Genomic DNA, 67,321 nt, shown 5'->3' on the forward strand with positions numbered 1-67,321 from the left:
AAGCTGTGGGTGTCCTGCGAACACCGGTGGGGGTCAGCCTCCTCCTCCTCCGAAGCTCCAGTCGAGGCCTGAGCTCCCGGGCCTTGGTGCCCGAGGCAGGGGCCATAGTCTTCCCACGCGGCGTCCGTTCCCTGCATGACTTTTCCACACGTGATGGCGTTGCCACACATCGCGGCCGACGACAGCGCACGTTACGACCTCCCGGCCCCTCCGGACCCCTTCTCTGGGGCCTGTGCTCAGCGCCCCGCAGGCTGCAGTGGGGGTGTGAGTGGGGCTGGGGTCTCATCACCTGTCCCACCAGCTCCGTTCGGCCCTCGCAGGCCGGGTGACCCAGGGCTGCTTGTCCTGCTGGGCCCCCCTCTGTGCCCTGGCACAGGGGCTTCTCTGAAGGACCTGCCACGGCCGAGGAGCTTGCTTCATCAGCCAGCGAGGATGCTGCGACAGACATCCGTCACATAATCACAGAAGGACGCATGTCACCTTTGTGCAAGCAAAGACGGGCTGTGCCCGCTCCCGAGGGGACGGGATCACACGGCGTGGGCTCCAGGGGGCAGGGGCAGGAGGGCCACGTTAGAGTCTGTCCACCGCGGCCACAGAAGGAGCCACGTGGAGGCATCCTGGGGGGGTGGGGGGGCTCTTGAGCCTCATCAAGCTAGGTCTCCCGCTGTGGAGCAGGCCTCCCGGGCTGCCGCTGAGGTGTGATGGCCCCTGGGCTGCTGGGTGGCCTCCACACCTGTCGTCGCAGCGTGGCCGGGAGCCCGGAGCCCTGCGAGCTCGGGGCTGACCCGCCCGGGACAAGGCGGCGGTGAGGCCAGGACCAGAGCGCCAACCCCCCAGGCAGCCCTGGAGAGCAGGGTGGGTCTGCGCGTATCTGCTCCTACGGGGCTCCCGCGCGGGACATGGGCAGCAGCCACGGCGGCCCCCGGGCCTTGGCTTGGGCCAGTGCCGCTCACGCACAGACGGGACCGGGAGGCTGTGGACGCCTTGCAGGGCTGCGTGCATCGCTGGCACCGTCCCGGGACCCTCGCAGGTCTGGGCAGGGCAGCAGGCTGAGCTCGGGGACCTTCTTCACCAGCGAGGATGCTGACGTGTAAGGGGCCGGCCGCAGCCTGTCGGCTCACCCGGGAGCAGAGAGAACGGGGGGACAGGGAGGGGCACCCCAGGGTGTGGGACAGCAGGACCCAGGTGTCCCACTCTGCTGTCCCTTGGGCCGCTGGCCAGCCCTGAGCGCCAGCGTAGGGGGCTCCCGCAGGGCAGGTGGGCTCCGAAGCTTTGGTCAGAAGCCAGGGGTCGAGAGAGGCCAGGGCCGCAGAGACAGGCTTCTGATCCAGCAGACGGGCCAGAACCCGGGGTCCACGCGGATTCCGATCCTGCCTCTGCAGGGCAGGTGCCTGGGTGGCTCCAAGTCCCCGTCCCAGCCCGCTGCCAGCACCCAACCCGCTGCCAGCACCCTGCCCCGGCCCCGGCTCACGGCAGGCTCTCTCGGCTATGCCCACAGTGCGCCCACTACCCGCCCGGCCCACCACGAGGTCCCAGGGGCCGTGCAGCAGCCCTGCTCTTCTAGGGCAGCCCGTAGAGATGAGTTCGGGGGGAGCACAAGCAGGGGTGTTCCGACCCGGAACAAAAGACCTCGCAGTCGGTGTGGTGGGATGCATCTTGTCCTTTATTGCCCGTCCAGGGGACAGCCGAGGAGGCTCCGCCCGCAGCCTGGCTGCATTGTGTACACTGCGGGGGGGTGGGGGCTCGGGGACCACGCGCGGGGCTGCACGGGCACTGGGATGCGCCAGACTTTAGCAACCCGACGTCTGCACCCGCGGACATTAGCAAGCCTCCGTCGAGGGGCTCTGCAGGGATGGGTCTCTGGAAGCATGGGTAATGGAGACAGCACCCCAGCAGCCGGCACGGCCCCCGCCCCCCCGGCCCCACGTGGGAGGGGTCCGGCGGCTGGCGTGGGGCCTACTCTGGGAGCGGGGTGGACGCGGGGTCGGGACTGCGAGCGGCGGGGCCTCCCCGGAGGACTCCGCCAGCCGGTGCTCACTTGCTGGCGGGCCTGGGCGCGGACGGCTGGCGGGCGGCCCCGTCGGGCTCCAGCAGGATGAGCTCGGTTCTCGCCGCCGAGGCCACCATGCTCCCCGGGGCCCGCTCCCCGGCGCCCCGCTCTTCGGGGGAGAAGCTTTCTTGGGCGTCATAGAAGGTACCTGCCTCGTCTTGGGGAGTTTGCTCGGTCGGACTCGCCTCTTCTTCTGCACTTTTGCTTTTCTTGGCAGGGGAGGAAGAGAACCCCAACTTGGGGAATCGGAACCAGCCCCCCTTCTCCTGGGAGGGAGGCGGCCGCGCCGCGGGCTGGGTCTGCACCGGGGCCGCGCTCGGGGCTTCCACGAAGGCATCGGGGCTCGCCTCGGCCACGGAGGAAGAGAAGCCGACGCTCGGGAGCCAGAATCGGAACAAACCCGAGGCCCGTTTACCTTCCGGCCTTGCCCTGGGAGCCCTGCCCTCCCCTCCCAGGCCGGCGGCTGCCTCCTGGCCCTCCTCAGACGGGAATTCCAGAATTTCCGCGGGCTCCTCGTCGGAACAGCTGTCAGCAGGGACGAGGCCAGAGTGAAGGTCGGATGAGCACTCTGGGGGTCCTGACAGGTCTACACTGGTGGAGATGATTTCAAATGGCTCTCCGGTGTCGGGCTGGAGGTCTCCAGAGACGGGGTCAGCTCCCGGGACCACTGGTTCAGGGGCCTCCGGAAGGCGCCCCCTCGGCCCGGAGTCGGCGGTCACCACGTGCACCCGCGCCCGAGCCGGGGCCTCTGGGACCCTCCCCTTCAGCAAGGAGAACCCATAAGAGGGTGTTTGGGTCTCAGATGCGGGGACCTCTGACTCCCGCACGATCTGGGTGGGAAAAGCCTCGGGCCCTGAGAGCTCAGTGTACACGGCCGTCACTGTGCTGTGCACGGTGACCTGGCGGCTCTCGGCCTCCGCGCCCTGGATGTGCACCCGGACCTTGCAGATGGGGGCGGCCTCCGAGGGGCCTCGGGCCTCGGCGGCTGTCGGGCTGCCGGGGGCCCGCACACCAGGGTCTTGCTCGTGCAGGGCCGTGTCAGGCCCGCTCTGCGTGCAGGGCAGCTCTCTGAGGCTGGGCACGAAAACATCAGCCTCCGAGCCGGGGGCCGGGAAGCTGAACCGCGGCACGGTTAAGGTGGGGAACTGCACGCTTAGCACAGAGTCTTCCCAGACTTGACCCACGTTGACCACGGAGACCTGAGACAGCACATCGGTGCTGGAAGCCCTCAGTCTGAGGGGGCCCTCCGGCTGGGAAGGCGGCTCCTCGGCACCCCCCGCCCCCCTGACCGGGCCCTGGCCTGCTGGCCCAGGAACAGGGGGCCGGCCTGCATCTCCCCGAGGGGCGCAGGGCTCTGCGGGTGCCCCGTGCACCTGGAGGGGCAGGGAGCCTGCGCCGGGCCGGACCCTGGCCTCGGAGGCCAATACCCCTGCCGCAGGGGCGTGAAGGTCCAGGTGCCTCTGTAGAACATCCGAGTAGGAGGGAGCCGGGCTGCCAGCAGCCGCCCCGTCTGCACCGGCCTCCAGGGGCTGCGGGGACTTAGGGGCGTCCACCTCTGACCCGGGTACACGGTCGTCCTGACCCTGCACTGCAGCCGGTGCCTCTCCTTCCCCTGGAGCGCTGGCAGCAGATGTGGGGCTCTGGGCCCCCAGTCCCGCAGACCCGGCTCTCTCCTTGGAGGGGCGTCTGAAGCCAGGCAGGCGGAGCGAGGGCATCCTAAACCAGCTCTCCCTGGACCCCGCCGGCGCCCCTCCTGCGGCTGCGGCCCGCTCCGGGCTCCCCACTGTCGGGGATAGCAGAAGGGGGTCTTCTGCTGAGGGGGCTGTCCCCTCCCCACAAAGCTGGCTTGTTGAGCTGTCCCCGAGCCCGGATTCCTTGGCGCTGCCTCCGAAAGACAGGCCGTGTTTGGAAACAGGAAGGTCACCCGTAGACAGGCTCCCCTCCACTGTGGCACCGCCGGGTCTGAGGTCAGAACTGGGAACACGGGCCGGTGGCAGGTGGAGGTTCACGTCCGCCCCTTCTGGGGGACCCGCGGCGGCGCCAGCACCCCCAATTCCACCCTCCCCGCTGGCCGTGTGGGCCCGGTCGGGGTCTCCCGGTAGCAGGCCGGCCCCTCCCGTGGAAGCCTTCACTCCAGGAGGGGCGACCGTCTGCAGGACCAGGGCCTGCGTTCTCACCCCTCCAGCCTCTCCCTCCTTCCCAAGAGCCACATCCCCATGCGCTTCTGTGGGTGGAACACGAACCCCAGGCGGGGCACCCAGAGCACCTGCATCTATAACCACGCTGACGCCAGGGTCGGCTTTGGACTCCGCCCCCTTCTTTGGGGACCAGCTGAAAGAGGGGAGCTTCAGCCTTGGTGCTTTTACGGGACTGCCTCTCCCCTTGCGCTCTGTACTGTCACCTGGGGCTTCCACGAGGGGCTCTGCTGAGGTGCCCGCGGTGGCGGCAGAGACAACTGCAGGTGGCAATTGGCTGCCTGGCATTGGGAACGCCGTGGCTTCCGTGGAGGAGGAGTCCGGCCCCTGCACAGGGAGGGGAGGAGACGTGGGGGATGCAAACTCTGCACCTCCAGGCTCCACTCCTCCAGGGTCCGATTTGGGGAGTGACACCCGGAACTTCGGTCGATGAAACTTCGGGAAAGTTACCCTGCCTAAAGATTCAGTAAGTGCAGTGTCCACTGGGGCCGTGGGACCTTCAGACTGGGACAGGAGAAGGCTCTCTCTGCAGGTGAGGTCAACATCACCGGCCGCGCTGGGCGGCTCAGATGCCGCTTGAGACACAGACGGGGTTTCACAAGGCAGCTCGGGGGAGATGGGGACTCTGGGGACAGTGACCTGGAACTTCGTAAGAGTGACACCATCACAAGGAGCAGGGCTCGAGATCTCGACCTCAGATTCCCGGACAGAGGTTATGGAGCTTTTAGCTGTTTTACCAGTTGGAGAGAAGACTTTGGGCATTTTAAAAAGAGATTTTTTACTTTTACTTTTTTCGTCACTTTTTCCACCTGACAAAGAAATATCACTTTCCACGTGGAAACTGTGATGATCATGATGACTGACGGAGATTCCCTTGTCTCCCAGGGACAGGTCGGCCTCCAGCTTGGCGCCGGGCACCTGGGTGTCCACCTCCACGCTGGGCAGGGTCACGTCCACGTCGGGGCCGCTCACCTCGGCTTTGGGGCCCTTCACGTCCAGTTTGGGCGCCTTGATGTCCACCTGCGGCGCCTTGATGTCCACTTTGGGCATCTTGAGGCTGGGCATCTGTACCTTGGGCAGGTGGCCCTTGAGTCCGGCTGCGGCCGAGGGCTCCTGGGGCTCCCCCTCGGGCACTTGGCCCTCAGAGAGCTTCAGGCCCGCCGCGGGGGTTGTGAGCTCTAGGTCGGCAGGTGGGAGCTCAACGGTCACATCAGTGGTCTTGACGTCGGCCTCTACGGAGGGCACGGACACTTCGGCCTGGATCTTGGGCACGGACACGTCCACGGACGCCTCCAAGGACTTGCTCGGCGTCGACGCGCCAAAGGACGGCATCTTGAACTTTGGCAGTTTGAACTTGCTGTCTCTGGCGGCCACCCCCTTGTCTCCCAGGGACAGGTCGGCCTCCAGCTTGGCGCCGGGCACCTGGGTGTCCACCTCCACGCTGGGCAGGGACACGTCCACGTCGGGGGCGCTCACCTCGGCTTTGGGGCCCTTCACGTCCAGTTTGGGCGCCTTGATGTCCACCTGCGGCGCCTTGATGTCCACCTGGGGCGCCTTGATGTCCACCTGCGGGGCCGTGATGTCCACTTTGGGCATCTTGAGGCTGGGCATGTGGACCTTGGGCAGCTGTCCCTTGATCTTGACTCCTTCTGCTTTGCCCTTGAGCCCGGACACAGACACCTCTCCCTCGGGCAGGGACACCTCCAGCTCTCCCCCAGGGAGGTCCACATCGGCAGTGGGCAGTTGGACGGCAGCCTCGGGAGCTCGCATCTCCCCTCCCACGGAGGGCAGGGTGGCCTCCACTCCGACCTTGGGCACGGACACGTCCACGGAAGTTCCCAAATCCTTGCTCGGCGTCGACGCGCCAAAGGACGGCATCTTGAACTTTGGCATTTTGAACTTGCTGTCTCTGGCGGCCACCCCCTTGTCTCCCAGGGACAGGTCGGCCTCCAGCTTGGCGCCGGGCACCTGGGTGTCCACCTCCACGCTGGGCAGGGTCACGTCCACGTCGGGGCCGCTCACCTCGGCTTTGGGGCCCTTCAGGTCCAGTTTGGGCGCCTTGATGTCCACCTGCGGCGCCTTGATGTCCACTTTGGGCATCTTGAGGCTGGGCATCTGTACCTTGGGCAGGTGGCCCTTGAGTCCGGCTGCGGCCGAGGGCTCCTGGGGCTCCCCCTCGGGCACTTGGCCCTCAGGGAGCTTCAGGCCCGCCGCGGGGGTTGTGAGCTCTAGGTCGGCAGGTGGGAGCTCAACGGTCACATCAGTGGTCTTGACGTCGGCCTCTACGGAGGGCACGGACACTTCGGCCTGGATCTTGGGCACGGACACGTCCACGGACGCCTCCAAGGACTTGCTCGGCGTCGACGCGCCAAAGGACGGCATCTTGAACTTTGGCATTTTGAACTTGCTGTCTCTGGCGGCCACCCCCTTGTCTCCCAGGGACAGGTCGGCCTCCAGCTTGGCGCCGGGCACCTGGGTGTCCACCTCCACGCTGGGCAGGGTCACGTCCACGTCGGGGGCGCTCACCTCGGCTTTGGGGCCCTTCACGTCCAGTTTGGGCGCCTTGATGTCCACCTGCGGCGCCTTGATGTCCACCTGGGGCGCCTTGATGTCCACCTGCGGGGCCGTGATGTCCACTTTGGGCATCTTGAGGCTGGGCATGTGGACCTTGGGCAGCTGTCCCTTGATCTTGACTCCTTCTGCTTTGCCCTTGAGCCCGGACACAGACACCTCTCCCTCGGGCAGGGACACCTCCAGCTCTCCCCCAGGGAGGTCCACATCGGCAGTGGGCAGTTGGACGGCAGCCTCGGGAGCTCGCATCTCCCCTCCCACGGAGGGCAGGGTGGCCTCCACTCCGACCTTGGGCACGGACACGTCCACGGAAGTTCCCAAATCCTTGCTCGGCGTCGACGCGCCAAAGGACGGCATCTTGAACTTTGGCATTTTGAACTTGCTGTCTCTGGCGGCCACCCCCTTGTCTCCCAGGGACAGGTCGGCCTCCAGCTTGGCGCCGGGCACCTGGGTGTCCACCTCCACGCTGGGCAGGGTCACGTCCACGTCGGGGCCGCTCACCTCGGCTTTGGGGCCCTTCAGGTCCAGTTTGGGCGCCTTGATGTCCACCTGCGGCGCCTTGATGTCCACTTTGGGCATCTTGAGGCTGGGCATCTGTACCTTGGGCAGGTGGCCCTTGAGTCCGGCTGCGGCCGAGGGCTCCTGGGGCTCCCCCTCGGGCACTTGGCCCTCAGGGAGCTTCAGGCCCGCCGCGGGGGTTGTGAGCTCTAGGTCGGCAGGTGGGAGCTCAACGGTCACATCAGTGGTCTTGACGTCGGCCTCTACGGAGGGCACGGACACTTCGGCCTGGATCTTGGGCACGGACACGTCCACGGACGCCTCCAAGGACTTGCTCGGCGTCGACGCGCCAAAGGACGGCATCTTGAACTTTGGCAGTTTGAACTTGCTGTCTCTGGCGGCCACCCCCTTGTCTCCCAGGGACAGGTCGGCCTCCAGCTTGGCGCCGGGCACCTGGGTGTCCACCTCCACGCTGGGCAGGGACACGTCCACGTCGGGGGCGCTCACCTCGGCTTTGGGGCCCTTCACGTCCAGTTTGGGCGCCTTGATGTCCACCTGCGGCGCCTTGATGTCCACCTGGGGCGCCTTGATGTCCACCTGCGGGGCCGTGATGTCCACTTTGGGCATCTTGAGGCTGGGCATGTGGACCTTGGGCAGCTGTCCCTTGATCTTGACTCCTTCTGCTTTGCCCTTGAGCCCGGACACAGACACCTCTCCCTCGGGCAGGGACACCTCCAGCTCTCCCCCAGGGAGGTCCACATCGGCAGTGGGCAGTTGGACGGCAGCCTCGGGAGCTCGCATCTCCCCTCCCACGGAGGGCAGGGTGGCCTCCACTCCGACCTTGGGCACGGACACGTCCACGGAAGTTCCCAAATCCTTGCTCGGCGTCGACGCGCCAAAGGACGGCATCTTGAACTTTGGCATTTTGAACTTGCTGTCTCTGGCGGCCACCCCCTTGTCTCCCAGGGACAGGTCGGCCTCCAGCTTGGCGCCGGGCACCTGGGTGTCCACCTCCACGCTGGGCAGGGTCACGTCCACGTCGGGGCCGCTCACCTCGGCTTTGGGGCCCTTCAGGTCCAGTTTGGGCGCCTTGATGTCCACCTGCGGCGCCTTGATGTCCACTTTGGGCATCTTGAGGCTGGGCATCTGTACCTTGGGCAGGTGGCCCTTGAGTCCGGCTGCGGCCGAGGGCTCCTGGGGCTCCCCCTCGGGCACTTGGCCCTCAGGGAGCTTCAGGCCCGCCGCGGGGGTTGTGAGCTCCAGGTCGGCAGGTGGGAGCTCAACGGTCACATCAGTGGTCTTGACGTCGGCCTCTACGGAGGGCACGGACACTTCGGCCTGGATCTTGGGCACGGACACGTCCACGGACGCCTCCAAGGACTTGCTCGGCGTCGACGCGCCAAAGGACGGCATCTTGAACTTTGGCATTTTGAACTTGCTGTCTCTGGCGGCCACCCCCTTGTCTCCCAGGGACAGGTCGGCCTCCAGCTTGGCGCCGGGCACCTGGGTGTCCACCTCCACGCTGGGCAGGGTCACGTCCACGTCGGGGGCGCTCACCTCGGCTTTGGGGCCCTTCACGTCCAGTTTGGGCGCCTTGATGTCCACCTGCGGCGCCTTGATGTCCACCTGGGGCGCCTTGATGTCCACCTGCGGGGCCGTGATGTCCACTTTGGGCATCTTGAGGCTGGGCATGTGGACCTTGGGCAGCTGTCCCTTGATCTTGACTCCTTCTGCTTTGCCCTTGAGCCCGGACACAGACACCTCTCCCTCGGGCAGGGACACCTCCAGCTCTCCCCCAGGGAGGTCCACATCGGCAGTGGGCAGTTGGACGGCAGCCTCGGGAGCTCGCATCTCCCCTCCCACGGAGGGCAGGGTGGCCTCCACTCCGACCTTGGGCACGGACACGTCCACGGAAGTTCCCAAATCCTTGCTCGGCGTCGACGCGCCAAAGGACGGCATCTTGAACTTTGGCATTTTGAACTTGCTGTCTCTGGCGGCCACCCCCTTGTCTCCCAGGGACAGGTCGGCCTCCAGCTTGGCGCCGGGCACCTGGGTGTCCACCTCCACGCTGGGCAGGGTCACGTCCACGTCGGGGCCGCTCACCTCGGCTTTGGGGCCCTTCAGGTCCAGTTTGGGCGCCTTGATGTCCACCTGCGGCGCCTTGATGTCCACTTTGGGCATCTTGAGGCTGGGCATCTGTACCTTGGGCAGGTGGCCCTTGAGTCCGGCTGCGGCCGAGGGCTCCTGGGGCTCCCCCTCGGGCACTTGGCCCTCAGGGAGCTTCAGGCCCGCCGCGGGGGTTGTGAGCTCTAGGTCGGCAGGTGGGAGCTCAACGGTCACATCAGTGGTCTTGACGTCGGCCTCTACGGAGGGCACGGACACTTCGGCCTGGATCTTGGGCACGGACACGTCCACGGACGCCTCCAAGGACTTGCTCGGCGTCGACGCGCCAAAGGATGGCATCTTGAACTTTGGCATTTTGAACTTGCTGTCTCTGGCGGCCACCCCCTTGTCTCCCAGGGACAGGTCGGCCTCCAGCTTGGCGCCGGGCACCTGGGTGTCCACCTCCACGCTGGGCAGGGTCACGTCCACGTCGGGGGCGCTCACCTCGGCTTTGGGGCCCTTCACGTCCAGTTTGGGCGCCTTGATGTCCACCTGCGGCTCCTTGATGTCCACCTGGGGCGCCTTGATGTCCACCTGCGGGGCCGTGATGTCCACTTTGGGCATCTTGAGGCTGGGCATGTGGACCTTGGGCAGCTGTCCCTTGATCTTGACTCCTTCTGCTTTGCCCTTGAGCCCGGACACAGACACCTCTCCCTCGGGCAGGGACACCTCCAGCTCTCCCCCAGGGAGGTCCACATCGGCAGTGGGCAGTTGGACGGCAGCCTCGGGAGCTCGCATCTCCCCTCCCACGGAGGGCAGGGTGGCCTCCACTCCGACCTTGGGCACGGACACGTCCACGGAAGTTCCCAAATCCTTGCTCGGCGTCGACGCGCCAAAGGACGGCATCTTGAACTTTGGCATTTTGAACTTGCTGTCTCTGGCGGCCACCCCCTTGTCTCCCAGGGACAGGTCGGCCTCCAGCTTGGCGCCGGGCACCTGGGTGTCCACCTCCACGCTGGGCAGGGTCACGTCCACGTCGGGGCCGCTCACCTCGGCTTTGGGGCCCTTCAGGTCCAGTTTGGGCGCCTTGATGTCCACCTGCGGCGCCTTGATGTCCACTTTGGGCATCTTGAGGCTGGGCATCTGTACCTTGGGCAGGTGGCCCTTGAGTCCGGCTGCGGCCGAGGGCTCCTGGGGCTCCCCCTCGGGCACTTGGCCCTCAGGGAGCTTCAGGCCCGCCGCGGGGGTTGTGAGCTCCAGGTCGGCAGGTGGGAGCTCAACGGTCACATCAGTGGTCTTGACGTCGGCCTCTACGGAGGGCACGGACACTTCGGCCTGGATCTTGGGCACGGACACGTCCACGGACGCCTCCAAGGACTTGCTCGGCGTCGACGCGCCAAAGGACGGCATCTTGAACTTTGGCAGTTTGAACTTGCTGTCTCTGGCGGCCACCCCCTTGTCTCCCAGGGACAGGTCGGCCTCCAGCTTGGCGCCGGGCACCTGGGTGTCCACCTCCACGCTGGGCAGGGACACGTCCACGTCGGGGGCGCTCACCTCGGCTTTGGGGCCCTTCACGTCCAGTTTGGGCGCCTTGATGTCCACCTGCGGCGCCTTGATGTCCACCTGGGGCGCCTTGATGTCCACCTGCGGGGCCGTGATGTCCACTTTGGGCATCTTGAGGCTGGGCATGTGGACCTTGGGCAGCTGTCCCTTGATCTTGACTCCTTCTGCTTTGCCCTTGAGCCCGGACACAGACACCTCTCCCTCGGGCAGGGACACCTCCAGCTCTCCCCCAGGGAGGTCCACATCGGCAGTGGGCAGTTGGACGGCAGCCTCGGGAGCTCGCATCTCCCCTCCCACGGAGGGCAGGGTGGCCTCCACTCCGACCTTGGGCACGGACACGTCCACGGAAGTTCCCAAATCCTTGCTCGGCGTCGACGCGCCAAAGGACGGCATCTTGAACTTTGGCATTTTGAACTTGCTGTCTCTGGCGGCCACCCCCTTGTCTCCCAGGGACAGGTCGGCCTCCAGCTTGGCGCCGGGCACCTGGGTGTCCACCTCCACGCTGGGCAGGGTCACGTCCACGTCGGGGCCGCTCACCTCGGCTTTGGGGCCCTTCAGGTCCAGTTTGGGCGCCTTGATGTCCACCTGCGGCGCCTTGATGTCCACTTTGGGCATCTTGAGGCTGGGCATCTGTACCTTGGGCAGGTGGCCCTTGAGTCCGGCTGCGGCCGAGGGCTCCTGGGGCTCCCCCTCGGGCACTTGGCCCTCAGGGAGCTTCAGGCCCGCCGCGGGGGTTGTGAGCTCTAGGTCGGCAGGTGGGAGCTCAACGGTCACATCAGTGGTCTTGACGTCGGCCTCTACGGAGGGCACGGACACTTCGGCCTGGATCTTGGGCACGGACACGTCCACGGACGCCTCCAAGGACTTGCTCGGCGTCGACGCGCCAAAGGATGGCATCTTGAACTTTGGCATTTTGAACTTGCTGTCTCTGGCGGCCACCCCCTTGTCTCCCAGGGACAGGTCGGCCTCCAGCTTGGCGCCGGGCACCTGGGTGTCCACCTCCACGCTGGGCAGGGTCACGTCCACGTCGGGGGCGCTCACCTCGGCTTTGGGGCCCTTCACGTCCAGTTTGGGCGCCTTGATGTCCACCTGCGGCGCCTTGATGTCCACCTGGGGCGCCTTGATGTCCACCTGCGGGGCCGTGATGTCCACTTTGGGCATCTTGAGGCTGGGCATGTGGACCTTGGGCAGCTGTCCCTTGATCTTGACTCCTTCTGCTTTGCCCTTGAGCCCGGACACAGACACCTCTCCCTCGGGCAGGGACACCTCCAGCTCTCCCCCAGGGAGGTCCACATCGGCAGTGGGCAGTTGGACGGCAGCCTCGGGAGCTCGCATCTCCCCTCCCACGGAGGGCAGGGTGGCCTCCACTCCGACCTTGGGCACGGACACGTCCACGGAAGTTCCCAAATCCTTGCTCGGCGTCGACGCGCCAAAGGACGGCATCTTGAACTTTGGCATTTTGAACTTGCTGTCTCTGGCGGCCACCCCCTTGTCTCCCAGGGACAGGTCGGCCTCCAGCTTGGCGCCGGGCACCTGGGTGTCCACCTCCACGCTGGGCAGGGTCACGTCCACGTCGGGGCCGCTCACCTCGGCTTTGGGGCCCTTCAGGTCCAGTTTGGGCGCCTTGATGTCCACCTGCGGCGCCTTGATGTCCACTTTGGGCATCTTGAGGCTGGGCATCTGTACCTTGGGCAGGTGGCCCTTGAGTCCGGCTGCGGCCGAGGGCTCCTGGGGCTCCCCCTCGGGCACTTGGCCCTCAGGGAGCTTCAGGCCCGCCGCGGGGGTTGTGAGCTCTAGGTCGGCAGGTGGGAGCTCAACGGTCACATCAGTGGTCTTGACGTCGGCCTCTACGGAGGGCACGGACACTTCGGCCTGGATCTTGGGCACGGACACGTCCACGGACGCCTCCAAGGACTTGCTCGGCGTCGACGCGCCAAAGGACGGCATCTTGAACTTTGGCAGTTTGAACTTGCTGTCTCTGGCGGCCACCCCCTTGTCTCCCAGGGACAGGTCGGCCTCCAGCTTGGCGCCGGGCACCTGGGTGTCCACCTCCACGCTGGGCAGGGACACGTCCACGTCGGGGGCGCTCACCTCGGCTTTGGGGCCCTTCACGTCCAGTTTGGGCGCCTTGATGTCCACCTGCGGCGCCTTGATGTCCACCTGGGGCGCCTTGATGTCCACCTGCGGGGCCGTGATGTCCACTTTGGGCATCTTGAGGCTGGGCATGTGGACCTTGGGCAGCTGTCCCTTGATCTTGACTCCTTCTGCTTTGCCCTTGAGCCCGGACACAGACACCTCTCCCTCGGGCAGGGACACCTCCAGCTCTCCCCCAGGGAGGTCCACATCGGCAGTGGGCAGTTGGACGGCAGCCTCGGGAGCTCGCATCTCCCCTCCCACGGAGGGCAGGGTGGCCTCCACTCCGACCTTGGGCACGGACACGTCCACGGAAGTTCCCAAATCCTTGCTCGGCGTCGACGCGCCAAAGGACGGCATCTTGAACTTTGGCATTTTGAACTTGCTGTCTCTGGCGGCCACCCCCTTGTCTCCCAGGGACAGGTCGGCCTCCAGCTTGGCGCCGGGCACCTGGGTGTCCACCTCCACGCTGGGCAGGGTCACGTCCACGTCGGGGCCGCTCACCTCGGCTTTGGGGCCCTTCAGGTCCAGTTTGGGCGCCTTGATGTCCACCTGCGGCGCCTTGATGTCCACTTTGGGCATCTTGAGGCTGGGCATCTGTACCTTGGGCAGGTGGCCCTTGAGTCCGGCTGCGGCCGAGGGCTCCTGGGGCTCCCCCTCGGGCACTTGGCCCTCAGGGAGCTTCAGGCCCGCCGCGGGGGTTGTGAGCTCTAGGTCGGCAGGTGGGAGCTCAACGGTCACATCAGTGGTCTTGACGTCGGCCTCTACGGAGGGCACGGACACTTCGGCCTGGATCTTGGGCACGGACACGTCCACGGACGCCTCCAAGGACTTGCTCGGCGTCGACGCGCCAAAGGACGGCATCTTGAACTTTGGCATTTTGAACTTGCTGTCTCTGGCGGCCACCCCCTTGTCTCCCAGGGACAGGTCGGCCTCCAGCTTGGCGCCGGGCACCTGGGTGTCCACCTCCACGCTGGGCAGGGTCACGTCCACGTCGGGGGCGCTCACCTCGGCTTTGGGGCCCTTCACGTCCAGTTTGGGCGCCTTGATGTCCACCTGCGGCGCCTTGATGTCCACCTGGGGCGCCTTGATGTCCACCTGCGGGGCCGTGATGTCCACTTTGGGCATCTTGAGGCTGGGCATGTGGACCTTGGGCAGCTGTCCCTTGATCTTGACTCCTTCTGCTTTGCCCTTGAGCCCGGACACAGACACCTCTCCCTCGGGCAGGGACACCTCCAGCTCTCCCCCAGGGAGGTCCACATCGGCAGTGGGCAGTTGGACGGCAGCCTCGGGAGCTCGCATCTCCCCTCCCACGGAGGGCAGGGTGGCCTCCACTCCGACCTTGGGCACGGACACGTCCACGGAAGTTCCCAAATCCTTGCTCGGCGTCGACGCGCCAAAGGACGGCATCTTGAACTTTGGCATTTTGAACTTGCTGTCTCTGGCGGCCACCCCCTTGTCTCCCAGGGACAGGTCGGCCTCCAGCTTGGCGCCGGGCACCTGGGTGTCCACCTCCACGCTGGGCAGGGTCACGTCCACGTCGGGGCCGCTCACCTCGGCTTTGGGGCCCTTCAGGTCCAGTTTGGGCGCCTTGATGTCCACCTGCGGCGCCTTGATGTCCACTTTGGGCATCTTGAGGCTGGGCATCTGTACCTTGGGCAGGTGGCCCTTGAGTCCGGCTGCGGCCGAGGGCTCCTGGGGCTCCCCCTCGGGCACTTGGCCCTCAGGGAGCTTCAGGCCCGCCGCGGGGGTTGTGAGCTCTAGGTCGGCAGGTGGGAGCTCAACGGTCACATCAGTGGTCTTGACGTCGGCCTCTACGGAGGGCACGGACACTTCGGCCTGGATCTTGGGCACGGACACGTCCACGGACGCCTCCAAGGACTTGCTCGGCGTCGACGCGCCAAAGGACGGCATCTTGAACTTTGGCAGTTTGAACTTGCTGTCTCTGGCGGCCACCCCCTTGTCTCCCAGGGACAGGTCGGCCTCCAGCTTGGCGCCGGGCACCTGGGTGTCCACCTCCACGCTGGGCAGGGACACGTCCACGTCGGGGGCGCTCACCTCGGCTTTGGGGCCCTTCACGTCCAGTTTGGGCGCCTTGATGTCCACCTGCGGCGCCTTGATGTCCACCTGGGGCGCCTTGATGTCCACCTGCGGGGCCGTGATGTCCACTTTGGGCATCTTGAGGCTGGGCATGTGGACCTTGGGCAGCTGTCCCTTGATCTTGACTCCTTCTGCTTTGCCCTTGAGCCCGGACACAGACACCTCTCCCTCGGGCAGGGACACCTCCAGCTCTCCCCCAGGGAGGTCCACATCGGCAGTGGGCAGTTGGACGGCAGCCTCGGGAGCTCGCATCTCCCCTCCCACGGAGGGCAGGGTGGCCTCCACTCCGACCTTGGGCACGGACACGTCCACGGAAGTTCCCAAATCCTTGCTCGGCGTCGACGCGCCAAAGGACGGCATCTTGAACTTTGGCATTTTGAACTTGCTGTCTCTGGCGGCCACCCCCTTGTCTCCCAGGGACAGGTCGGCCTCCAGCTTGGCGCCGGGCACCTGGGTGTCCACCTCCACGCTGGGCAGGGTCACGTCCACGTCGGGGCCGCTCACCTCGGCTTTGGGGCCCTTCAGGTCCAGTTTGGGCGCCTTGATGTCCACCTGCGGCGCCTTGATGTCCACTTTGGGCATCTTGAGGCTGGGCATCTGTACCTTGGGCAGGTGGCCCTTGAGTCCGGCTGCGGCCGAGGGCTCCTGGGGCTCCTCCTCGGGCACTTGGCCCTCAGGGAGCTTCAGGCCCGCCGCGGGGGTTGTGAGCTCTAGGTCGGCAGGTGGGAGCTCAACGGTCACATCAGTGGTCTTGACGTCGGCCTCTACGGAGGGCACGGACACTTCGGCCTGGATCTTGGGCACGGACACGTCCACGGACGCCTCCAAGGACTTGCTCGGCGTCGACGCGCCAAAGGACGGCATCTTGAACTTTGGCAGTTTGAACTTGCTGTCTCTGGCGGCCACCCCCTTGTCTCCCAGGGACAGGTCGGCCTGCTTCCTTTGTCCGTCGGATCTTAGGTCCTCACCCACTGTTGGGTGTATCCCTGGGGTGTCAGGTTTTCTTTCCTCATCCTCTATCCGTGTTGTTCTTTCCTCAGTGTGCAGCGTGGACACTGTAATGGTGCTTCTTCCTTTTCCGTCCAGTTCCAGCTCTGGTTTTTCTCCTGCTGGTTTCCCATCCTTCCTGGGTGACCACCCAAAAGAGGGAATTTTGAACCTGAGCGTTGTAGTCCGGTCCTCCTTCCCATCTCTGTCCTTTTCTCCTTCTTTCTGGTGTCCATCCCCGTGAGCTGCTGCGGCTCCCTCAGCTCCTCCCTCTTGTTCTAGCAGGTGTACTGAGGGTCTCCTGGGTGCAGGTGCCTCGGGTTCCTGCCGCCCCTCCTCTGTGAAGAGGGCCTTCTCTGCCAGGGTCCCTGCCTGCCCGTGCACCTGTCCCTGCACTGCTGTGGCATCCTCTGTATCTTGTATTCTTTCCTTGGCAAATTTAAACCGCGGTGTTTTTAAGGTGGTGGGGATTTGGATTTGGAATTCTGGTTGGCGGCCCTGTGTGTCTCCTTTGCTCTGCAGAGCCGATCTGGCAATCCCAATTTCTATGCCGTGGTGTACCCCACCTTGTCGTGGGGCTGAGCCCGGCCCCGGCCTTCCTTCGGACACAGCGTCCTCCTGGTCCTTCGCCTCCTTTGTCTTCCTCCGGTGCCTGGATGCCTCGCTCGCGCCTTCCCCCAGGGCTCCCTGGCTGGGCAGAGCCAGTGGCCCCTCTGGCACCTCTGCCGTCCTGTCCTCTCTCCTGCTGTCCATGGTGGCCTCACTGGCCTTTTGGCTGTCCTCGTGGGATCCAGCCTCCTCCACAGCGCCGGCCGCGAGTGGTCCGACTTGGCCTGCCGTGCCCGGTCGCCCCTCCAGCGTGGGAGCCTTCCCTGAGCGCACCCTGAATCTCAGGTTCAGGAAGCTCCTCCTCCGCTGGTCGTCGGGGTCTGCCTTGTGCTCCTGCTCCTCTGCTGGCAGCTGTGCCTCCGTGTCTGTGCTTGTGGGGGACACTTCGGGGGCACCTCCCCGCCCATAGGCCTCGGAGGAGCTGTGTGACCTCCGCGGGCCTGGCCTGCGCTTGCTCGTTATTGATTGGAATTTGGGCCAGGAGAGCCTCTCCTTCTGGGGACGCCTGCCTCTGCCCTCCCTGGGCTTGGCGAGCAGTCTCTCCCGGTCTCCGCTCCCCTCCAGGGTCTGCGGGGGGGTCTCTCTGCACCCATCGGCAACATCTTTGTCCTGAAACACAAGGACAGTGAAGTTGGCGCTGCTGGAACAAGACATCTGAGCCCTGGGCTCAGAGCACAGAGGACGGTTTGGTGGCACCCCCCAGCCCCAGTCCCGGGGGCGGGGAGGCCCGACGGGGCCCAGCCTCTGCGCCCGTGCTGCCTCACCTGCCCCTCGCTGCCCTCCGGGCCAAGCTGAGCCCCGCTCGAGGCCCCTTCCTCGTCCTCTGCGGCAGGATGTTTCCGTTTGATTTGGAACTGAACCTTGTAGGGCTCTGAGTACTGGAGAATTTTGAGAGCGTCTTCATATTTAATGTTGTCAAAGAATATGGTCGCGCTGAGCAGCTGATCGCCTAGAGAAAGACAGGGTGGGTCCTGGGCGTCAGCTCCCGGTCCCGCCATGACCTGGACAGATGCGACTCCAGGGGCACGTGAGACAGGCCCCCCTGACAGGGAGCCCACCCCGGCCTCCAGGGGCCCTGCTGGGAAGGAGGCCACCCCGCGGCCCCGGCGAGGAAGCCCTGCACGGCCGGTGGCCGCCGCCTGGACTTGTCTGGGCAGCGTCAACAGGGGCACCCCGAGGTATAGGTATGGCCCATTTCCCCCCAGGTCCCTCCCGTCCCGTCGGGGACCCCGAGGTGGGGGTGGTCAGCACACCTTCTCTTAGGCTGAAGAGCTTGGCAGCTGAGGAGTCCTTCAGCACTTGCTTAACAAAAATGCCCTGGTCCCCGCCACCTGTGACGCTGTAGCCGCTGGCCCCAGCTTCCACCTCGGTCTGCAGCGTCACCTCTGTTGCCTCCTGCGTGGACCGGAGCAGAAGCAGGTCAGGGCTATCGTGAGCTTCTTCCTATGCCATCGTGGGCATCGGTGTGGGGCCCTACCTCCCATGAGCACGGGGACCCCAGAGTCCCGCCCATCATCCGGGGGACACAGGGCACGAGTGGGAGCCCCCAGCCAGGGCCCAGGCCGCTGCGTCCACGCGCTGGAGGAGAGCCAGCTGCCGGCCACGTCCCGTGGGAGCGGCACCCCTCCTGCCAGCACTAGGGAGCCGAGTCCGGGCCCAGGAGGCTCGGTGAGCAAACAGGGGGGCCTTCAGCGGCCAAAGGCTTGTTCATTCTTCACACGCACTCCGAGCGTCAAAGGCACGCAAGGAGGCTGGTGTTCAAACACAGGAGGGTCACGAGGGCAAGTCTGACGCAGCAGACAGTGCGACCAGCGCTTTGGGTCCAGCAGAGCTTTAGAACTGAGGGAGCCACCGATGACAGCACATGCTGCCTCGGGGCAGGGCACCCTCCTCACTGGGAGGCCCCAGAATCTAGCACCTTCCACGCTTTGTGTAGGAAGCGGGCAGCACTTTGCCCATTGTAGAGCCGAGAACACTGAGGTCTGTGTGCCTGGGTCTGCCCGGCCGGGGGTCTGGCCTCCAGGGGCCCCTGCAGAGACCCCAGCTCCCTGACCCTCAGGCACTGCCTCACCCACCTGCCTACGACTCATCCTGGAGAACGTCCGTGAGTCCCCTGAGTCTCGCTTCCACCAGGATCTCCGTCCTCCAGAGCCCGAGGAAGCCCGCCTGCTTGGTGTGTCCTGCGGCCACAGATGCCAGAGGTCACCCCCTACCCGGCCCAGGGAAGGACTCGGGAGGCCAGGAGGCCCCAGAGCAGTGCTGCGTGCACAGGGCGCTGGTCTCATGGGAAGGGGGCTCGGTGACTCTCGGTCCTGCTGCTTCCTGCAGGGCCCGGCCTCGGGCACCGCACCCACGCCCAGGGAAACCCCACAGGAACTGGGGTTTTGTGTGCAGGGTAAGAAGGAAACACAGCAAGAACAAGTCCTTTAGTAAATTCACCTGCTCCCATGCCCGCCCCCCGCCCCCGGGCCTCGTCTCCAGAGACACGCGAGTGTGCACACATCCAGAGCACTGAGCCTCTCTCCCACACGCGTGCACTACCTCAGCTGCGTCTTGGCCCACTGATCGGAGGGGTCCTGGGGGACGGAGGGGTCAGAGAGGATGGCGGGAGGGGTATAACTGTGGCCCAGTGGGCAGCAGGCAGGGCAGCGTGGTTGCACAAATGGGGGGGTGATGAAGGAGGCGCGGCTGCCCATGGCCCCAGCTGCCTGTCCCTCAGCCTGGGGGTCCCTGTCCAGCAGCCTTACCGGGAGTCCAAAGCTGGCACCCTCAGCGGCGTATTCATACACAGGTGAGGACCCCTGTGGGCGTGGCCGAATGATCTCGTCCACGGGTCCTTCCGTCACCTGGTGGGAGACAAAAACCAGGTAACCCTCAGCCACCTGGGCTCTGCCCGGGGCCCAGGAGAGGCTGGGGGCTGAGTGGCGAGGGCGTGCATGCTCCCGGGGCCTCGCTTACAGACTGGTCCTCTTCCGTTTCTGCATCTGGCTCCTCGGGCTGCAGCTGCCGGCCAGACACTGCAAAGAGAGAGGCTGAGTCAGTGGAGCCTTGTAGGTGGGGAGACCAGATGGTGGACCCCGGCGGGACGGGGGACGGGGCCCGGGCGAGGCCGTGCACTGTGTTTGTGCCCGCATTGCCCCATCCTGGACCCTGGGTCTGAGAGCACATGCAGGGGTGGGGAGGTTGTGACATGAGGCCAGATGGCAGTGAGCCCGCACAAAGTGGACTTCACAGATGGAGGCCAAGGAAGTCGCTAACAAACCCAGGGTAACAACGATGACAGCCCTGGGGCGGCCAGAGTCCGCGGCGGCTGCGGAATCTCACCCGGTGTCCAGCACTCAGCCAAAAGTTACACGACACGCCAAGAGCCTGTGATGCATACCAGGGAACAGAACTCCCGGGAGCTCTCTGAATGCCCACGGAGGGGGCTGCGCACACTTCACGGCAACTGCTGTAGGTGGAAAATACCACCGCTCAGTGAAGGGAGGTTGTCGTCGAGGAAGAGCAACTGTAACAGGCTCCATGGATATTCTGGAGTCGACGGGACGCCTGGGCGGCTCAGCGGTTGAGCATCTGCCTTCAGCCCAGGGCGTGATCCCAGGTCCCGGGATCGAGTCCCCCGTCGAGGGAGCCTGCTTCTCCCTCTGCCTGTGTCTCTGCCTCTCTGTGTGTCTCATGAATAAATAATTAAAATCTTTAAAAAAAAAAAAAAACAGGCACGAGGTTGTAGGAAGCAGGGGTTGGGCAACTTTTCTCTAGAAGCCCAGACAGTGACTAGTCTAGGCTTTGCAGGCCACGTGAGCCGGGGCAGAGGAGCCACGTGAGCACGGCAACAGCCTCAACTCCCCAGACCGGCAGGCGGGGTTAGTGCACAGGCCAGTCTGTCCACTCCCCAGATGGGAGGCGCTCATCCCGGGGCCGTCTCGTTGGAATCGCAGCATATACAGATGCGGCCCATATGTGACCACCACGGGAGGGGGCGGGGGCCAGCGCACACGCTGGATTGAAGTTTCTGTACTTTGCCAGAAGGAAGTCAACATTACTAGGGCTATGCGTGGACACAGGCGTGGACCGTAAACAGGCTCACGAGTCTGGGGCGACGGAAACGTCCCAGAACGGATCGTGGTGATGGTCGCACAACTCCATAAAGTCACTAAAAACGATTGAATTGTACATTCACAACTGGGGGGAGGGTTTATGGCGTGTAAGTTATCCCTCCACTGCGCCGTGAAAGAAAAACATAATCTGGGCAGCACGGGTGGCGCAGCGGTTTAGCGCCGCCTTCAGCTCGGGGCGTGATCCTGGAGGCCCGGGATAGAGTCCCACGTCCCACGTCGGGCTCCCTGCATGGGGCCTGCTCCTCCCTCTGCCTGTGTCTCTGCCTCTCTCTCTCTCTCTCTCTCCCTCTCTGTGTCTGTCATGAATAAATAAAATTTAAAAATCTTTAAAAAAAAAAAAGAAAAACATAATCGCACAAAATGAAAACGACAAAATGTGAAATTTACCACATGTAGACGTGAAGCAAATGACAACTGTAGCTTGAAGGATGGGGATGGGGAACGGAAGTTCCTGGTGAGTTCTAAGGTTCTCACGTTATACACGAGGCCAGTGCACTGCGACGGGTACAGAATACACCATATGAGCCACAAAGGAGGCATTACCGAAGACGCGGCGCTAATAAGCCAGGAGTGGAAATGACATGGAATCCTAAAACTACGTTATCTATAAATACCTACAATGCGTGTGTGGGTATATATATAACATATATTACTGCGCAGTTATATATGCGTAAATGTATTTAGTCAATCCCAAAATATAGTAAGGAAGAAGGGGGAACAGAGCAAGGATAAAATAGGAAGCCATTAGCAAGACGGTGGGATTTCAACCAACCACACGGACAATCACATTAACTATAAAGGGACTTAATAATTCTAACCAAAAGGTAGAGATTGTCAGAGGAGATTTAAAATAGCAAGACCTGGGACGCCTGGGTGGCTCAGCGGTTTAGCACCTGCCTTCGGCCCGGGGCGGGATCCCGGGGTCCCCAGATCGAGACCCACGTCGGGCTCCCTGCGTGGAGCCTGCTTCTCCCTCTGCTTGTGTCTCTGCCTCTCTCTCTCTCTGTGTCTTATGAATAAATAAATAAAATCTTATTTATTTAAAAAAAAAAGAAAGACCTATCCATATGCTATTTACAAGCACTGGGTTATAAACATGAAGCTTTAGATCGGCTAAAAAGTGAAAGGAAAGAAAAACATACACGATGCACTTACTATCCTCACATGTCATAGCAATGAAAAGTATAGGGGCCCCGGGTGGCTCAGTCGGTCAAGCGTCTGACTCTTGGTTTCGGCTTCGGTCACAATCTCAGGTTCCGCGTTGAGCACAGTCTGCTTCGGTTTCTCTCTCCCTCTCCCTCCGCCCCTTGCCACTACTCACTCTCTCGGTCTCAAATAAACAAATCTTTTTAAAAAGGGAATAATTCGGGGATCCCTCGGTGGCTCAGCGGTTTAGCGCCTGCCTTCGGCCCAGGGTGTGATCTTGGAGTCACGGGATCAAGTCCCACGTCAGGTTCCTTGCATGGAGCTTGCTTCTCCCTCTGCCTGTGTCTCCACCTCTCTGTGTGTGTGTCTATCATGAATAAATAAATAAATCTTAAAAAAAAAAGGGAATAATTCTTAAAAAAAAAAAAAAAAACCAATGAACTTAATGTCTGTATCCACCTAATAACAGAGGGTATAAACACAGAAGAGAAAACTGGCAACCCTGACAGAACACTTAAATCCACAATTTGGACAGGAGATCCTAGTCCTCCTCTGGGTACAAAACAGGACACGTGGGATCCCTGGGTGGCGCAGCGGTTTGGCGCCTGCCTTTGGCCCAGGGTGCGATCCTGGAGACCCAGGATCGAATCCCACATCGGGCTCCCGGTGCATGGAGCCTGCTTCTCCCTCTGCCTGTGTCTCTGCCTCTCTCTCTCTCTCTCTCTCTCTCTCTCTCTCTGTGACTATCATAAATAAATAAAATTTAAAAAAAACAAAAAACAGGACACATAACAACAGGTGAACCACCTGTGAACCGGTGAGACCACACTGGCACTAAGAGACCACTCCACCTTCGGACAACAAAATACACCTCCCTCCTATGTGCACGTGGGACATTCACCAAGATAGACTATGTGCCGAAATGACTATGTGTCATTGAAAATGTCTCAGTAAGTTTAGGGGCAAAGGGGGGCCGGGGAGCACAGTGGTTTGAGCATCCGACTTTTCGTTTCAGCTCAGGTCGCGATCCCCCCTCCGTGCTCAACAGGGAGTCTGCTTGAGAGTCTCTCCTTCCCTCTGGCTCTCTCCCAGGCGAGGCCGTGCACTCCATTTCTTTCCCTCAAAAATAAATCTTTTAAAAAAAACTGAAATAAATAAAATGTTTCACTAAGTTTAAGAGAATTTGAATCACGCCCAGTGGAATCAACACAGTCTGATATAAATATAAAAGATCAATGAAACAGAATAGAAAGTCCAGAATTGGTCGATTGATTTTTGACAAAGTGGCCAGGTTATTTCAATAGGGAAATCACAGTCTTTGCAACAATGGTGCTGGGACAACTGGATGTGTGTTTGGAAAACAAAACAAAACAAAACAAAAAACCTGGACTCTTACATAAGACATAAAAATGAATTCAAAATGAATCATAGAGCTAAATGTAAAACCTAAAACTATAAACCTTGCAGAGGAAAACACAGGACATTCTGTGCCACCCTGGGGAGGCGATGTTTTCTTAGAACAGCAAAGGTGTGACTCACAAAAGAAAATGCGATAAATTATATTTCATCATAATTAAGTACGTCCGGTCTTGAAAGGCATTCTTAAGGAAATGCAAAGGCAACGTGTAGATCTGACAAAGGACTCGCATCCAGATAAACTCTGACAAATCAATACAAAAACACCAAACAAAAACAACCCCACCTCAGTTAAATATGGGTGAAAGCTCTGAACAGACCCTTGACAAAAGAAGCTGCACCGATGCCCACGAGAAAAGACGATCAACTTCCTTAGCCAGGCAGGAAAACGCCAATTAAAACCAACAGAACAGAACAAAGACCCCAGAACCAAACTCACAGATGCAAAGCTGCGGGAAATGGACGGTCTTTTCCGTCGCCCGTGTGGGGCCGTTGGCTATCCCCGGGAAAAACGTTAATCTCAACATTATGGCAGCCCCAGAAAGTAGTGATTCCGCGTGGGCTGTAGAACCCGAGCAGAAGGTCTCACGGCAAAGCTTCCAGCAGATAAATAGGAATGACTTTGGGGGAAGGGAAACAAATCCTAAGCAGCACAGCGAAGGCGCTGGGCCCACGGGGTATGGCTGAGAAAGTGGTCTAGGTCACGGCAAAGAGCCTCCGCTCCCCAGAAGACCCCGCGAGGGAGCCAGCCGTCAGGCCACGAACCGGGTGGAGACGTGCAACGCGCTGGCCGAACCAAGGCCTCCTCCCCAGAACGCACGAAGAATTCTTGCAGACCAGAAGGAAAAGACAGACAACCCAGTAGAAAAACGGGCAAGACTGGAGGGCGCAGTCTGTCAAGCACGACTCTTGATTTTGGCTCAGCTCACGATATCAGGGTCATGGGATCGATCCCTTCCTCAGGCTCCGCGCTCAGCGTGGAGTCTCCTTGGGATTCTTTCTCCCTCTGCCCTTCCCCCCACTCCTGCCTGCTCTCTCTCTCTCTCTCTCTCTCTCTCTTTCTCGCACGGCCAGCTCAGCTGCAGGCACAGACCCTCGGGGAGCGGAGGGGCTGCGCCTCGTCCCGGGGACACGTGTGTGGCCACCTGGGGAAAATGCCTCAAGCCGCACACTTACAACTTGCACTCCTTCTCGAGAGAGACTTTAAAAAATTCTCCATGAAACTGAAATGAGGAAATGGCAGACTTCATGGCCACAGGTTTGAACCTTCAGACGGGCAGGACCCACGTGCAGAGGAGCGCCGTGCCAACGCCGCACAAGGAGAAGCGGACTCTCCATGGTTGTGTCGTGGTTGAACAATGAAAGCCGTATTCACGGCCTTTCCAGCAACATGACTCCAGCCCCCCACCCCCGGGACCGTACTACGCATTCCAGGAAGAGACAGCGCTGGGGACACCCTGGCATGCCTGCCTGGGCCTGGGGACACCCCTTCTCCAGACGCCCACACTGCCGGGGACCAGGGGGACAAGCCCCCCCTGCCAACCACACAGGCGCCCGCCCACCCCCGCCAGCCCCGTGGGGTGGGCACCCCGCTTCGGGGACCGGGCAGGTCCTTGTCCCTGTGGAGCACATGGGGGCCCAGTCCCTGCAGGAGCGTGGGTTGGGCTACTGCACTCTGGCCAAGCTGCTATGTGGCCCTGAGCAAGGCCGTCCCTTCTCCGGGCCCTGATTTCCCCGTGGGCGTCTGAGGGCTGCTGCGTGTGCCCAGGAGAACCAGAGGGCCTGCCAGGGCGGGGGCACAGGGTGGGGACACAGAGTGGGGACAGCCCTGCCTCCGACTCCCGGCCTCGCCTCTTCTCCACGAGCCTGCTGCCCCCGCACAGCAGCTGACGCCGACGGTGGCTGACCCTACTCTCCGGCCTCAGTTTACCACCCAGGCCCCCCCAGGCCCTTACCCCCAACCCTGGGGTGGGGGGTCGCCGTGTGTTAGCAACAAGGAATGAGAATGCCCAGCCTGGAAGAGGGAGCCGCTTGCCCAGGGCGGCCACCTGGGGCGGGGCGCAGGGGCCGGCTGAGTCCCAGGGAGGCAGCACTCACACCACGGCCAGCCCAGCACACAGGGGACCCACAGGGGCGAGAGGAGGGTGTGCCCCGGGGAGGGGCCAGGGGCTTGGGGAGCCTGCCAAGCTCACCGCCGCCCAGCGCCTCCGCGGCCGCAGCCCTTTCTGTGAGTCAGACAACAAAACAAGATCCCGGTGGCCGCCCTCTCCCGGCAGGCGACCCGGAGAGGCGGGGGGGGGGGGGGGGGGGGGGGGGGAGTCCCACAGGCCTGGGACAGGACCCCCAGGCAGGGCCTCCAGCCGGCGGCCAGGCCAGGGGAGGGGGCCCACCGCAGGGAAGGCTCCCGGGCAGGGCAGGGATCCCCGGCCCTGAGAAGCTGCACCCCCAGATCGACCCCGGGGTGTCTCACGGGCGCGAGGGCCAGGGCGTAGGGAGCGGCGGTGTGGAGGTGGGCGCACGCCTGCACCGGGATCCTGGGGACCCAGGCAGGCCCAGAAGCCCGCTGCCCTGCTCCTGCGGGCCAGCTGCAGTGCTCGTACCCGCACCCGCACCCGCACCCGCAGCCGCTGGGCGGTGAGGAGCAGGCCCTGGAGGGGCGGGCCCAGCCCGAGGCCACCGGCTGGAAGGTGGGGCTGCAGGGTTAAGCCCCGGGTCCCTGGGCGCCCCTCAGAGCCACCAGCTGGCCCCAGCCTGGCCCAGGGTCACACAAACAGGAAGGAGGAAATCCTGCCTGCTGCGGGGCAGAGCTGCCAGGGGCCTGCCGGCCTCGGACCTGCACCCCGGGGCGGGAGGCCGAGGCACCCCAGGATCCCCCAGAGCATCGTCCTGCCGGGCCCTGCGACCGGAGGGCCCCCCTCGGCCATGAGTGCAGGGGCAGCGTCCTGTCAGCCTGACCCGGGCCCTGCCCCCTATGGCCCCACAGATGGGCTCTGTGGGGACTCGGCTCAGCAGCCACGTCGAATAATGACTACTAATACTTCGGGGCGAGCCAGGGACTCTCAGGCAGCCCCCCGCCAAGTGGGGGTTCTCAGCGGCAAGTGTGCTTAACCAAAGCCCAGTTTGCATGGAAACTGGCCGCCCTCCAGAGGGGCCAGGGACGGTGGGCGCATTTGCATGTCACCAGGGCAGTGGTGGGCCTGGGAACGAGGACACTGGCAGGAAGGGGAGCTGCAACCCGGACCGGCCATGGCCTCAGAGATCCAGCAGGGCGTGTGTGCCCGCGCCTGGGACCCTCCCCGAGCACAGCGCACAGTCCCCCAGCCACCCAGGGTGCCGCGGGGCAGGACCCCACGAGGCAGGCTCACCCTCGGGCCTGGAGCCCAGTGGCCACACAGGCGCACGGCACGCTCAGGCCTCACCCCAGCCTGGAACTGCGCGAGGAAAGTGCTGGGCTGGGCTGACTGGTCATGAGACCTGCAGCCTTCCCACAGCAACAGCCGGCAGCGAGGCCCTCCCAAGGTAACTGCGCGGGGAGGCCAGCTCGGCTCCCGCTTCTGCCCCCAAGGCCCTCGCCTGGCCCTCGCCTGGGCGGCTGGGCCTGGGAGTGAGGGCTGGCACCCCCCGCAGCCACACCCCTCCCGCTGCTGCCCGGCTGCAGCCAGGACTTTCCAGGACTTTCGGGTCACCCTGCAGCGCCCCCAGACCGTGCACAGCCCCCCCACCGCTGCCTGGGCCCAGACCTTCCAAACTGCGCTGCAGACCAGCAGCCTCCCCAGCCCCGGCACCTCGCTCTTCCACCCCGGCCAACTCTCAGACCAAGCCTGGCCACTGCCCCCCTTCCTCTCTGGTCCCCAGCACTCAGAGCCCTGCACACAGTAGGTGCATAATAAGTGCCAGTGCAGAGAGGAGATGGGGAAAGAAAGAGGAGGCGCGGGGCAGCTCTCCTGGGAAGGGGCAAGTCCACGGGCCTGAGGGTGCCGCCGGGCTGTGGGGCTGGGAGGGTCCTTCTGAACCTGGAGAAACCGAGGCAGGCACCCCGGCCTCCGACTCCAGAGGGCCCAGCAGCCAGGACGGGAGTGGGCCTGAGCCTGTTTCTCTCTCTGAGCTGAAAGGCCGGTACCCTGGAGGTCCTGCCCACCGCTGCCCACCTGCCCCGCTGCAGGGGAGCCTGCACTCGCTGGAAGCGCCCGCCCCAAACTCCTGGGGTCTCCAGTGCACCAAACAAGGATGGTGGACGTCACCTGAGGAATCCTCCCCGGCCACATGGTCCCACCTTGGGGACCTGCCCTGGGATGGCGATGGCTGTGTTGGTGCCCTCGGCCACCACGACCTGGTGGCCCGTCCCACCAACGTGGGCTTGGGATGAGGCAGGGCAGGGGCTCTGGGAGATGACAGCCCGCAGCCCGCAGCCCGAGCCCCCACCCGGCCCCCACAGGCCTACTGGGTGGTGAGGGGTGCAGGTACCCTAGGGCTGAACCCCGGGAAGGGGGCTGGAGGCTGGGAGCAGGGGGCAGGGGGCAGGGACAGGGGCAGGGGCAGGTACAGAAGACAGCCGCAGTGGCTTACCCAGGTCGACGTCCTCCCAACTTGCCCAGAGTGAAGATCCCAGCTGGCGCTCCCTCCGCTGCCCTCCTGGGTCCCTCCCCTCCAGAGCCCCGGCTCCGGCTCCGCTGCCCCGCCCTGGCCTCCTCCTCGCTGGCCTGGAGCCCCACCAGGGGGCTGGGCGGCCCCCTCACAGGCCCGGAGCCGGGCCAGGCCCCTCCCCCAGAGTGCCCCCCCCCCCCCAGCCCAAGCAGCTGACTGGGAAAGGAAACGCCCGCCTGGGGATGTCTGAGTCACTACCACCCGCCAGCGCAGTCCAGTCCGGTCCTGCTGTGTAGACAGGTAGGCAGCCGCAGATGTCAGATAGGATTCCCCCACCCCCGCCAGGCTGTTCGTTGGCCCCGTGCCTCAGTTTCCCTGTACGTGCAGGGACAGAGGCTGGAAGCTGGCCAGGCTGGGGGCACAGAGAAGGGGAGGCACAGCCCGAGGGGTACCCAGGCCCTTCCAAGAGAGCCCCACGCGGGGTGCTAACGCCTGCTCCACCTGCGACGTCGGGGCGACACGGCGCGTCAGGCTGTACCGAGACCCCTGCCCAGGGCACAGCCAGCCCCTTCCCCGGCAGAGACCACCGAGGCCGGAGCAGGACGAGCCCGAGCTCGCCGCGGCCCGGGCCAGTGAGTGACCTTAGGTCTGCCCGTGCCCCTCGGCGTGCACCCCGCCACCCTTGCAGCCCCTCAGCCAAAGCTCCGCAGCAGCCTCCGCCCAAAGCAGGGGCCTCCGACGAGCTGGGCGCCGCCGGGCCCTGGACCCCGCGTGTATGACCCGCGCCCGCGTCACCGGGGCCTGAGGGGGAGCTGAGACGCAGCCTCTCTGAGCCTGAAGACCCCAGCTCTGCCCTCCCCGAAGCGCCAACTGCCTGGCCTACCACCTCCTGTCACCTCCCGGGACCCCCAGGACCCAGCCCCCAGCCCAGGGGCCCAGGGGGCGGGTGGGAGGACGCAGAGTCTGGCTCCTCGGCCCCTCCAGCTCCCGGAGCCCTGGCAGGCCTGGGCAGGACCGCGCAGCCTGTGCCATCAGCAGATCTCTTGCTGGATCCCGAAGCCGCCCCGCCCTGCCCCAGGGCCCTGCGGGGTGGGGCTCAGCTGGCTGCTGGCACCTGCACCCAACAAGCAGGTCAGAGCAGGCCCGCCCAGCTGAGGGACCCAGCCTGGGGTTCCAGGGCAGTGAGGGGTCAGGCCCAGCCCTGGGGAGGTGGTGGTGGGATGGCTTCACCCCCACCCCTGCCCGCCACCCCAGGCCCGATCGGCAAGGCAGCCACTAACTGGGGGCTCTGGGGACAGCCGAGGGCAGCGAGCCCCCCATGGGGACACGGAGGGGGTGACAGTAAGGGAAGGCACCTGGCCGCTCAGGGGGATCCCAGGTACACAGAAGGCTCTAGCCCGTCCCGGGGCCAGGGGTGCTCTTGGGTCAGGGTGGGCGAGAGGCCCAGGGTGGGCCCCCAGTCCAAGAAGGAGGTGCCGTACCCAGGCCTCTCCCAGCCTCCCCCTCTCTAAAAATTTAACGGTCACAAATGACTCTATTTACAGTGAGCCGGGAAAGCTGGCCAGGCCGGCTGGCGGTGACCTCACCCCTCCCACAGCCCCAGACAGTTCTCACCTGGGAACTCGCTGCCTGGCACCCCACGGCTCTCTCATCGCCCCCAGGCCAGGGCTGAGCCCAGCCGGAAGGAGGCTGCTGCGGGTTCAGAACGGGCCACGCACTCCTCTCTCCAGCCCGGGACCCCAAGCCCACAGAGCCACTCGTCCCCCTCCTCGGGAACCCCACTGTCCCCCAGCCATCTGGCCCTGGAGCACATGAGCCCCCACCTCGGCAGCCAGAGGGAGATGTGGCCAGGTCGCCCCACGCTGCGTGGCCTGCAGGCTGGCCCGCCCCCGCCCCCTGACACCCTGTGCTCTGCTCCCCCCGCCCCCACATTGCCACCCCTCACCCCCTACCCCTGCCGCACCCAGGCTCCCTGCAGACTCCCAGTGAGCACATGCAGCTTGCTCTGCCCAAAGCGCTTTCCCAGCTCGGACCCTGGACTCCCTCCCCACAGGCAGCTGCCCGCAGCCCTTGGCAAGCGCTGTGTCCGGGTGAGGCCCCTGCAGACGGGGGGTGGGTGCCAGCAGGACCTGCAGATGTGGGGGCCAGCCGGGGGCACCGGTCAGGCAGGGACTCAGGCTGGAGGCTCAGGGCTCTGGGTCCAGGCCACCGTGACCTTGTAGGGCCAAGTGTCAGGGGGCCGCCCTCCATACCTTGCCCCTGTGCTGGTGTCCAGTCCCACAGGGGTCATACCTGGCTCTCCTGCAGGTAAGGGGCCCCGAGTAGGGCCCCGCCCCCTTGCCTCAGCAACCAAGGACCCCACCCGCCTGGTCCCCGGCCCCAGGTGGTGCTGGGCCAGCTGAAGGGTGTCTGCTGACCTGCCACACCAAGGGTCCTGAGATCCAGGCCGTCCAGCACACGCCTGCCAATGCCCACCTCACAGGCAGTCCTCGCTCAAAGCCCCCTGCACCCTGGGCTGCTGCTCAGTGTCACCACAGGAATTCGGGGGCTGGCAAGAGCTGGGCAGGGGCTGGGCAGGCCCACGGGCAGCTGATAGTGAATCAGCTGGGGAGGTGGCCAGGGCCAAGCACGGCATTCTCAGGAGATGTGTCACAGAGGAGCCCCCGGGGGCTGGTGCCACCCAGGAGTAAGGCCTGCCGGGGAGGGAGCTGCTCCTCCAGGGGTCCCGCACGTGGCCTAGTGCCCTGTGGGAGTGGGAGGCCATCCTCTGCCCCACCCAGGAGGGACCTCGAGCATGCATGGGAGACAGAGGTGCAGGGCCAGTGGGGGCGGGGGATGCAGAGCGCCCACACCTGATGCAGGCAGCCCATGGTCTGACCCCCACCAGGGGCTTGACCCCCAAACAAAGGGGACACGACCTGGCCCAGTGGGCCTGAGCCCCGGGCCTCCCGCCCAGCAGACAGCAGTGCCCACCAGTGCGGGGGCAGCCCCTCCAGCAGAAGCGGGTGTTGACAGGGCAGGGAGGCCCGCACAAGGGCCCCAGGGCTCCTGTCCCCAGCCGCTCCTTTCTGAACCTCCACTGTCCCTTCAGCACCGGGCACCCGCATCCGGGGCTGTGTCCAGGCAGGCGCGCCGAAGGGCCCTTCTCAGGACTCCTGCCCCGGACCCCAGCGTCCACCCCGCAGGCAGGGGCGGCTGGCTGGGAGCCAGTCACCTGAGGGGGTTCCTCTCGACAACGGGGAGGGGGGCCCATGGCACCCCCCCACCCACACGGGTCAGCACAGGGCGGGAAGCGGGGTGGGAAGAGGGGGCTAGTGGGCTGGGCGTGGGCGGGGCCACCACTTGCCGCCCCCCTGCCCCAGCTCCTGGGACCTTTCCATTAGAGAAAGTGTCTCTAACTATTAAATATTTACCCCAGTGAGCTGGACCCTTGGCTCCCAGCGGCCGCGGCTTCCAAAAAAAGATAAACAAAGGGAAGCCTGGAGGTAGAAGCAGGAGCTGGGCGGGGCCCGGCCCATGGGGAGGCTCCGGGGAGGTCGGGCGCACACGGGGTCCCACCGTGGACCCAGCTAAGAGCCCCCCAGCTCTCCCCACTTCCCCGCTGGGCCCCTCTGCCTCTCCATTTCCCCTTCCTCTGCCCGGCCTCACCTCTTCCCATGGGGACTGCCCCGAACCCGTGTGGAGCCCCGAGCGCCCTGGGAACAAACCCCCCCAACCGCTGGCCCCTGCCCTCTCTACCCTTCTTCACCCCTACGCCTATCCCCAGACCCACCCTGTAAATCTGCTTGTTGTCCCCCGGCCAAGGCTCTCCAGGCCACACGCACGTTCCTCCAGGAAGCCCTCTCTGACTCCTCAGTGCAGCCGAGAGGTGCCTGACTCACCTTAGCCGAATAAACAATGGTACAGTGTTCCCTGATGTGTGACCTCCCAGGTCCCAGGGCCCCTGCCAGAGCCCGGGGTGCTCGGTCCGCCTCCTCCTGCCTCCACCCAGAGGGCTGTGCTGGGGAGATCTGGGCTTTCATGCCTGGAGCGAGTGGCAGGGCCACCTGCTGGGTCCTTCCCCCTCACACCGCCACTTCCCCACTCCCGGGCAGGCCAGCCCCAGGCTCAACCTGAAACAGAAGCCTTCGGCAAAGGGCAGTCATGGGAGAAAGGACTCAGCGAGGGCTGGAGCCTGAGGGTGAGACAGGGTTGGGCCCAGCAATCCTGGGGGCTTCCTGGAAGAGGCAGCTTCTAGCAAGTCCAGGGTAGAAGAGCTCAACCAGATGGAGAGAAGGCCCCGCACTCACCACTCCTGGCACACGGGGAGGCAGGGGCTCCTGGGCCCCCCCCCCCACTCTCCTGAGACCCTGGAGCAGTGTCAGAATGTCCAGCTTGAGTTTTCCTACAGGGAGAAGAGCTGGGGTGCTGTCAGGGACACATCTGCCAGCAGCACCTGCGGCGGCTGGGAGAACCCGCCTCACTAAAGCACAGGGAGGGGGGGGAGGCCCAGCCCAAGATGACCTTCACTCCTCCTCCTTGCTGCCGGCTCCTGCCACGGACACTCTGGGCAGGAGGGGGCACTCCAGAGCCCTGCCTGGTGGGGCGGCCAGGCCAGCACCTGCCGGACATCACCGCCCTCGGCCTGCGGTTTGGCCACTCCAGCCGCTGTAGAAGCCAGAAGGCTCGACCTCGACCTCGGTGCAAGGCCCTACCTCACTGCTCCAAGACTCAGCGTCCCTGTCTGCAAAATGGGGACACATCCCTGTGCCACTGGACAACCCAGGGCAAGCTGCCAGCACGGACACTGGAGACACTTGCCACCCGCGCCGGCACTTGGCCTCTCCGCCCGGCCTCTGCTGTGGGCGGCCGTGCTCACTCCCGTTCACAGGTGCTAGTCGCAGCCCACAGACCCCTGCAGCCCCAAGCCCAGGGCCCTGCAGAGGCCACCAGCCCCGTTCAGAGGAGGGAGGCCACTGCAGGGAGGCCCCACATTGCGATGCGCCTGGGAAGGGCCCCAGACTTACCACGGCCCCCCACAAGAAGAGACCACGCAGACTCTCCTTCATGGTGGGCCCTCCCTGGACCTCGTGGGGGCTTATCAGAGTGGGGATGGGAGGGGGGGCTCAGGCCAAGTCAGGGGCCTCAGGGGCAGGGCAGGGGCCCGGGGCAGGAGCCGGGGGCTCCCTGTCAGTCCAGCTGCCCAGGACCCACCTCTGCCTTGGGAAGAAACTGGCTGCCTCTGAGGGATGGTGGGGAGGCGCAGCCGCCAGGCCCAGCCTCCCAGTGCGGGTGGGGCAGGGCCTGGGGACCCGCATGCTGGACGGAACCCCCAGGGGCTCTGATGCACTAGGTCTCCTACCCACGCCCCGTGACAGCCCCTGACATTCCCTACGGGCTGCCCCACAGGCCGGCCCCAGGTCAAAGCAGAGAATAAGGGTCTCAACGGGGGAGGGCTGTCCCGACCAGGCCGTCTCGAGGCAGACGGGTGGAGGGGGTGGCCTTGCACCCTGTATCCCGGGCGCCTCTGGGCAGCCTGGGAGTGAGGGTGTAGGCCGGTGGGAGATGCTGGAGGCAGAGCAATGGCCCCACGTCCCTCTGCCCCTCTCCTTTCCCTGTGATACAGCAGATCCCCAGGGATGCGGGCCAGGGCCGCCACGGTCAGGAGGAGGGGGCTGGGGACCCACAGCATCTATCATCCTCCCAAGCAAGGCTTGTTCAGGGAACATCCCTGGGCCGAGGGAGGCCCTGACAGGAGGCCAGCTGGTGTTCAGCAGACAGACGGGCAACAGAAGGGACCATGGGGACTCCCGCTGCGGCTGCAGGGGCGTGCCCAGGCCAAGGGGCAGCCCTCCCCCTCTGCATCAGCAGCACCATCATCATCTTCCTCCTCTGCGTTCCTCAAGGAGTGGGGTCCGGTCTGCGCCACTGCAGCAAGGCCCAACCCTCCTTGCTGGCAACCGGCCAGATGCCCTGGGCGTGGCTGCCGCATCCCTGACCCACAGCTGGGATAACTGCCCCTGCCTCACCCCACCTGCCCCCCAAGACTCTGAGACACGCAGACGCGGGAACCAGACCTCGAGCGGGGACAGACAGATGACAAAGCACCTGCTTCCCATTCTGCGGGCAGAGGCGAGGGCAACACCCACCTTCCCTGCCCGGCACCGGGGACTCCGTGGCCCCTCACCCAGCCGCAGCCCTCGGGGCCAGCCCTGCCTGCCCCGCCGCGCCAGGGAGCCAGCCACACTGTGGACCCACCCAGCCCTAAGTCCGTGGTCCTCCGGCCCCAGAGCAGGGCCCCGGGCAAGCCTGGCTGCAGGTCCCCGTGCCAGGTGACCCACGGCCCCCGCGCCCCACTCACACGTGCCGCCTCGCCGAGCGGCGCCTCTAGGGACACGGGGCAGTGACAGGGAGGGAAAGCCAGGCAGGGAGAGTGACAGAGGCGGGAGCGACAGAGGGAGTGGCAGGGATGAGTCAGCGACCCCGAGACGGTGAGCGGCAGAGATGGGAGAGCGAGGCAGGGCCAGGTGAGAGGCGCGTGCGGGGGGCAGCAGGCGGGAGGAGGCGCACCGCTGCCGGGGGCTCCGGGCCAGGAGGGCAGCACCACGTGGAAACAGTCGCACATCGCGGCGCCGGGCGGTGCGGGCCGGCGGGCCCGGCGCGTCCGGTCGCGGGTCTGGGCTCGGCGCGCGGGCGGCCGGGGAGCCGGGAGGGCGCTGCCGCGGGCGGCCGGCCTCGACTGCGGACCCCGCCGGCGCCCGGGACCCGCCGCCGCCCCGCCCCGCCCCCTCCAGCCCATTGGCTGCCGCGCCCCGGCCCCGCCCCCGGCCCCGCCCCCGGCCCCGCCCCCTCCGCCCTCCGCCCCCCGCCCGGACCGCGCGCCTCGGGCCGCTGCCGGGCAGGGGTCCCCGCGGGGGCGGGGCCCGGGGTCACAGGGGCAGAGGGAGCCCGAGGGGCGACGGGCCGGAGAGCCGACCTCCCGGCCCCGCCCAGGGGCTCGCAGTCTAGACGCTGCTCTGCCCGGGAGCGCGCCGCCGCGGTTGGGGTGCGCGGGGGGTCCCAAGGGGCCGTCCAAGCTGGGACCCCAGGAGTGTGCGGGAAGAGTGTTCCCTCGAGGCCACAGAGGGCCCAGGCCGAGAATTAGGTGCAGCGGGGCGGGGGGCAGCGAGACCGGGCGGTGGGAGCTGAGGAAAGACCCTCCCCGGGGCGGCGGCGGGGGGCAGGGTGCGTGGGCCCTGCTGGAAGTCGGGAGCCCTGCAAGAGGGAGGGTGGGGCTGGGCCCGGGCAGCAATATGAGGAGGGAGACAAGGCCACAAGGCCCCGGATGCTCCAGAGGGCCTTGGTAAGGACTGGAGTGGGGATGGCTGGGGCCGCTGAGCTCCAGCCTGGGTGTTGTGCAGAACACCACACTCCTTGGGGAACCGGCAGGGAGTGGGAAGGCCCAGGAGAATTCTGTTAACACCAGAATTCGTAGGAGTTCGCTGAGGCCCAGCCTGGCGTAGACCTGAGGAAGGGCACCTTGGAGGTGTGGGTCCCACTGGGGCTGCGGGCGGGGAGCCTGGGCCAGAACAGACCCAGGAACGCATCGCTGTGCCAAGGAGGACCACGCCTGGGCGCCACCTAGGCATGGTGCCCGTGGTGCTGGGACGGACAGGTGGACACACACACATACCTGCTCCTGGAGCAGAGAGAGACGGGGAGCCACTCAGACACAGGGACGCACCTGAGACACACCCAAGACACACAGGTAGACGAGATGACGCACATGTTCACACCAATACACAGATGGGCTTGGATATGTCTCCGTGCACGGAGAGGCGCACACACAGTCCCACCCATGCTGACACAAGTGCACCCGTTGGACCCAAGAGCCCAGGTATGCACAACCGGACACAGACACACACATGCACACACAGGTGCACTCTCCTCCTGGGCCTCCTTGGGGATGCCGGCAGGGCCCAGGTGAGCCTGCCCAGCAGGATGACTCATGTGTGCCAGTTCCCGTTAGCTGGGCTGCAGCCAGGCAGCCTGCCAGCAGCAGGTCCCACAGACATGCACATCACTGCTGGGAAGAGGCTCTGCAGCCTCTCCTCCACGGGGCCCATGGACAACGGGGCACAGCTCTGTCCTTCAGGTGGGGACAATGGGGTGTGGGGTTTTCCCCATGGGCTGGGCAGCATTGCCCTGGAGCCACAGACCCTGCGCCCTCCTCCTTCCCTGGAGTCCTGCCCTGCTCTGTTCTTCTGGGAGTCAGCTGCTCATGGGTGCAGGGAGGGAGGACTTTTTGTGTCCCTGGGTGTGTCCCACATCTGTCCAGATCTGTTGGGATCCCAGCCTGCCCATCTGTGTATGTGAGTCTGGCATTGGGGGCCAGGGGGCACTTGTCCAAGCGGGGACCTTGGGACACAGACCCAGTTCTGTGTCCCCCCGCCCCATTACATGAGTGACCTTGGCAAAGTGTGTGTCCAAATGAAGCGGTCTCTTTCCATGTGACATATCCTGATCGTCTAGCATGATGCACGTGGGGCTCTGAAGGGCAGAGGGGGATGGGTGGGGAGGCCAGGGAGCCGCCCCACCTAAGCAGAGGTCAGGAGGAGGGGTCTCACATGGCTGCTGACGGAGCAGCCCCCAGCGGGCCCGTGTGCAGCTGGGCGGTCCCTGGGACCCTGACTGGCCAGGGCCTGGGGGGGACCAGGGCAGGGACCCTCCCTGCAGCCACTTCTGCACCCGTCCTTGGTGACGCCTCGGTGGGCTTGCACTGCCCTGCTGGAGCCTCGCTTACCCTGCAGCAAGCGAGTTGGCTCGGCACTGACCCAGGGCCCTAGATCCAGGGCACTCCTGCCCCAGAGGCTGCCCCTCCCGTCTCCTGCAGAAGGCTGGCATCACCTGTTTTGCTCACCCCTGCACACTCCCCGGGGGACCCTGTGGGCCTCATTTCATCTCTAGGAGGGCCTGGCCCCTGTGTAGAGGAAGACGGCCCCTAAGTCGGCCCTCTCCACCCTGGGCCAGCCAGACTGGGCCCTGCCTCCTGTGTCCACTCCCTCCTCCCACATACGGGGGCCTCAGAAGCCCCAGCCTGGCCCCAGGATCACAGGGTGGGCCCAGGGAGAAAGCTGCTCAGGTGGAGCCTGTGAAGCGCATCCAGGCCTCCCCACTCCCCGCCCGGCCCTCCCGCGAGCCGAAGCCTGGCAGTGAGCCTGCCGCAGAGCCCTGAGCTGCCAGAGCTGCTGTCGTCATGCCCCGAGACAGCCCGGTCCCCGTGGCCCCTCCGGGCACAGATGCCTGCTGGGGAAGGTGACAACAGTTGGACGGCTGAGGAGTCACTGTTCCCCCACAAGCACGGAGCCCTGGGCCCAGCCCGCCCACCCCTGGCCCCCACACGGCCCCCACCACTGAGCGCCGGGAGGGCCGTGGCGGTCGTGCAGTGCCCGGGCTCTCTCCCGTTGGCAGGCACAGGCTTCACCGCCTCCCTGAGACCACCGCGCCGCGGACCCCACGGCCCTCGTGATGCTCGGGGGTCTCCCGAGGCGGACTGCCTGGGAACTGGTGGGGCCAGGGTGACGGGTGGTGGCTGCCGACTCCACAGGCCGGGGTTCCCCAGCAGAGTCCCCCACCCCCACCCCGCACCCGCTGGTCGCTCTCGGGCCTCTCCGGGCGGGCAGGGATGCCCGGAGCATCAATGATTCATGTCTCCATGCGGCAGCCGCAGCACCATAAGCAAAAATAGCTCTGCCATTGTACCGGCTGCGGCCTGGCCCAGCGCAGAGTCACAACGCAGGACCCCATCAGCCGCCATCTGCCCCCCACCGATCCTCACACAACAGGGGGAGGGGTTTGCGGCAGCTTCAGGTCTCCTGACCCCTGGCTTCTGACTGCCTCAGTCTCCCCTGAACTGGGTGCCTGCTCCACGCCTGGGGGCAGCGGCCTCCTTGACGTACCCCAATGATCTGGGGCTGAGAACCCCAGAGGAGCAGGATACCTAGATGCTTCTGAGGGCTAAGGACACCTCCTCATCCCTCACCAGGCAATGGCCAGGGGGTGCCAGGCTACTGTGGGGCTCTGGGCCAAGTGGAGGCCGGCCCCTTCCTCCTGTTCAGAGGCTGGGACGTGGAGGCTCAGCTTGGCGGCAGAGAAGCTGTCCCCACCCATGTTGGGCAGGCTGGGGACCAGGGATGGACCAAGGTGTCCCAGGAGGAGTCGGGTGGGGGCATATGGACTCTTCCTCCTGACTACACTGCCTGCACCCCCTCCACGGCCCCTCAGGGCGTCCTGCATGTGTCCCCTGAACTCCTGCCTGGATGGCGCCATGCTCCCCACTGGCCAGTCTCCCCCAGCAGGTGAAGCCTTTTAAATTTGAACAGCTATGTGCCCCGCTGCCCCAGCTGGAGGCCTGGCCCTCGGCTGGTGGCCCCTCTCCTGCCCAGTCTGCCCAGTTGCTGGCTGGAGGAGCCAGGGGCCGCCTGTCGGCTATGTGGGTTACCCCCCTTCACCTGCAGCCAGGGCTGAGCACCCTATGTTGGGTCACCTCTGCCACTTCCTCTGAGTCTGGGCTCCCCCAAGGCAGCACCTTCCTAGTAGCCAAGGGCCACTGGCTTCTACTGGCTTCACATGGCCGCTAACAAATAACCACACAGTGGCTTAAACACACATTCAGTCCCTGCGGTGCTGGGTGCTGGGTGCTGGTAGGGCTGTTTTCCTTCTGGGGTTTCAGGGGAGGTGTACTTCCTCGCCCTTTTCAGATTCTAGGGGCTGCCCCATCCCCTGCTTCCTAGCCCTGCATCACCCTGACCTCTGCTTCTGTCTGTCCGTCTCCTCAGACTCTGACCCTCCTGCCTCCTCCTTGTAAGGGCATCGGGCCCAACAGCATGACCCAGGACTTACTTCTCAAAAGCCTTAATGCAATCATGTCTGTAAAGTCCCCTGTAAGGTGTCGCAGCCACGGGTTCTGGGGATCGGGGCGTGGACATCTCTGGGTGGCCTTGTTCAGCTGCCACAGCTGTAATGCAGACCAGCCCACCTGCACCCTGACACAAGGCCATCCTCACTCTCCACTGCGGCCCAGACAGGGCGTGGGAGACTGCTGAGCTCAGAAGACCTGGTTCCAGCCCAGCAACACCCCCTCTGGGCCCGGGCCTCAGTTTCCCCACCTGCGCACGAGTGCAACACTTCTCGTACCCCTTTCCAGCTCCCTGGACTATGAGGGCAGCAAGGACGATGGATGAGGAGGTCCAAGCAGTGGGCACACAGCAGAACTGCCTGGGACCCACAGTGTCCCTGGGGTGACATCCAGGCAGGAGAGCCGGCATCTGGTCACCTTCCCGCAGGGTCACCCAGGTGTCTGCCGGAGCTGGGTGCTCGCACACTGCCTGATGCACCCCTCGGGAAACAGGGCGGGGGGCCGGACTCTGCTGTCCCGCGGCCGGGGATGATCTCATCTGCTAATTTTCAAAATTAAAATGGTCAGTAGCGGGGAGGGCAGGTGACTCATGCCAGCGGGACAGGGCCCAGGGAGGTCGCGGGGCGGAGACGTGGGAGCACGGAGGGGGGCGGGGGAGCGGGCCGTGCATCCGGGCAGGATGGAGTCCAGTGCACGCATCAGGCTGGATTTCCCGGGCCTGGGGGCGGGCGCGCAGGGAAGGGTCTGGAAGGGCCTGGAAGGGCCGGCAGGGAGGCCCCGGACGGGTGGCGGCGGCAGGTCCCCCCCAGCTGGCAGCAGCGCGCCCCGGGGCTCGCGGGGGCGGCGGGCGGCTCGGGGCAGCCCCTCCGCAGAGGCCGCGCGGGGGCGGGGCCTGAGGGCGGGGGCGGGGCCTGAGGGCGGGGGCGGGGCCGCGGGCGGGGGCGGGGCACACGCAGCACGCGGCGGGCGGGCGGGGCCGGCGCGCTGACGTCACGACGGCCGCCGCGGCGGGGTTGGCGCGCTCCGTTGCCGGGCAACGGGCAGGCGTGGGGACCGCGGCTCGCGCAGGCCGCGGCGGGAGCGGGCGGCCCGGCCCCCGGCTGCCGTCTGCCCCGCCCGGGGCGCCCCCGCCCCCGCCCCCGCCCCCGCCCCGCCCGTGCGGCCCCCGAGGCCCCCGCGCGGCGCTGCGGTGCACCTCCCCGGCTCCCCGGCGCGTGGACGCGGGCCCGGCGGCGCGGCCATGCAGGGCCAGCGGCAGCGGGGGGCAGGCCCTGGCCGCTCGCGCCCTCCCGGCCGGTGTCCCCGCGACCCCGCGGAGGGGCTGAGGACCGGCCCCCGCCCCCCGGGCGGCCCGGAGCCCGCGGAGCACGGCAGCGCCTGGGGCGAGTTCGAAGGCTTTCAGGAGGCCCCGGCCAAGGCTGGACAGTTCGCGGCAAACTCGGAGGCCCCGGAGAGCCCCCCGCATCCAGGGCGCCAGGCTGGGGGGACGGGAGCCGCGGGCAGCTCGCCTCGAGAGGTATCTGCGGGCCGACCCGGGCTCCCGGGAGGGCTCGGCTCTGCGTCTCCCCCGGGCCGTCCCTGCTGCCCTCCTGACGGGGCGGGGGTCCTCAGGGGCGGGGGCCCTGTGCCCGCTGCTCCCGCCCCCCCGGGCGCCCAGTCCGCCGCCCACTTTGCCCGCCGCAGTTCAGGGCACACTGGAAAGAGCTTTTCGTCCGAATTGTCACTCTGCTTCCTTAGAAAGCCTCCCCGAGAGTCCCTTCCAGCCTGCGGCCCATGCCGGGCTGGGCCCCTTGGCCCCTGGCTCTGCCCCTCCCGACCTCACAGCAGTTCCACCTGTCTTGTGACTGCACCTGATCCCTCCGTTTCTCCGCTTCTCTTCCTCCACCATCTGCTCCCAAGGGCTCCCCCCTCCCCCAGCACCAGGAGAACAAAAGCAGTCAGATGGGGAAGGGCCGGGAACAGGTTTCTCTGGTTCTAGGGGTGAGCTGTTTGCTTCCTGAGCCAGGCGGTGACCCCTGGACCTCGGCGGGGCGCCCTCTTCATCAGTCCACCCTGCTAGGACGCTTGTCTCGGAAACAGGACTTGTCAGGGAACAGTCTGAGGATAATGGGAGCTTTGCAGGAGACACTAGGGGAATAAGGAAGCCGCCCCCCGCTGCCGTGGATGCAGCTCTGCACACACGCACACCTCCAGCGCTCTCGGGGCCCCCAGGACCTCAGCTTGCACAGCCGCCCTCACCTCCACCTGCCCAGTGCTCACCCGCCCTCACCTCCAGCCCCCCGGTTTGCACTCCTGCACTTGCTGTCAGACTTTACACAGCCCTCATTCCAGCACTTCACACTAACTCCCACTTTCCGACCTCAGGTCTCCGTCAGGGAACGGCCACCCTTACTGTCGTGTGGCTAGATTTCCCAGACAGTTGACACAGGGGCGCCTCTTTCTCGTGAGTCACTGACGAGGCTTATGAGTATTGTGCCCTAACCCACTTTGCCTGCGCGTCTCATCGGGAGTGTGCATGGCGGAGACTTGTAGGAGCGAGCGTGTCCCGCCGTGGCAGCAGTAACGATGTGGTTGTTCACACGCTTCGTTTGCACCAAGACTGCGTGTTGGGTACAAGGTGACGTAGTGTGTGTGTTTCTCTCTTTCAGCTCGCGCTCAGCTACGCGGACGTTTTCAGGTTTGCATTTCAAGAAGTCCCGGTCCCGCAGGCCGCTGAGGGCATCTCCCCCTTAGACCACGTCTTAGACGCAAGCGGCGAAGGGAAGCCTGGCTGTGAACCTGTACACACACTGTGGTAATGAACTTACACGGGAACTGACATTTCTTTTTTTTTTTTTTTTTTTTTAAAGATTTTTTATTTATTTATTCATGATAGTCACAGAGAGAGAGAGAGAGAGAGAGGCAGAGACACAGGCAGAGGGAGAAGCAGGCTCCATGCACCGGGAGCCCGATGTGGGATTCGATCCCGGGTCTCCAGGATCGCGCCCTGGGCCAAAGGCAGGCGCCAAACCGCTGCGCCACCCAGGGATCCCGGGAACTGACATTTCTTACGGCGAATCTGAGTTTATACTTTTGGTTGATAAGTGGACCTTTCCAGAGAGCCTGTCTCTCCTGAAGTCCCCACAGCCTTGGAGTCAGGGGGTCCTCACACAGGGACTGGGTGCCACGGAGTGATGCCCACGGTCTGGCCATGGTCGCCCGCTGAGAGCCGCGTTCACCTGGAGCAAGGCAGACCGGGGGCGCCAGCTCCTTGTGTCTTAATGCGAGTGCTGGGGCTGTGGAAGGGCCTGGGGGCCTGGGCTGCGGCACAGCGCTGCCCCGGGGGACCTGACCCACTGATCCTCAGCCACAGAGAAGACACGCCAATGCCCCGCAGGGACAGTCTGCACCCACAGGGTCATCCAGCCTGAGCGCTCCGGGTGCTGCCAGCAAGGCTGGCGGTCCCCGGGACTAGTCCTATGGCCTGTCACAAACACAGCTGTTCCAGATGGCCATGTTCTCAGACACGCTTTCACTGGGCACCCGGGGAACCCACGTTTAGCTCACTGGATCCTGTGTAGTGGTCGAAAAGCCCGAGGTCCTCTGGGTCCAGGCCACAGGAGGAGGAAAGGGCTGGTGTGAGCTGGCTTCCCTGGCCCCTGTGCTTGACCTCTTTGTCAGGGAGTTCTGCAGACTGGCCCTTCTGGGCTCTGGCTTCGGCCCCAGTCAGGGCCACTGCTGGGGTCCAAGCCAGTGCCTGCCCCAGGAAACCCCCAGCAGGGACCTGGGGACAGGCCTGAAGCCCAGGATGCTGTCACCACCTTAGCCCAGAGGACCATGTGCCCTCCAGATGTGGCGCTTCCCCGAGGTGTGGTCCAGGCCAGCAGGCAGGTGGAAGGGCCTTCGGGGGCAGCATGAGCCTCAGACACCCAGAGACAGGGGCCCCCGGTGTCAGGTCTGGCGGGGCCAGACGGGACATTGCTGTTACTCTGGGGTGTAAATGCGTGAGGACGGCTTGGAAAGGAAGCAGGTGCTTAGCGTGACTGCCCTACTGTGGTCCGTGGGCACCCCTCTCTTCCCTCGGAGGCACTGGGCTGGCAACTGTGGCCGCTGCGTGACGGACACCCAGCGGTCATCCTCTCGGCACCCCTCCAGCCCGAGTTGATGAGCATCTCTGGTACCCGAGATCATCAGGAACAAAAGTCATACCAGGCCTCCAGGAGCTTGTGCCCTTGGAGGAGCCGTTCAGCCATGACCATGAGCCTGGCGGTGCCAGGGGCAGAGGGTGGCGGTGCCACAAGTGCTGGGGTGTTCGCTGTCCCGGAGGAGGCGTGCTCTGTTCTCGCGGCCTCCGAGGGCAGGTACCCTCCGGCTGCTGTTCTGAAGGCTTCTCCATCACCTCTTAACTAACGTATGTCTCTTCCAGTTCTGAATCTAGAGAACTCTGGAGAGCCCTTCAGAACACAACTGGCATGTCGGCCTCTCGATGCCTCTGGAGCAAGTCCCGTTGCCAGGAAAACTTCTTTCTTGTTCTTGGGATAGATGCTGCTCAGAAGGTGATTCAGGTGTACACGGGGCTCCTGGGGGTGCAGCTGGACTCCGCAGCGACTTTGCCGGCCACCCTGCGGCCGCAGGGAGCTGTCTACACAGCATGAGGGTAGGGGGGCCTTGCTGCCAGAAAACAGAGGTGGGGGAGAAAATGCACAGGTTTCTGGGGAGGGGGGTGATGAGGCAACACAGGCAGGGAAGGGGTGAGACGGGTCAGCTCATCAGAGTCAGGCCCCTGCTCTGTGCCAGGCTGACAGATGTCCAAGTGCAGGCCAGTCCCCAGCACCCAGTGGAGGAGGTGTCCTGGCAGGACATTGGCAGACTGCAGGGATGGACACAGCATTGGCGGGGGCAGTGGGGGTGGTGGCAGGAGTGGTCTCTGCTCAGGGGCTGCAGGGGTGAGGGGGCACAGGAGTGGCCTCTGCTCAGAGGCTACAGGGGTGGGGAGGCAGGAGTGGCCTCTGCTCAGGGGCTGCAGGGGTGGGGAGGCAGGAGTGGCCTCTGCTCAGGGGCTGCAGGGGGGGGTGCGGGGAGGGGCACAGGTTCAGCAGAGCCACAAGTGCAGGCAGAGGTGGGTCCTAGCGCCTGAGGTGGAGCCAGCGGAGCTGGAGCAGAGGGGTGAGGGGTGGCCGAGGAGGGGCCACCGTGACATCAGAGACCCCACCAGTCGTATCCAGAACAGTCTCTGCGATCCAGTTGGCAAAGACCCTCCTGTGTCCCAAGTATTAAGGACATATTCAGACACGGGACACAAGAACGGGCTGGCGGCCTCGTGAACGGGGCCCTGGGACTGGCTGCTGCGTTGGCCTCGGGCCAGAGGGACCACGAGCAGTGGGGGCCCGGGGGCCCCGTGAGCCCACCCACGCGTTGCCTTTGTGCAAGGAGCACAGCCGGGAGGACGGGGAAGGGACAGGCTGCAGGGTGCGGCCGGGCTGGGGGTGCAGGGCTCACCCTGGAGCGGGGAGGACTTGAGGCAGAGGGCACTGGGGCCTGGCGGGAGGGGGGACGGTGGGACCAGCCCTGGTGCGGTTTCCCAGTGGCTGCGCAGAGGGGCGGGGGCGGGGAAAACCGGGGAAAGCGGCCCTTTAGCTTCCTTCCCGCTGGGTGACGGCTCGCCTCACTAGGACCTTTCCGGAGACCTGGGTCACATTCCCGAATGCTCCGACCTCAAAGAGCCTGAAGAAGCGGGCGCGCCCTCCCGTCTGCAGCCCTGCAGAGCCCTGATCCAGACCAAGGTGAGCCGCCCCCCGGGACAGGCGCGTGGGCCTCCGTGGTGGCACCTCCGACCTGAGGCTCATGGGCTCGGGACAAACGGGCACTGCCGCTGTCCGGGGGCAGCCGAGCACCTGGAGGGGAGCCGCTGTCACAGGACTGCTGGGCGGCAGCAGGGGCTGCAGGGAAGCCGAGGGGCCGGCGCACCTGAGGCTCAAGGGAGGGGCGCGCGGCCAGGGGCCCCTCCCACCCCCCTCTGAGGGCCGGCACAGCCTTTCCTGGGGCTGGGGCGGCCTGCACACTCGGGCCAGGCATTGCGGGGCCTGTTCCCCCAGGGCCCCGGGGCACAGGTGGGGTTCCCTCTGCCCGCACCCCTGCCCCGGAGAACACTGGCACCCAGGGGCGCCCACCGCAGGGTCTGCCCTGATGGTGCTTGGTGTGGAGAGCGTGTGCCGGGGAGGGGCCGGGCTGCTGCTGCGGCCGCTGGGAACACACAGGGCAGCAGGGCAGACGGAGCACAGGAGAGGCCCTTTGTCGTCCGGTCACACAGGCCGGGGCCCTCTCCAGGGATGCCCAAGCACGCTGCTCCATCTGCTCTTTGGGAACCCCAACAGGTGGGAGAGAGAAGCTTCTAGACGTGCAAGCAGGGGCCCCTTAGAGCAGCCAGTCTAGAAACGTCCACAGCGGCATCACTCAGAGTAGCCCACACGTCCCAGCAGCTGGTAGGCGGAAATCCGTGGATGCTGCGGACGAGAGCAGGACAGGACAGGCCCCCAGCACCGGGGCCCTGTGACCCCACCTAGGCCCTCAGGCCAGCATCCTAGCATCACTTGGGACCAGGAGGCCTGCGTGGCCCTGGGCCCGGGGACACAGCCCGCCGTCCTCCCAGCGTGGTGCCCCGTGCGCCGGGGGAAGCCGCGGAGCTAGCTGTGCGCTCCATCCCGCACACGTCCGGGGTGACGGCCCGAGGACAGCAGCTTGAGGCGGGGGGGGGGTGGGGGGGGGGGGTGGGCCCACGGGGCCGGGGGGCGGCGGCCGCTGGCGTCTGCGGGCCCTGACCGCGCCCTGCCCTTCCGTCAGCTCTCGGGGCCGTCCGGCGGCGGCCAGGGGAGCCTGCTTGCCTGCAGCCTCTTTCTGAGGACGCCCTTACGCAGAAGCGGGCAGTACGTCCCAATCCCGTGGAAAAAGAAGATTTTCAATCCACGTAACCTGAAGATCACCTTGTTTAATAGTGACGTCTGCTGAAACAGGAGCACTTGGTATTTTTATGAGGAATTTTATGTTTTCTTACTGGCTCAGCGGGGTAGCTGGAGCCCGGGACCGCGCCGTGGGCATGTTTCCTGGGACGCCCGGGGCAAACCTGTCCTGCGCCAACGGGCAGGGGTCTGACCGCTTTAGAAGACTGTGTCCTCGGGCAGAGCCGTCTCCACAGGAAGGGGCCGCCCAGGGTCCCAGGAGCTCCGCCCCCCTGACACGGACCACGGTGGCATGAGGGGCCTGGCTGCCAGCGTGGCACCGCCCGGGGCACACCAGGCTGGACCGTCACGGAAGGCAGCCGTTTGCAGCTCAGGAAGTCCCACGTGCATTGCTGTCACCTGGGGCAGGGCACCTGGTGGGTCAGAGCGAAGCGTGAGCACCTGCCTGCGGCTCTGCCCAGCCCGCGGCCTGGTCTGCGTCCGGACGTCCCCCCGACTCTGCGCAAGCTTCGCTGGTTCTGGCTGAGGCACGGGTTTTTGTAAAATTTTATTAAATAAAGTGGCCTGGATAAGCCCACGTTGTTGGCGACTCGTCTGCCGTCGAGGGACCGTGCCAGCAGTCCCGTTCCAGCCCGCCCCTGCCCGGGAGCCCGCCCGGCCCTCCGGGGGCGGCCTGGGGACCTGAGGCTGGCGGAGTGCCTGGCGCACGTCGCTGTCCTACCCGGGCCACGGTGCAGCTGGGAGGAAGCAGCTCCGCCAAGCCAGGGGTCAGACCCAGAGTGGCCAGCAGAGGGCACCGGCCTCAGCCCCCTCTGCCAGACCCGCCTGGTTTTGAGGCTCTCGTTGAAGGGTGACCAGATGATTTAGTGCCGGGTGTTTGGGAAATGTGCCCTAAGTCTTCACTTTCAGGCACAGAGAGATGGACACTTGGAAACTGCTTTTCTTCTACGCTTTCCCCAAAGGGCAGCATCCCCCCTGGGGACCCCTGGGGCCCCGCCAGCAGACCCGCTGCGCATCGTGTCCCAGTCTTTCCTTAAAGTCAGACGTGAACTCAAAATAGGCCATTCCATGGTCTGCTTCCTCCCACCAGTCACCCTGACCCGGCGCTGAACTCCCCCAGCTGCCCTCCCTGACCTCTCCTGACCCCCAGCCGGCCCAGCACCCCCCACCCTGCCCCCCAAGCCCCAGGCCAGGCCTGCCCCTCACTCCGCGTCCACGCAGACATCAAGTGTGGTTCTGATTCTGCGTCCTGATGTCTGGCCAGTCTGCTCAAGGAGGGCTTCTGAGCCGGGCGGGTGAGTGCCGACAGGTGCCCCGGCCAGAACGTGCCCCGTCAGCTGCCAGGGCAGCTCCAGAATAATCACAGAGCCGCGGATCCCAAGGAACCTACATTGATTAAATTCAGTGCCCCAGGGGCGGAGCGGGGGACCCCAGGGCGGCTCCATGCCCCTGGCAGGTCCAGAGTGGGGCCCGGAGAAGCACGAGACCCCCCGGGGGAAGCTCAAGGTCCTGCTGCTCGCTCCAGGGGCCCCGCAGGGCAGCTGGACCCTCGCCCCGGGCGCTCCCAGCCACGGCCTGGCCTCTGCCCTGCTCTCGGGCCTGTCATCCATCCGACGGGGGGACCTCCGTGGGGCGGCCCCTCCTTGGGCCCAGCGCCCCGCCAGCGGCTGCGGTCTTCCTGAGACCCCAGCCCCCAGGTCAGCTGGCCCGGCTGCCTCCCACGGCCTCATACTTGCACCAACGTGCCAGCAGGTGCCGGGAGAGCGCGCCCGTGCAGACGGTGGCCCCGGGCGGGCCCCATGCTCGGTGCTCCCGGGAGGACGCGCCGGTGCGGGGAGAGGAGGCCGCACGCCTCCCTGGGCGAGCTGGCTCCTGGGGCGGGCGGCAGCAGGCCTCCCCAAGGAGCGCTGGGCTGCAGTTTATACCTTCTGGGGCCTTTTCCCCAAAGACTACAAAAGTACAAGAACAAAATTAGCAACAGAAAGCAACTTGGAGCATGAGAAAAGGAAAAATGTAAAGAGGCCAGATCCAGAAACGTCACAGAGCGCAGGGCAGCAGCTCTCTGCGTAACGGCCGCCTGCCTCCGTCCACGCCTCTCCCGGGCTTCCTGACCGACGTCACCGCCTCCCTGCGACAGTACTTCCACCCTGTCACCTGCTCCCGGGAAGAACTCCCGGGAGACATCCGCAGCAGGTGCCTCAGGAGGCTCTTCCAACCACAGGCCCGTCTGGGGGCGGCGCTGTGACCTCGGGGCTGTGGGTCAGGGCGGTGGTCAGGGTCCCCTGCCACAGCCCGGACAGCAGGGGAGGTGGGGCGTTGGGGCCGGGGTATCAGGGAGCGGGGCGGGGGGGGTCGGGGGGGGGTTGAGGAGTGGGGGAGGTGGGGGGTCAGGGGGCCGGAACCTCCTGCCCTCCAGCCCGAGTCCCCGGTCCAGGTGTGGTGGAGGCATGGCCGTCCTCAGCCCCGCTCCGGGGACGCTGCACGTGCCGCCCGCCTGGGGTGGCAGAGGGGCCTGCAGAGGGGCCCCAGGAGGGAGCTCTGGGTGGGTGCAGCAGGGGGGGCGGCACAGCCTTGGAACTGCCCTACCGACCACAGCCAGGTGGGCGCCCAGATGTTGACACAGAATGTGACCCTGAAAGACATGAAGTCTGTCCCCCAGATGGTAAGCCCACGCTTCTCCCTCGGGCAGGTGGATGCATCTGGGAATAACAGAACTCCCATCCAGGACGAGCCCCAGGAAGGCCACCCACAGTCCTGAGAGCAAAGCAGAGGCTCTTTGATGGGGCGGGTGGGGGCGTGTTGTAAACAGCAAGTCCATTGGAGGAAACTGGGAGCTTGGAGTGTAGACATTTCTCATTGCCTGGGGCGAGACAGTCTCCCATTGGCTGGGCTGTTGCCAGGGCAGGAGGAAACCTTCCTTCCTCCTGCTGGGATGGTAGCAGTGTGTCCAGGAGCAAGGGGCGCATCTTCCTGTGGGGTCTGCAGTGGTCAGTGAGTGGTGGGGCTGAGTGCTCCCCCTGATGCCATTCTAGAGGGTGTCCTGATTTTCACACCACTTCAGGTTATACCTTATAAAAAATACTTTATTTTCCACAAGAAAAACCTATGGAACCTGAAGGAGGCAGTGGGTGGAAGTCTCAGCCTGGTCCTGGCTCCTCCAAGGGCACCGTCCCCAAATCCAGCCCAAGACCTGGGGCAGGGAGGTGGGTGCAGAACCACAAAGTGTGGGTGGTCGGCAAAATGCTGACTTAACACACCCAAGTGCAAAGGGTAATGCGGCCGCACTGAACTAGGAAAAAGAGATCCCCTGGAGAATTATGATGCAGCTGATAAAGAACACATTTCCATTTGGTTTGATGGATAATTTTTAATAAAGAGACGCATACATGGCTGATGTTAAAGAAAGGTCACATGTTGGAAAGAAACAGGTCTTTTTGGCCAAGGGCTGGGTAAGGAAGGAAAGGCAGAAGCAGGAGTGGGGCAGGAGTGGGGAGAGAGTGCGGTCTTACATGTAAACCAGTGAAACAAATAAAGGTCTGAGTGTTCCTAGCGTCCAGGACAGCGTCACGGGGTCACGCGCGCAGGTACCCCAGAGCCCACTTAGGTGGCCCTGCCCCACCAACCCCACCAACGGCCCCCAGGATTGGGAGGTCACATGTAGTGAGTGTCCAAATTTAATTCTAGACTTAACCTTGAAGTTCTGCCCAGCACCAGCGTCCCAGAGCAAGCGTGGCACTCTGCAGGCCCGCGGTACCCAGACAGCACCCTTCCCATGCACACTGGGCACCTGGCAGCCTGTGCACGCCAGCCCAGTAAACGTGGGTCCAGCAGCCAGGCGAGTGTTGACCGTTTTACCAGCAGAATGGGTTTATTCAGGAATAAGAGAATCGCAACCCACTATGGCAGAACCAGAGGCAAGGCCAACAAATGAGAGGAACGTTATTTATGGAGGAGGGAGGAAGTTGGAAGGGCTGTTCTGAACAGAAGTCCACAGGCGAGAAGTGGGAGTCCAGGATGACAGGGACTCGTCTCTGGCCGTTTCTGGTGGGTTTCTTCCCGTGGGGCCTGGAACCAACTCTCCGGCCGAAGCTTCTCCTGCTGGGCCAGTGACTTACGATCCTTGATGTCCAGTGGGACAGCGGCCGAAGAGCCCCCCGGACTCCTCACTGCATTTTAATGACGCTTCCCTTGATCAATGTCCACGCCAGTCAGGGGCCTCCACGGTGGCAGGGCACGTACAGGAGGGGGCCCGGGAGTCAAGAGCCCCTGAAGGCACCGCCTGGCGCCCCCGGGGGCCGGAGACCCTCGCCTCCAACACTGACACATAAATAGGCATAAATAAAACCCTCCGAGATCCACACTGGAGACATGGCTGGCACAGCAGATCTGGTAATGACACTCAAGAATAAGAGGTGGGGCAGCGCAAGGTGCTCTAATTGTAACAGGACGTGGAGAAGGCTCACGCCAACATAAAGAGAAAATTCATGATCCAGGTACGCTACACAGAACGTAGTGAAGCCTCGTGTAAAAAAGTCCTTATTTAAACCTTATAAAAAGAAATACACCGACTGCAACTGTTTAGGTTATAAGTTTCTAATGTAGCAGCAGAAAATGTTTATAGAAAAAATATACTTTTAAGAAAATAGCTGAAAAAATCTAAAAAGATAAAAGTATAAAAAGTTTAAAAAATATATCTTAAGACAAAATATTGCCCAAAACATATAAAACTTAATTTAAAAAAATTCACCTATCTAAAGTTAAACCAGGCTGGTCACGGAGCTGCAGCAGGACACCAGCGGCCGGCCTGGGTGACCAGCCCAATGGAAAACCACGCAGCCCCTTCAGGAAGAAAGGGGAGAGGGCGACTAGATGTTGTTCTGGAAGGTTCTCCTCATCACAGACAAACCAGGCGCTGAGCTCGCAGATGCACGGCAGCGAGCACTCCCGGCCACTCTGGACGCCTTACGAACCCATCCGTGAAGTGTCCCATCGGGGCACAGGGGCCCTCTCAGGTCTCCACCAGGATCTCCACCGCGTGGTCCAGCTCGCCCAGATCCGACCTGCAGCTGGAGCCGGGAGGCGGGGTGGCCGCAGCGGTGAAGGCCTGGAGCCCACTGCCGTGGCCCGACTGGGTGCTGCCCACCATCCCCGTGAGCACCGCGTCCAGGTCGTAGTAGGAGCTGTCCACGTCTGAAAACAGCTCCTCCACAGAGCCAGGGGTCTTACTCTCCAGCGTTTCAAAGATCTGATCTAGTGACTTCTGAAAGCCTCCTCTGTTCTCTCGAGAGCTGTCCACTTCCCAGAGGCTGCTCTGCGGGCTCCGCAGGGCCTGTGCAGATGGGACCGCAGAAAGTCCCGGGACCAGGCCTGGCGTGCGGCCATCTCCCACGTCAGCGGCAGGGCGCTCCCCCTCCTGCTCCCGCACCGAGCGACACAGGATCTCAGTGGACACGAGGCGGTCCAGCGGCGCCCGCCCTGCCGCCTGGGGTGCCAGCACCCGCCAGGTCCCGTCCTGGGTCATCTCTTCTTGGATCTGCCGGACCGTGTTGGCTATGAGGACCGAGCGACAGAGGTTGGGCTCGACCAGCATGTGGCACAACTGGAGTTTGACCAGGGACATGTCCAGGAGCGACTGGCGCTGCAGGCTGTAGGAAGGCGTGGCCTGGGTGCCCGCCAGGCCTCCTTCCACGTCCTCCCCGTCCTCGGCGCTTTTTCTCTTTAACCCTCGTGCAAACATCGTGCCCTGTGGAAAGCAAGGAGATGCCGTTTAGCACACTGCAGAGTCCCCAGCAGACGCTGCCCTGAGACTCAGTCTGCAACTGTCAAAGACGGGGTTCCTGGGAGGGGACGGCTGCAGTTACACGACCGCTGTGGCCCCGTGGGCATGTGTCCAAGCAGGGCCCAGCTCCTGGGACAGCCCTGACACAGAACAGAGGTCAAAACCACCACACGGCCCCCCCCCCCACCCTCTGCCTCCATCAGAAAAAAGAGAAAAGGACTGTAAGTAAGGGAACACACTCGCCGGGAACAAGGCTGGAACGCTACACCCGGATTCTGGGCACTGGTGCCCACTGGGCCCACAAGGGAGAAGAGTGGAGGAAGCGGGACAGGTGCCTGCCTGCCTGCTGCCACCTGCCTGTGCCCAAGCTGACAACTGTGAGTCCTGGGCACTGGCAGCCGCTCTTCCCTCAGGGCTCACGGCAAGAGGGCTACAAGGGCTCCCGCGGCCCAGAGCCCTGGCGGTGCCCCAGCAGCACCTGGGCGGCTTCCCGACAACCGTGTGCCCTCCCCCAAGGTACAGATGGGACTCAACCTCACCGGGTACCGGTGGGGCCAGGCACCTTGCGTAGACTCTGGGGTGGCACTGGTGTCACTCACACAGCAGGCCATTACCTCTGCTCGCAGAAGCCAAAATACGAGCAAACTGTCCTTCGAACTGATTCTAGGCGGAGAGCTCCGGAGAATCACAAGGCAGAGCAGGACGGGTCTGGGGCTGCAGTGTGGCACCTGCACCCCCAGCCTGGCACCAGGAGGCTCCAGAGCCAGCGCGGGGCACACGGCGAGCAGCCTGAGGACCACCCTCTCTGGACCAGAGGCGGGGTAGGCATCAAGCGTCTCTCTTCTCAGGTTTGTAGGTAGCTAACCGTGTTGGTTTCCAATAATTCATTTGAGTTATTCACGAAGAGGATTACGGTCTTTCAAATCTGCAAATTTTTGTATTTCCTTTTTTAGAAAGATCAATGCAGTGGCTCTCTGGGGCTGCTGCTGGCCGGACTTTGGCAAGCCCGGGGCCCCTGGAGACCCGGGTGGGGTGGGGCGGCGCCGGTGCTGTCTGCACTCAGGCCCCCAAGTTCGGCACCCCTGCCAGGAGCCCCTCTGAGAACCCCCTCCTGCCAGCCCCACCCTTCAACAGGGAGGAGGAGGAGCCCCGTCCCCTGGGTTTCCTTTCAGTGTCGTGGATCTCATCTCCTGGATGCTTAACATTTTAAGACATTTTTAAAATGAGGTGTTTTGGGGGCACTTATCCCAAACAAAGGAAAGCCAACATTCATGCAATAACCTGCACAGGAATGTTCACGGTGGCTCTACCCGTAAATCCCTGCTCCAGGGAGTGGCTGACACCCGAGGGCACCGGCCGCACGCGGCCACTGGGCAGAGGGCAGAGGGCCCTAGGGACACCAGACTTGGAGGGATCTTAGGGGAGTTATGCTCCAAGAGAAAGCCAACCTCAAACTGTTGTGCGTGGTACGCATATTTGTGGAACAGGACATAGAGATGTGGTGGGTGTAGCGGGTCCAGGAGGCCGTGCATGTGCTCTAAGGGTGCAGAACCCGGTGTGAGCACGCAGGATCGCGACCGGCTCTGTGGTCACACACAGGACATGCTGCCTGGGCATCTTGCTGAAGCTCCGACACCAGGGAGGCAGGTGTTCTCCAGGCCGGTTCTTTACAGCGGCCCGTGCACCTGCATGTATGTATGTATTTATGTATTTATTTTAAAAGATTTATTCATGAGACACACAGAGAGGCAAAGACACAGGCAGAGGGAGAAGCAGGCTCCCCTGAGACCCGATCCCAGGGCCACGGGGTGGGACCCGATCCCAGGGCCAGGGGTCACGCCCTGAGCCGAGGGCAGATGCTCAACCGCGGAGCCACCCGGGTGTCCCACCTGTAATTATTTAAAACTAAGTTTACAATACGAAGCGCCTGTAGCTTGTTCCCTCCTGGAGCAGCAGACCGGTCTGACCTACCAACTCTGAGGCCGCTGAAGCCACCTGCCATTTCCACCACGACACCTGCCACACACTGACTTGTTGCCTATTTTTAAACAAACGAATGAAAGAGCTACTACCAACCACGTGAAGATTTCACTCACTACGACAGTAAAGGATCCGAATGTTTCATGGCTTCAAACTCAACTCTTACAGGTTTTTTCTGTCAATCTTTGTGTAAAGGTCACTTGCTTAACACTGATGAGCACATGGAGAATCTCGGTGAGATGATGGGGTACTAGTGCCGCCTGGGGAAGGACATGCAGGGTGCGGGGTGCCTGTCTCCAGGGTCTCAGATCCCAAGTCTGTAGGCAGCCCATTTCATATAGGCCCACTGAAGGCCCCGGAATCACAGGATGAGCCTGAGCCTCCGCTTCCGCCCCCGGCAAGACGAGTCAGCAGCAGGGCCCGGCTGTGGCCGCGGGGGCTCCTCGGACAGCATCCCTGTCCTCCGGACGGCCGTCGGGGCAGGGAGCCCGCGGGAGCCGGTGCACCCACAGCCGGGGCGGCCAACGCGGCCTGCGGAGCGGGAGCATCACGTTCCACCCAGAAGCCGGGATGGGGGGTGGGGTGGGTTACAGTCCGCTTCCAGAGCCCGAGTGCGCACCGGGCACCGGCTACACCCGCAGCCGCAGCAACAGCCGCGGGAGCCCAGAGGAGAGGCGGGGGCCACAGCGAGCACCAGAATGTGCCCAGGGCACCCCCGGCTCCCCCCCGCCCTCGCCACCCTCCGCTTCCTCGGATCCACAGCAGCCTCACGCCGGTTTACCATCTGTCATTGGCTGGGCCGGGACAGTCTCCCATTGGCTGGGCTGTTGCCAGGGCAGGAGAAAACCTTCCTTTGTCCTGCTGGGAAGGTAGCAGTGTGTCCAGGAGCAAGGGGCGCACCTTCCTGTGGGGTCTGCAGCGGTCAGTGAGTGGTGGGAGTGAGTGCTCCTCCTGCCCGCCTCCTGATGCCATTCTAAAAGGCATCGTTTTACTAATTTTTACGCCCTGAACTGCTATTGTTATTCCCAAATAAACCCATTTTTTGCTAGTGAAATAACAAACTTTCATTTTCAAGGTTAACACGGCCCAGGAAGTCAAACTTCTATCTCCATGACAGGCCAGGAAACCAATGACTTTTGTAACAATCACCCTCAAGGGTCTGGACTTCATCAATAACAGACAGCTTTCCTAGTATCTGTCCCCACCTCCTAGAGAAATCCAAACGTGCTCCCCCCACAAAGCCACCAGGGCGGCTGGCTCCTCAGGCTGCAACCCCATCAGGGGCCCTGGAAGCCCTTCCAGTCCAACTCCCCTGCCTGTCCCCAAGTGTCTTTCTGCAAGCCAGAAGGTGGCCCAATCCCTGGTGGCAGCCACTTCCAATAACAGCCTTTGCTCTTCTCATGCAGGCGCCTTCCCCTGTTTCCGCAGCTTACTGTACATAATTGGGAAGAACATCAGAAAGTACAAGACAAAAATCACCGTGGCCGACTCATCAGAGAAGCAGTCACCACACAGGTTCTTCCCAGCATCTCCCTAAGCAGCCTCCTCTCTGCATGAGAGCTCACTGCGAGCTGTTCTTGGTTACCGCATTTTCCATGTCAGCAAAAGCCGACCCTCAGGATAAACACAGCGCAGGAACTGAGCCTTACTCCCTGCATTTGTACCACTCACAATCTCCTCAGTTACAGTGATGCTCGGTTCCGACCTGGGGCTTTATTGACAGGCACATGATCCACATTATCAAGCTGCTTTCTAAGAAGCAGAATCAATTCACTCTCCACCAGGATTTTCTGTATGGACTTCCTCACATTTGCTGGCAAGTCCCCCCAACCACCACCACTTCACCCATTATCCCTGCTCCATACTCCTGCCACAAACCCAGTTCACCACCCCGGGTGTAAACATTATTTTCAGATTCAAAATAAGCAAGTCAAACATGTAAGCTGTGGTATGTCTGACAACCAAACACGATCCAGCAACAAAGTTCACGCTGATCTACGGAACGAGAGCAAACCTCGGACACCACGCCTAATCACAAAGCAAGAACAAAGAAACAGGTACCCTATAATTCTGTTCACATGAACTTCGAGAAGAGGTAAAGCTAACCTAAGGTGTAAAATAGCAGAATGGTTGCCAACGGAGGGGCAGGGATGGTCTGGAGGTCTCCAGGATGATGGAAATGCACCCTATCTAGACAGGTGCATGGTCCTGGTCAGATTCACACAACTGCACAACTACTAACTGCCCACTGCATTGTATTAACTAAATGATACCTTGGTTACAAAGAAAAATACAGAATCCAGTTGACGGGGGAGGCTACCACATTCATTTAAATTGAAACCATTTTAGGTAGTGCCTCCCGCGCATCACTAAGCCCTGGATCTCACTCGGCATGCCAGGACAAGTATGTGTTCAAAGTCACTCTAATTATTCCCTTCTGATGTTCCAACCCCTGAACAACTGTTAATTTTTGTTACGCTCGGGACCAGCAAGCGCTAGCCGATTAGGATTTCAGAAGGAGTAGCCGGAGGGCAGCACATCCAATTCCAGGAGCCGATGGAGGGTCCCAGAGCCTGTGTGGAGGTGATGCGTCAGGCTGAAGGGGGCCGGAGAGCCTCACCCTCCCCACACAGTCGTGTTCACAACAAAGTCAGCACGAGGTGGGCACACAGACCCCCGGGGCCGGGCTGGTCCAAGTTACAGCTCCGGGGGCAGCCCGTGACAGTGGCCTGGGGCTGGACGTTTCGAAATCAGCACACAAGACCCCACGCTTCCCAGGCTGCCCTAACTGCAGACCCAGACTCACCATTCAGTTCTGAACAAGAAAGCGCTGGTATTACCTCCATCCCCCCACACGCGGCCAGAGGGTCCTGCGGAGTTCAATCCCATCACCTCCTCAAGGTTAAGGGTGTTTTGCTCCAAACCCTCCAACGTCAGGGGACAAGCAGGCCATGGGTGTTCAGCCCTAGGTCAGAGCACAGCAGCCTCCAGACCAAGGGCTGAAGGAGCAGAGATCACGGGAGGGGTCCCGCGTGGCGGGTGGGGCCTGGGGGGTGCTGTGCCCATCCATCAGGGCGCCCCCAAGACAAAGGGGACCTCCCCGTCCTGCAGCGGCTCTCCCGTAGGTGCCCAGCAGCCCAGGCTGCCGGCAGAGCCTGGGGGGCCTGGGGCAGCCTCGGCCCTGACCTGGCGCATCCCTACGACCTTCAGCCACCCGCAAGCTCGCTCCTGACTCAGGTTTTTCAGGCAAAATAACGTGAACGCTTCGGTCACACGCTCAGGCGGTCTCCGAGATATGTCATCCCAGAAGACCGGCAGGCAGGGCGGCTGCAGAAGGGCCTGGGGTCCCCCGCGGGGCGTCTGCCGCGGCTGCTGCTCCTGGGCCTGGGGTGAAATACAGTGTCTGGGCCTGGAAACCCGGTCCGGACGCTGGGGGACACTTCCTGGCCCTTCCGAGACACGGTTCCTTCTCGGGAGACGCTAAAGCGGGACTTTGCATCCTGCATTTCCGCTTCGGGTGGAAAACACGGCAAAACTTGCCCAGAAAGTCCGTGCCCCGGGCCGCTGACCGCCCCCGCCCCGCCCCGGCCCGGCCCGGCCCGGCCCGCAGCACCCGCGCCCCGAGGCCCCTCGAAGCGGTGAGGCCGGGACACAAAGGACAAGGAGCCGGCGCGCAGGTGGGCTCGGCGGGAGGGCAGGGCCGGGCCGCGCGGCGACCCCCGGGCCGCGGGCCCCCCCGACCCGCCCCCGACCCGCCCCCGACCCGACCCGGGGCGCCCGCCCGCCCGCCCGCCGCTCACCTGGCCGCCGCCGTCCCCGCCGTCCCCGCCCGAGCCCGAGCCCGAGCCCGAGCCCGAGCCCGCCGCCGACCGAGGGGCGGGGCCGCGGGGGGCGGGGCCGCTCCGCGCCCACAAAGGGTCGCCAGGCGCCGGCCGCCCCGCACGCTGATTGGCCGAGCGCGGGGACGGGGCCTCCGGTTCAAACCGCGGGCGGGGCCTGGCGCGAGACTTCCCGCGCGGACGCGTCGGCCGTTGGGGCCCGGCGCTGGCCACACCCCCGCCCGCCCCGCCCGCTCCCAGGTCTCCGCGCGCGGCCCCGGCGCGCCTGCGCAGGAGCGGGGGGGGAGGGGAGGGGGAAGGGGGAGAGGACAGGGGAAGGGAGAGGAGGGGAGAGGACGGGGAGGGAAGGAGGGGGAAAGGGAGGAGAGGGGAGGACGAGGAGGGGGGGAGGGCAAGGAGGGAAGGGGAGGGAGGGGGAGGGGAAACGGAGGGGAGGGGAGAGGATGGGGAGGGAAGAGGGGGAAAGGGAGGAGAGGAAGGGAAAAGGGGAGGGGGGGAGGGAGAGAGGGGAAAGGAGGAGGAGGGGAGGGCAGGAGGGGGAGGGTAAGGCAGGGGAGGGCAGGGAGGGGTAAAGGGGGAGGGGAGGGGAGGGAGGGGAAGGGAAGGAGGGGGAAGGGAGGGCAGGAGAGGAGGGGGATGGAGGGGAGGAAATGAGATGGAGGGGCGAGGAGGAGGGGAGAGGGGCCCTGAGAAGAGGGGTGCAGGTAGGAGTCAGAGCGGTGGGCGGGAGGGAAGAGGAGGGGGGGCAGCGGCTCGCGGACAGCCTAGGACCACAAGTACTTCCTAGTTTGTTTTGTTTTGTTTATTCATGAGAGACAGAGAGAGGCAGGCTCCAAGCCAGGAGCCCGATGTGGGACTCGATCCGGGGCTCCAGGATCACGCCCTGGGCCGAAGGCAGGTGCCCAACTGCTGAGCCACCAGGCGTCCCAGTACTTCCTAGTTTACATGCAAGAAACGAAACCCTAAAAGTGCAAAGCAGGGGAGGTTTTGTAAAAATAATTTCTTAGCGGAAAAACGTCTTAAATAGAGTACGAGATCCTGACGGCATGAATTGACGCAACGTTGCCTGAGCGCAGGCTGGGCCGCAGTCCTGGGTGAGGGCCCCTGCGCCCTGCTGTCTGCTGATGGGGCTGAAGACATCAGGCCCCTGCACCCCACCCAGGGTGGGAAGTGCGGGGCACCCTGTGCAGACAGCGAAGTGGGGGGAGTCCCAGGCTGGAGACGAGGAGCCCTGGGGTTCCCGGGGAATGTGCAGTGGGGGGGTTGGAGACCCCAGAACCTGCTGTGGAGGCCGAGAAAATTAAGGCCACTCCACCTCAAGTTTAGCGTTAGCACAAGTATCGCCATCTCAGGCCCCTGTGAATAAGAGCTGAACTTTACAGGAAAAACCGCAGAGCACCCTTGACAGAGAGTCAGTCCCATAACATAATGAGAACAGAGCTTAATGCCCTTGACAGAAAATCCCGTATCAGAATGAAAACAGAGCTCAGAACGCCCTTGACAGAGACAGAAAGTCCCATATTGGAATGAAAACAGAGCTTAAGAAATTCCTCCACCCCTTCCAAAAATCCCCTAGACCAGCCCATAAAAACCCAGCTGCGACCCCCCCCCTCCCCGGGGTCCAAGTCCCTGCTCCGCTGTGTCGGGTACACGTGGCCCCAGGCTCCAGCTTGTTAATAAACCCTCGTGTGTTTGCATCGGCGCCGGCTCCTCGGTGGTTTCTGGGATTCGCGATCTTGGGCACAACACTGCGTGTGCCTGGGGGCAGAGGGGCGCGTTCTCCGGGGGCTTGGAGAGCCTCGCTGTGGAGAACAGGGGTGCGGGGGACGACGGGAGAAGGAGAAAGGCCGCCCAGGTTACCGCCATGTGCTCTGACACATGGGACTTGCACACGTGTAGATGTTGGCGCATCCAACGGTGGAAAAGCTGGGGGAGCCCTTGTCCTAGCCATATGCCACACAAGGGATTAGATTCCCTGATACGGGATCCCTGGGGGGCGCAGCGGTTTAGCGCCTGCCTTTGGCCCGGGGCGCGATCCTGGAGACCCGGGATCGAATCCACGTCGGGCTCTCGGTGCATGGAGCCTGCTTCTCCCTCTGCCTGTGTCTCTGCCTCTCTCTCTCTCACTGTGACTATCATAAATAAATAAAAATTAAAAAAAAAAAAGATTCCCTGATACGCAGATACCCTCCCAACGAAAGCAAGATGAACAAACCAGTAGAAAGTGGGCAAAGGATATTAACACGCAGGTCAGAGCACAGGAGACAAGACTTCCCTTCTTGGTGGAAGGGCCTTGGCCTGGGAAGGAGAGCCGCGGTGTTACCGCTGAGCTAGGTGCGCGCCAGGCCCGCAGAGTGCCAGAAACCCAGAATCCTCTGCAGCATGTCTGTCTGCCACAGCCACCAGTCTTTTTGACCCCAAATGTCCAGCATCAAATGAAAAATTAATAGGCATCCTGGGACCCAAGCCCAGAAAATGGAAAAAACAAGGCAAAAAGACAAACAAAAACATACAGAGTATATAGTAATGGACTCACGGGGGATCCTGACATTGGAGCTTTCAGACTTTTTAAAATAGTGATCATTGGGCAGCCCGGGTGGCTCAGTGGCTTAGCGTCGCCGTCAGCCCGGGGCCTGATCCTGGAGACCCAGGATCGAGTCCCACGTCGGGCTCCCTGCGTGGAGCCTGCTTCTCCCTCTGCCTGTGTCTCTGCCTCTCTCTGTGTGTCTTCCATGAATAAATAATATATTTTTAAATAAAAACAGCAATCATTTTATTCACAAAAATTAGTGACAAGTGGAACGGGAATGTACTAAAATGACTCAAATGTAAAAAAAAATAAAATGACTCAAGGGGAGGAAATAACATCGATCTTACACAAAGTTTTCTGGATGAGAAAGAAGGAACTCTTCTCAATGAAAGGCCAGCAAGACCCCAACGCTAAAACCCCGAAAAGGAGGCCAGAAAGGACGAATCGTAGGCTGATGGCTCTCGGGGCCACACCGGGAACTTCCAACAGTATTAGCAGCTCAAAGTCCCAAGACACACAGAAAAGACGACGCAGCACAACCGAGTGAGGGTTGCTCCGGGAAAGAAGGTTAACCTTCCAGCTCAAACCAAGTAACTCATGACGTTAACGTGAAGGAGGCAAAATGGAACAGCCTGGTGGAGAAGAGTCCCCTGAAAACACACAACCTGGGACTCCCGGGGGGCTCAGCGGGGGAGCGTCTGCCTTCGGCTCAGGGCCTCATCCTGGGATCTGGGATCAAGTCCCACATCGGGCTCTCTGCAGGGAGCCTGCTTCTCCCTCTGCGGCTCTCTATCTCTCTCATGAATAAATACATAAATCTTAAAAATAAAAAAACATGCAGCCCACGTTCATGATAAAATACTGAGCAAACTGAATATACGCAAGCGCAAGGTTAGGAGCAGCCCCCGCTCCCCCCTGACCTCGACACCCGCGGCAAGTTTGCGCCCACCAGGGCCGCCCTCGGTGCGGTGATGCACAAGGCCTCACTGGACAGACCCCTGCCTGGCGGGGGGAGGCCCAGGAGGGCCCAGACCCAGGACTTCCAAGCATGTGGCCCCAGGCCCCCACATGGAATCACGCTCCCTGCGGCCGCCAACGGACGGGCACGTGGGTGTCCGTGCTCCCGGGGTCCTGGGCTCCCTGCAGTGCGGAGTGCCCCCCTCTGCCCCCGCCCCCATACTCTCTCTCTCTCTGTCAAATAAATAAATAAAATCTTTTCCGAAAGGGGGGGAGGGATACTCCATGAACAGCCCCAGGGTGAGAACAAGCCGAGCGCCGCGGCAGGAGAGCAGGCAGGCCGCCAGCTAAGAGCAATCCAGGTCTACACCCGGCAAAGCGGGTGGATCTCAGAACACAACAGACAGGGAAGCCTGACCGGTGGAAAGCTCAGAGCAGATGGAGCTGTTCTGTGGGAGGGGAACTGGGGGGGGGGGCAGGGAGATGTCTGGGACGCCGGACCCTCCACGCTCCATCTGAATGCAGGGCCTTGACCTTAGGTTGACCCGTTCCCACGGGGAGCACCCTCCATCCGTGCTCTGATAGATAAGCTGATTAGGCATCTAAGGCCAGCCCCAGGCCCCAGGGTCGGGCGTCACACTGGCTGTGGGGCCCAGGCCGTCCGGGCGCCTCGTGTGTCTCTTAGACCCTTGGAATTACTGGCCCCACCCGTGTGCGACCTGGTCCAAGCGTCCAGTGTTTTCTGTAATACAGGAAACCATGCGTGTGGCTCCAGCCTCACAGCAGAGCCCCTTCCTACAGCCTCAGGGAGCACATGCCGGCCTCTCCAGGCGGAGGAGGGGGGCCACAGCCCCCACCTGCCCCAGTCTCCGGGGTAGAGGCGGGCGGCGGGCGGTGACAGGCCCAGGCACGGAGGAGACTCGGAGGTCGTGGGCCAGGTGGCCCTGCCGCAGAGATGCTCCAGGCCCGCCCGCTGCCCTGGACCCTCGCCAGACCCCGGCACCCTTCCCGGGATCTCCTGTCCGCTCTTGGAGGGGGTCCCACGGAGCAGGGGACACGTTTGCTGCCACAAAGAATAGGTCAGGGGCTTATGGCCTCACGCATCTGGTTTCATCCCCCCAGTCCTTTGGATGCGGCTGGACGTAGAATCACACTCTGAGAGGCCGACTTGATTTAAATAATGTCGTCGGGAACCTTGTACCTGTAGACGTAGACGCGTGCCCGGTTTTGGTGAACTTCCCGCCTGACACATCCTTGGGTAGCCTGGAAGTTTCTTCATTGCTCTCCGTGTTGTTTACAGGATAATGGAATGACGTTAAGAGATGTTCTCCTCTACGCGTCTGCTGTTTGCCTGGTTAGGGCCGAGCTGCCCCGTGAAGGGTGACCCACCTGGCAGCCGCTGGGTGGGCTGCAGAAACCCGCCCAGACCCCGGGCCCGGGAGGGGCAGCAGGTCTGCGGGGCGGGAGCCCGCGGACAGGAGGCACGTCCGGCCTTCCCCCTGCACCCGCCGCGGCCCTGCTCCTGCGCCCGGGGCTGTGCGGGGACCGTGCTGTCCTCTCCTGTACACACCCCGCTCCCAGCTCCCCGGCTTTCGCGTTCCTGCCCCGGTGAACAGCCCAGGCCCTCTCAGTGCCCCGAGAAATAGGTCTGCCGGGGCCAGCTGAGCAGCGGGCCCCCTCTGTGTGGGTCCAGGCCACAGGACGGGCAGGGGGTCATGGGCTGGCACCCCAACACTGCCCATGGCGGCCCAGACCACCAGTACAGCCTTGGGGTGCCCACAGGCAACACGGTGCTGAACCGCAGATGCCGCCGGGACTCGGGGTCCCCCGGCCACCGTCCCCCCACATCTCTGGGTGAGCCCTGTGGCTGGGCACCCTTGCGGGGCTGGGATGTGATGTTGTTGGAGGAGCCCTCCGTTTCCGAACACGGGTAGCTATTTCCGTGTGCACCTCCCCTGTCCGCATCCGCCGCCGGGTGGGCCCTCGGGACCCCCTAGAGGCCTGGTGGGCCCCCTCACTGGTGCCTCCTCTTCTCCCCCCTCCAGATGTTGGGGTGTCCCAGGGCCCAGCCCCTAAACCCCTTCTGTCTACACCCACTCCCTGGGCTGCCTCAGCCCGCCCCCCGCTGAAGCACCAACTACCCCACACCGGAGACCTCACCCGCCCGGTAGCCTGGTCCACCCCCCCCCGTTCCGCTCACGCACTGCAGGGCAGACGGGATCCTACGGGTGGTGCCCCTGAATCCCTGCACCCCAGGCCCTGCGACCGCCACCAGACGCCAGCCGGAGGCTGTGTTGTTGCGCAGCAGGGTGACCGAGTACCCAGACTTCGGGGGGGTGGCCCCCGACCTGGTCACAGGAGCCCTTGGGGAAAGCTGGGCGAAGCGGCAGAGGCCCAAGCAAGAGGAGGACGGGGGCGCCTGCCCCTGCTGGTTTGGGGGAGGCGTGTGAAGGCAGGTGGACCGCCCGCAGAGCAGGGAGCACCCGGCAGGGGAGCCGCAGGACCCACGGGCCTCCATCCAGTCCTACAACCTCAGGTGCCAAGCCCTGCCCCCGGTGAGCCAGCAGGACCCCGGCGACCCTGAGCCTCCGGCTACCTGGAGGCCCGCAGCGCCCCCAGCGCCCCCTCCTCTCCCGCCCTGAGCTCTCCTCACTCCCTCCGCGGCTCTCCGCCCAAACTAATGTCTGAAACAGAAGTCACACCCCGGCCCCGAAGTGTCCCGTTTCCATCGTCGGTTCACTCAGTCACTTGCAGCTCAGCCACGGACCTTTGGGTCCTCCTGCCCCCCACCCCCCACTTTGCTCATCTCCACCTCCAATCTGCCCCGGCTGCCCCGCTGGGACCTGGGCCGGAACCCTCCAGCCACTCCAGAGAGCCCCTCCCACACCCGGCCAAGCAGGCGGCGACCGGCCTCAGAACCCGGTGACGCGGGCCACTGGTGTTCCAGGCCCTGGAGGGTACGGGCGGGGCTGCAGGGATGGAGCGCGCCTGGGACGGCTCCACCGCGGGGACAGCGCCGCCTGTTGCTCCCCCAGCACCTGGACCAGAGCTCAGTCGAGTTGCTGCCCTGGAGGCTGAATGAAGATCCAGTTTGAGCGCTGTCCGTGCCGTCCGTGCCGAGGCCGTCGGAAGCCGCAGCCAGTTCAGTGCGCGGGGAGCCAGCAGGTCCTGGAGGACCCGGTATGGACCCCTGGGCGGTCAGGTAGGGCCGGGAGGATTAGGGGGAGCAGCGGGCAGCAACACACGGAGTGTGCAGTTACCCCTGAGAATGAAACAGTGCAGAGGTGCCGGGGGGCTCAGTGCTGAGCGTCTGCCTTGGGCCCAGGGTGTGATCCCGGGGTCCCGGGGTCCCGGGATCGAGTCCCACGTCGGGCTCCCCGCATGGAGCCTGCTTCTCCCTCTGCCTGTGTCTCTGCCTCTCTCTCTGGGTCTCTCATGAATAAATGCATAAACTCAAAAAGAATGAAAGAGCACAGAGGTGCATGGGCCCTGCGATCCGCTGTCTTCTGAGCAGAGGCCCTGACAGCTCTTTCCAGGGGTGTTGTGAGCAGACCAGCGGGGAGAAGAGAGAGCTGCGTCTCCCTGGAGGCGGAGGACGGATTTGCTGTCCCGGATCCCGACGACGCCTCTGTCCGGGGCCAGGATGGACAGGTGGGGCCACCAGCGCCCTGGGACAGTTGGTGTTTCCCAGACGCAGGCAGGCTTCCACCCTGTGTGCACCGCACCCACCTGGGCCGGAGGGCTGGCTCCCGTGTCCCAGGTCTTGGGCCGGTGCATCCGTCACTTGCAAGCAGGGTGAAATCTCAGACCCTTGGGGGTTTGACCCTCAGCTCCCCCTTTCCTCCTTCCCCTTCTCCCTGTGGGAACCTGCCCTGGGCCACCGTTGGGGAGCAAACAGGTGAATCCCGGCCACATGCCGCAGGGCTCTGAGTCTCGTGGGGGTGAGGGGGTGCAAGGGAGAAGCCAGGGCCCCTTGGAGAAAAGGCTGAGCCCAGTAAACTCAGCATCCTGTGCCAGAAGGGGAGGCCGTGTCTAAACAAAACAAGGCGTGTCAGAAGGGACCCCACAGGGGATCCCTGGGTGGCGCAGCGGTTTGGCGCCTGCCTTTGGACCAGGGCGTGATCCTGGAGTCCCGGGATCGAATTCCATGTTAGGCTCCCTGCATGGAGCCTGCTTCTCCCTCTGCCTGTGTCTCTGCCTCTGTCTCTCTCTCTCTCTGTGTCTCTCATGACTAAATATAAAATCTTAAAAAAAAAAAAAAAAAAGAAGGGCCTCTGCAGCCCACTGGAAGTTACAGGCGGTGGCGTCGAGTGAGCAGCAGTGCAGCGTCCGTGCTGACACAAATCCAGGCGTAGGAGCGTCCGTACCCATGACGGAAGGGAATGCCAGGCTGGAGGAAGAAATGTCAAGCTCTCCCCTCACAAACTGCTTAATAATGACTTATTAGTAACGCATGGGAAGTGCTCACCGGCCGGGTTCACGGTGGGGGCTGCCGGCAGGTGCCATCCGACCCAAGCGACGAGAGGCCGCCGCCGCGGTGCTGCGCTGGATCGGCACTCGGGGCCTCCCCTCCCAGGGGCCCTGCAGAAAGGCAGAAAGTGCGGGAGGCAGACGTGGCTGAGGAGAGACCCCAGAGGCTGTCATCAGGACGGTGGCACGTCAGATCAGAGGGGATTTCCTGATCTTTGAGGTCACACCGTGGTTATGTAGGACACAGTCCCATGGCTCCAAAATCTCTCCGGTGTTAAGGGCAACAGGCATCACGTCTGCAACGTATTGTCAAATGGTGCAGACATAAAGAGTCACGGAAGAGAGAGCGAACAACAAGGCAAATGCCATAAAGTGCCGACAATCGGGGGACCTACGGAAAGAGAGAAAATATCCAGACTCTTTCTGTACTAAGTGTGAATTAGAAGCTGTTTCAAAATAAAAAGTCGGGTAAAAGGGGCACTCGGAGGGCTCAGCGGTTTAGCGCCACCTTCAGCCCAGGGCATGACCCTGAGGTCCCGGGATCGAGTCCCATGTCGGGCTCCCTGCATGGAGCCTGCTTCTCCCTCTGCCTGTGTCTCTCTCTCTCATAAATAAATAAAATCTTAAAAAAAAAAAAAAAGTCGGGTAAAAGAAAACGATTCCACATGGTCTCTACAGGGGCCGACACAGACAGGTCAACGCTCAGGGGTAGTCGGGAGGGTGTGCAGAAGCACGGAACGGGCGGCCTCAGAGGAGGAGAGAGCGGGATGGTGGGCCGTGGTCGGAAGAGCTTCAGCAGGGCCCGTTGTCTGCAAGGAGGAATCACGGGCAGGGCAGCTCGTGTGAGCACACGTGGGCGTGACAGTAGGAGAGGAATCGCAGACACAGTGGGGGTGCCGGTGTGGGAGAGCCGAAGGAGGGGAGGGCTGGACGGGGACGGCTGCCCCGCCTTCCGAGGGGAGCAGCCCTGGGCACGGGAGCAGAGGTGGAGTTCAGGGGAGCATCACTTGCCCTGACGGGGCCAAGGAGTGGGATGGCAGGTGCAGGACGCAGAGGCTTTGTGCAGGCTTTCTGCTCCAACGGCTTTGCCCACGGCGTGGCAGAGTGGCTGCCGCAGCTCCGGACCTTACACCTGGCCTCGAAGTCCGTCCAAGGAGAGGGAGAGCCTTTCCTCCAGGACGCAGGAAGCCCCAGCCTTTCTCTGACACAGAAAGCGTAGAGCTGCCCCCACCCCCCCGCTGCCGTGCCTTCACAGGCCCCCTGCGTGATTTGGATGCAGGCTGCCCGGCCAGAAGCAATCAGAGCCCACCCCGGGCCCACCCCCAGGGGCGGAAGGGCAGCTCGTCCCAGGCCGGGCAGGAGTGCTCGTGATGGAGGAAGGTGGCTTCTGAGCCGCAGGAACAACGGGTGCCCCGCTGACCTCCACACCTGACCACCCCAGGCTGACCCCCACCCCCTGCTCGCTCTGCCTCCCTGTTGCCTCAGACGACACGGGGGGGGGGGGCCTCTCCCTGCCCCGGGGGCCAAGCTGTGGTGGCCCGGACTGTCGCCTCGGGGGCTTTAGGGCTGCAGTCTGATGTGTCTTGTTTTTGAACTCGTGGAGCCATACTCGCTCGCACACAGACTTCTCACTCTCTTAAAAAGCACAAGTCGGTGTTTCCAGCGAACCCACAGGAGGAACCCGGGCCCTCCATCTGCTCCATCCTGAGCAAATCCTACCCGCGGTGGCCTCCCGTGTCGCCTGTGTCGCTTGGGCTGTTTTCGGGTCGCTGGCGATGCCGCCTGGGTCGGGCTTCACTCCAGAGCATGGCTCGGTACCTCCCACGGTGGGAGAGACCACATCTTGTTCGGCCTGTCTCCAGCCTCCGGCCGTGGCCAGGGT

General features: G+C 63.7%; 3 protein-coding genes across 15 annotated transcripts; 1 reads left to right on the forward strand and 2 right to left on the reverse strand.

The window, feature by feature from the left end:
• Positions 1-1,645: 1,645 nt before the first annotated feature.
• On the reverse strand, positions 1,646-34,749 carry AHNAK2 (AHNAK nucleoprotein 2). Of its 4 annotated transcripts, none has more exons than XM_072840160.1 (7): positions 34,623-34,749; positions 19,768-19,826; positions 19,557-19,655; positions 18,885-18,989; positions 18,063-18,204; positions 17,574-17,758; positions 1,646-17,418 (listed from the first exon to the last, which is right to left on the reverse strand). In XM_072840160.1, the coding sequence occupies exons 1-7, from the start codon at positions 34,675-34,677 to the stop codon at positions 2,035-2,037; spliced, it is 16,029 nt and encodes a 5,342-aa protein (XP_072696261.1). In that variant the 5' UTR covers positions 34,678-34,749; the 3' UTR covers positions 1,646-2,034. The 4 variants fall into 4 exon arrangements, with proteins under 4 accessions (XP_072696261.1, XP_072696262.1, XP_072696259.1 ...); XM_072840161.1 differs by lacking the exon at positions 34,623-34,749 and adding an exon at positions 28,056-28,116; XM_072840158.1 differs by lacking the exon at positions 34,623-34,749 and adding an exon at positions 20,192-20,348.
• A 5,425-nt stretch (positions 34,750-40,174) lies between these two features.
• Positions 40,175-46,458, forward strand: CLBA1 (clathrin binding box of aftiphilin containing 1). The gene is made up of 5 exons (XM_072840162.1): positions 40,175-40,465; positions 41,598-41,743; positions 43,355-43,484; positions 44,601-44,711; positions 45,769-46,458. Exons 1-5 carry the CDS (start codon positions 40,190-40,192, stop codon positions 45,931-45,933), a joined length of 828 nt encoding a protein of 275 aa, XP_072696263.1. The 5' UTR covers positions 40,175-40,189; the 3' UTR covers positions 45,934-46,458.
• Positions 46,459-49,231: 2,773 nt separating this feature from the next.
• Positions 49,232-57,523, reverse strand: CDCA4 (cell division cycle associated 4). Of its 10 annotated transcripts, XM_072840165.1 has the most exons (4): positions 57,444-57,482; positions 56,830-57,027; positions 53,112-53,348; positions 49,232-51,627 (listed from the first exon to the last, which is right to left on the reverse strand). In XM_072840165.1, the coding sequence occupies exons 3-4, from the start codon at positions 53,193-53,195 to the stop codon at positions 50,893-50,895; spliced, it is 819 nt and encodes a 272-aa protein (XP_072696266.1). In that variant the 5' UTR covers positions 53,196-53,348; positions 56,830-57,027; positions 57,444-57,482; the 3' UTR covers positions 49,232-50,892. The 10 variants fall into 10 exon arrangements, with proteins under 10 accessions (XP_072696266.1, XP_072696273.1, XP_072696267.1 ...); XM_072840172.1 differs by lacking the exon at positions 53,112-53,348; XM_072840166.1 differs by lacking the exon at positions 56,830-57,027 and having other exon boundaries at positions 57,444-57,460.
• Between the last annotated feature and the right edge of the window lie 9,798 nt (positions 57,524-67,321).

Source organism: Canis lupus, chromosome 9, assembly GCF_048164855.1.
Source record: "Canis lupus baileyi chromosome 9, mCanLup2.hap1, whole genome shotgun sequence".
In the NCBI taxonomy this organism is placed as follows: Eukaryota; Metazoa; Chordata; class Mammalia; order Carnivora; family Canidae; genus Canis; species Canis lupus.

Coding starts and splice junctions, on each gene's coding strand:
- CLBA1 (XM_072840162.1), top strand. CDS start 40,190: ATGCAGGGCCAGCGGCAGCGGGGGGCAGGCCCTGGCCGCTCGCGCCCT. Junction 40,466..41,597: donor CGGGCAGCTCGCCTCGAGAG/GTATCTGCGGGC, acceptor TCTCTCTTTCAG/CTCGCGCTCAGCTACGCGGA. Junction 44,712..45,768: donor GAGCCCTGATCCAGACCAAG/GTGAGCCGCCCC, acceptor CCCTTCCGTCAG/CTCTCGGGGCCGTCCGGCGG.
- CDCA4 (XM_072840165.1), bottom strand. CDS start 53,195: ATGCACGGCCTCCTGGACCCGCTACACCCACCACATCTCTATGTCCTG. Junction 51,628..53,111: donor ACCACGCACAACAGTTTGAG/GTTGGCTTTCTC, acceptor TGCTTTCCACAG/GGCACGATGTTTGCACGAGG.
- AHNAK2 (XM_072840158.1), bottom strand. CDS start 20,333: ATGGAGCCTGTTACAGTTGCTCTTCCTCGACGACAACCTCCCTTCACT. Junction 19,827..20,191: donor CCCGGGAGTTCTGTTCCCTG/GTATGCATCACA, acceptor CTCTCTTTGCAG/TGTCTGGCCGGCAGCTGCAG. Junction 17,759..18,062: donor GCTCTTCAGCCTAAGAGAAG/GTGTGCTGACCA, acceptor GTCTTTCTCTAG/GCGATCAGCTGCTCAGCGCG.